The sequence below is a fragment of the Balaenoptera acutorostrata genome, chromosome 1 (genome assembly GCF_949987535.1).
Source record: "Balaenoptera acutorostrata chromosome 1, mBalAcu1.1, whole genome shotgun sequence".
NCBI classification, from domain to species: domain Eukaryota; kingdom Metazoa; phylum Chordata; class Mammalia; order Artiodactyla; family Balaenopteridae; genus Balaenoptera; species Balaenoptera acutorostrata.
This window is the reverse complement of record NC_080064.1, coordinates 98,574,784-98,639,328: the sequence shown is the minus strand read 5'-3', so window position 1 is coordinate 98,639,328 and position 64,545 is coordinate 98,574,784. Positions and strand designations below refer to the sequence as shown.

The 64,545-nt window shown below is 38.7% G+C and overlaps 1 protein-coding gene and 1 pseudogene across 1 annotated transcript; both read right to left on the bottom strand.

The window, feature by feature from the left end:
- Positions 1 to 33,124: 33,124 nt before the first annotated feature.
- LOC102997640 (acidic mammalian chitinase) lies at positions 33,125 to 42,292 on the bottom strand. The gene is made up of 11 exons (XM_007169417.2): positions 42,268 to 42,292; positions 41,043 to 41,072; positions 40,256 to 40,457; positions 39,093 to 39,149; positions 38,239 to 38,404; positions 35,758 to 35,882; positions 35,461 to 35,584; positions 34,987 to 35,172; positions 34,355 to 34,474; positions 34,126 to 34,267; positions 33,125 to 33,372 (listed from the first exon to the last, which is right to left on the bottom strand). Exons 1-11 carry the CDS (start codon positions 42,290 to 42,292, stop codon positions 33,125 to 33,127), a joined length of 1,425 nt encoding a protein of 474 aa, XP_007169479.2.
- An 18,409-nt stretch (positions 42,293 to 60,701) lies between these two features.
- On the bottom strand, positions 60,702 to 62,395 carry LOC103011011 (acidic mammalian chitinase-like; annotated as a pseudogene).
- Between the last annotated feature and the right edge of the window lie 2,150 nt (positions 62,396 to 64,545).

Below are 64,545 nucleotides of genomic sequence, written 5' to 3'. Positions count from 1 at the left end.
ATAGAAATCTTTAAATGATCAGATTAAATGAAGTAAAAGTTTTTAGACTGAGGTATATTTAGCATTATCTCAATATTCTAACTTGATTTCCAGTGGACTTGTCTTTCACCATTTTTCTTCAGAAGATCTTGGCCCCTAAGGAATTAGGCCTCTCAGCATCATACTCCCAGTAGGTTTCAACTCCTAGTGCTTCTTTCATCAGCTAACACTTATCATATGCTGACCCTGAAGAGTACAGCAGGCTACAGCTTTTTGAGGCACTAACAGCATCTCACTCTTTGGTATCCAGACACATGAAGACTTGCCATCGGTCTGATAATTACTAAGAAGGCTAAGTAGGCACCAAAGGACCTTCCCATTAAAAGATAAGGTAGACTATACTTAATGCCCTTTCTGAAGGAACCATACTTGAGTTATTTCAGTTTGTGCTGGAAGGAAAAGGCCTGTCTCCCAGGCCAGTGTCTAGATAAGTACATTGAATGTGGCTGCTATGAGTTCTGACCTTAACACACCTAGAGTAACTTGTAAGGCTTCAGGGCATCATTCAAACTGGGAGTGGGGAACAGATCCAATTCACTAGCCTCCCTGGGGAGTCCTTCTCATTCTTCAGTCCAGGCTCAAGAAGCCAGTAGTGAGTTTATTTTGATTCTTGCTGTATCCCCAGTGTTTGCCACTCTGCCTGATGCATGGTAGGAGCTCAATATGATGATGACTGACAGACTAAATAGATGATGTAATGGGAAAGGGGGGATATTTTGATTCTGTGAGTTTTACACAAATCTGGGAAAGGCAATCAAATCAGGACCTCCCCAATCCACGCTGGGGAACTCAGACACTTGGAAGAGCTCCTAAAACCTAAATATTAACTCTGCCTTTAAGTATCCTCTGCATCTAGCAAGCTCAAATACAAGGCCAAACAAGCCATCCAAATCCTTGATATGTATAGACTAACAGTCACCTATCACGAGGGCTAGTGGTAGAAAACATAAAACTCATGCCTGGGAATTAGAGCTAGAGGGCAGGGACCCACAAGTATTTCAGTAAAGTGAAGCCACCCCACTGAACACTCAGTAGGAACCCCCTTGACCCATCTACATGTATACACAACAAACCAGCACATGGAGAGAGAGCCCTCTGAACTAGTCTTTATGCTGTCATATAGTAGTTATGAGCCCCTTGCCCCTCCCTGTGCCCCATGCTGGCAGACAGGAGGGCCAGAGCAATGCAGAAGGACAAGAGCAGCTGTGTCCTCAATCCTGGAGAGTCTGTGGTCAGGAGGAGCACATGAAGGTAGTCACAGCTTTTCAGTTGTAATACAGGCTTAGGTAGGCCACACGGTTCTGTTGCTTTCTAAAATCTTTGTCTGTGGGCAACTGCAGTGGAAGAATGTTGTCTAGGTTAATATTAGAATGAGAACCCTCTGCCTCTGGTCTTCCTGGCTGTGCAAAATAGAACTGTATGTTATAGCTGTTGTGGCCTAGCTGAACCCCAACTGCATAGTAACCTAGCCTTAGTGAATCTCTCAACATTACTATGTACATGTACTATTTGTCATCTTACTCTGGTATATATCATTCTAGGAATTATTTTCTACTTGGTAAATTGTCAAGTATGGCTGGTAAACTTCTTGAAAATGAAGATTATGTGTTTAATACTTGAATGTTACCCATAGGCACAATGATGTTAATACGTTTGATGTTTAATAAATATTTGTAGAATTAATCCAAAGTTCCACTAGGGGAAAAAAGGCACCTCTGGAATTATGACAGCTGACATGGATTGAGAGCATTTATTATGTTACAGGTACTGTGCTAAATGCTTCTCTACAATATCTCAATCTTTACAACTTTATCAGATTGAGTCTATTATTATATCTATTTTAAAGATAAGCAAACTGAGGCTTAGAAAAGTTAGAGGACTTGCACAGGATCACAAAGCAAGCAAATATGGAACTAGTATTTGAACCCAGGCAGTCTGTTCCTGAAATCCATGATCTTGACAGAATGATCCATAGCCCCTTGATGATCTAATATGCAAGTGGTGTGATGGAAAGAACACTGGCTTAGGACTCACAAGATCTAGATTCTAGTTGAGCAACTTCTACAAGCCACTTAATTCATCTGAGCCTCAGTTTCCTCCTCAGTCATAGAGGGATAAGTATCTCGGACTACTATACATTATTTGAGAACTAAATAAGAAAATGTGACTTGTTTGCTCACACGCACATTTAAAAATCAAGTGAAATTGTGTAACTCTCCAAAAAGATCCCCATATGCATATACACACAAAACTGTGCAAGTAATTTCAGGGGAACAAGAATTTCTTGAAGCTTATTCACAGACTCCTGGTTAAGAATCACTGATATACATGGACGTATTAGGTAAAGGGCTCCATAGAAGTCCAATCCTATTACCTCTGTTCTCAGTGTTCTTTTCTGTAAACATGGAACCTGAGCCCAGTCTGGAGATCCAAATTTCATTGGCCAGGTGACTTTTTTTGGTGGCTTTATCTCTGGGTTGTATGTGGTGGGGCTAGAAACAAAAATACAAAACATCATATGTAATGAGTTAGTGGCCATATATGAATTTCTACCTCTGATCTAGAGTCCTAACTCTTTGGGGAATGGTAGCCAACTGATTAACATAGGATTCCTTTACCCTTTAATGTATTTCTAACTAAGTTTTAGCGTTCAAGATATCTAGTCTTGACAAAGCAAAAATCAACTCTATTTTAAAATATTTCCGGAACTTCAGTATCCTTAGCTGAGAGACCAAAAGTTCCCAGAAATGGTGGGTGATAAAAGACAACTAACACAGTGATATATAAGTACTGCTCATGATATAAAATTGAGGATAAAAGTGCAGTGGTAATTTAAAGTTATCAGTAATCTAGGGACAGCAAAGCAAAACCAGGTGAAATTTCTTGATAATGGGATTATTTAATAATTGCCTTTGTTCATAACACTTTGCCTTTTGGTGTAGACTCTTTGCTATGGAAATAACACATAGAATGGACAAGGGAATCAATATTCAACATCTCCACTTCCTTACTACGACCTTGAGAAAGTTACACTCACTCTCTGACCCTTGGATTTCTCACCAGTAAAAGAAAGACCTTGACACTGTGCCCTACAATTCCACACATTCTGAAAGGCTTCCTAAAGCACTTATAATGCCTCCCTTGGTCTGTTAGGCCTATGTATTCTAGCCCCGCCCCTCCTCCTATGTTCTCATTTCCTCCTTGCTCACTGCACACAAATGACTTTTTTTCTTGAATTTCAGGGCATATTCTTTACATAACCTCCAGCTTTGCTCCCCAGTGCAAATACACACAGCAACATGGATCACACTAAAATCTAAGCACATTCAGCCATTTCTCACCTTGCTAATTGGCTTAAACCTCACGGCTGTTCTGGCTCCAAAAGCATATCCTTTTATACTGGTTGGGACCTTAGAGAGGTTGTATGCCAAGCCATACCTCTTCAGGTAGTATATAGAAAACAAACAAAGAAAGAAAAAACATACATAGAGAACATTATAGTTATTAAAACAGAATGAACTTAGAGTATTCCTGAATCTTCTCTGCCAAAGTTGCTCTTTCTTTCTTGATTCCTCTGCATCAAGACCATACAAGCAATTACATAAGTAACCCAGGCAACTCTACAAAGGAATGTGGCTGGATAGGTAGAGTGATTGACATTTCTCTACTTCCAGTGAATCCACTCCTCTGAGCCCCACAGAGATGAATCTGCTGTAATGCAACTGTCAGTCTGATTATATGATTTCATAAACTGACCTACCAGCACAGCCACAGTCCAGATTTGGACTAAGGGGAGCTATTGAGTCACTTGACTTTGGAGGTAGGAATGGAGTCTTTTTTGGTGAGGACTATACTGGGGACTGCATGAGGCCAAGGCTTGCGTTTGGTGGGAGGCAAAAAGGGAGCAACTGTCCTTTGATTTCTGATATTGGCCCTGACAGCTAGTTGTAGAGGACCAGGGCAATTTCTCATGTTGGGACCCTGAAGGTCACAAATCCCATAGAGTTTTTCTTCCAGGAAACTTGGGTATCCTTAGATACCCTGAGACCCACCTAAGGGAAGGTGAATACTCACATCTTCTGCTATGTAACATCCAGGCCCTCTGTTGGGCGCTCCCCTAAAAGGGAGCAACTTGTTCCCCAACAAGCTTGGGGGACAAGAGTGAGGAAAGACCTTCCTCTGTTGACATGTTCCAAAGGAGTAGTTAACCAGCGGCTCTGAAGATCAAGAAACAGGAGAAACTCCACATGAGGGAAGACCCCTGGTCTAAGTGAGAGCTTGGGGGCAGGTGGGGTGTAGGGAGGAGGGGCAGAGCTCTTAAGAGCAGGCCCAGCTCTTAACAAAAACCAGATCAACTCCATGTAAGGGGGTGAAGCGCATTTTCCCTCCCTTCGCCCTTCTTCTTTCCCAGCCTCCCTACTCTTCCTCTTGCCTCTACTCTTGACTCCTCCATTACAGCCCTCCTTACCTGCTTTATTGAAGCACATCTCAGCAGTGCCACAAGGGCCAGAGTTTGTGTACTACATTGCCTAAGAAACAGAGGCGGGGCTGGGCAGCCCCGGCTGCCAAGCTCCCGGAGAGGAGTGGCTCTGAGCTAGCCTACTCAGCAAGTGGGGAATCCTGCAGAGCCATCCTTGGGGCAGGAACTGCACCTCCAAGGCCAGGAGCCCAGGGGAGTGAGAATTCTGCAGCTGGGCAGGAGGAAGGGGGTTTGCTGCATCTGAAGTTGTAGGCTGAAGAGCTTTGGAAGCTGGGCCACCAGAAATGCACTGTTGAGGAAGCAGGGACCCCCATGTTCAGGATGCCCTGAAATCCAAGCTACTAGGTTCAAGGATGTGGGAAAACACAGCCTCTGCAGTGGTGGCCTATGGGGGTGGGATTCCTGGGAAATGCCCAGAAGAGGGGAGTTGGGGACCTAATGGAGCCCAGATAGATCTGTATTAGGCCTCTCTTAGACACATTTTTCCTTTTCTTCAAGCAATTCCCATCAGGTTACCCCCTTCTACCCCTAAGTGGTGCTCGAGGCTTTAAAAGGTCTGGAGTCCTTAGGGGAACAGTAAGAGTGCAGTGGAATCACAGAAGTGCTTAATAGTTTAAATTTGGGGGCAGTTACTTAAATCCCAGTTTCCTCATCTCTAAATTGGGAACAATAATTCCTCTTTATAGGGTTGTTGAGAGGATTAAGATAACAGGATTAAAGCAGTTCATTGCCTAGTGCTTGGTAGGTGACAATGCAAGAGATTATTATTACTGAAATAGTATCTAGCTAGCTTAGGAGCACTCCCATCCTAACCCAAGAAGAAATATCAGAGTGTATGATGATTTCTTTACCTTTGTCCTAGATATTAACACTAACTTGTTATCACCTGATTTTAAGGTAACTTTAAGAGTTGTCAGGTGTGAGAGGCAACAGAATGCAGTGTGATTGGTACATTCTATCTTTGGCTTCTAAGGATGATCTTGGGATCCACACATACCCAGGGCTAGCACAGTCTACAGGGATGATTTTATAGCTCTAATATAGGGTTTCCAAAAGAGGTAATACTGAGTCCTAGAGGATATTTTGGAAACTTGTAGAAGTGTTTTGCTTGTTAAAAATTATTTAGGCGGGCTTCCCTGGTGGCGCAGTGGTTGAGAGTCTGCCTGCCAATGCGGGGGACACGGGTTCGAGCCCTGGTCTGGGAGGATCCCACATGCCGCGGGGCGACTGGGCCCGTGGGCCACAACTACTGAGCCTGCGCGTCTGGAGCCTGTGCTCCGCAACGGGAGAGGCCGCGATGGTGAGGGGCCTGCGCACCGCGATGAAGAGTGGCCCCCACTTGCCACAACTAGAGAAAGCCCTCGCACAGAAACGAAGACCCAGCACAGCCAAAAATAAAATATAAATAAAAATAAATTTAAAAAAAAAAAAAAAAAAAAAAAATTATTTAGGCGATGCTCCTGGTCAATGGGCCAGGGAGGTTGGATACCTGTAGCTCATTGCCCAGTTACACAGTGAATTGTGTCAAGTCGTATATAACATTCAAATGTCTTCCTGGCCTCTACAAAAATAACTGATTGTATCTGACATATATAGCAACATTGAAGAAGGTTTTTTTTTTTAAACCAAATAATGCAGAAAGCCCAGTAATATAGGAGAAGGTCTTATGAGAAACAAAGCTTAATTGGAATAAAAATATGGTCTCAACATTATTGCACAATTTGCTTCAAGCCTCCTTTCTACTCAAAATATAATTACAGTAAAAACTATGGTAAACAAAATGTAAAGAGATATAGTATGAATTTGTTAATTTTCACTTTCTTTGATATTTTAAGGAATATTAATATTATTTTTTTTGTAGGTATCTTTTTTTTTAATTTTTATTTTATTTATTCATTTATTTATGGCTATGCTGGGTCCTTGTTTCTGTGCGAGGGCTTTCTCCAGTTGCGGCAAGTGGGGGCCACTCCTCATCGCGGTGCACGGGCCTCTCACCATCGTGGCCTCTCTTGTGGTGGAGCACAGGCTCCAGACACGCAGGCTCAGCAATTGTGGCTCACGGGCCCAGCCGCTCCACGACATGTGGGATCTTCCCAGACCAGGGCCTGAACCCGTGTCCCCTGCATTGGCAGGCAGACTCTCAACCACTGCGCCACCAGGGAAGCCCCGGAATATTAATATTTTTAATACCCACAGTGTTTTTTGGAAATTAGTGTTTACATTATTAGTGACATGAAATGTGTCTCACAAAGTACTTTGAAATTATGGCAACATATTCCCTCATTGGTAGATTGGTTTGCTTCAAGATAATCCTCCAGGTGATAAGAGATAGAAAAACCAGACTCAATAAAGCATATATATTTCAAGACATCAGAGATATACCAAAGAAGAAAGAACCTGCAGAACCAAGATCCCGGAGAGAGGGGTAGCCCAAAGTGATGAGCCCAGCAGTTGGTGCTGCTGTTCCCTTTGAACATTCGCTAATTAAAAAGCCAGCTGACATAAAAAGGAATGAAATTGGGTCATTTGTAGAGACGTGGATGGATTTAGAGACTGTCATACAGAGTGAGGTAAGTCAGAAAGAGAAAAACAAATATCGTATATTAACGCATATATGTGGAACCTAGAAAAATGGTACAGATGAACCGGTTTGCAAGGCAGAAATAGAGACACAGAAGTAGAGAAGAAACGTATGGACACCAAGGGGGAATGCGGTGGGATGGGGGGTGGTGGTGGTATGATGAATTGGGAGATTGGGATTGACATATATACACTAATATGTATAAAATAGATAATTAATAAGAACCTGTTGTATAAAAAAATTAATTAAATAAATTTAAAAAATAATAATAATAAAAAAGCCAGTGGAGAAGCAGAGGATTTGAGCAGAAATTTGAGCAGATGGTCTCTGAAAGATGGGGAGCAAAAATTAGGCTGACCATGGGAGAGAGGAGACTGGAAAACACCCTGGACTTTTAGTTAGGACTCTAAAGAAATACACCTCAGCAATAAAAGTAAATAAGAAATAGAGCAGCTCTCAAAAAATCCTGAAATTCAGCTTTGTATCAACTCAGTCCCCAGTTACATTAAGATGATCTATTTCTACCCTTACTGCATACCAGAAACAAAAATAATTCATCTATTAGCATAACATCATCCGAGCCTCAAATAATTTTTATAATTTTTTTACGCAAAATGTTTGGCATTCAATATAAAACAACCACTCCTACAAAAAAAGAAAAAAAAAGTAGGAATAAACCCAAAGGAAATCCAGAGATTAGTGTGGACTTTAAGATCAAGTGCGGACTTTAAAATACATGTACTTGGCTTCAGATTTTAGAAGAAGCCTGAAGATTGCAGCGTGAACATAGGAAGCAAAAGAAAGCAAGGAAATTTGTGATCCTGAAGCAAATTCTTGGTTTCTGAGGTAAGAAGCTAAAAGAAAAAGATAGATTAGACCCTAAAAACAAAACCAATAGAGATCCCAGTGTACTCAGGGAAAGAGAAAATTTCCCCATCAGTCTTTATGTTTATGTTACTCATATAACACACAACAGGGCCCACCTTCATCCAGACTGATGCAAATTTATCAACTTTTCATTAAAGCCAATCCAGACATAGTACAGTCAAAGATAGACTGTCTATATGTTATGTATATCTCCTGTATTACTAATTGTGGAATGGTAAAATTCAGAAGCTAAGCAGAATTTCAGGTAGCTCCAAGGATTGTCAAGAATCATTGAATCTTTAAATGATGGATTTTTTTGAATGATGATCATGTGCAAAGGAAACTTTGCAGGTGATCACTTAGAACAGAAGAATAGTTAGACAAAGTTTTATATGTAGCCACTTTTGATGAAGATCTTAAATAATTCAGCAGTTCCTGTCATGTACATTTCTAACCATAGTGATAGCATAAAGAGGATGCCTGATATTTATGGAGACTATCTGTTACAGATTTATGAGATAGTTATCTACTTTTCTCATTTCACTATGTATGAAGCCATTGTAAGAATTATGATTCTAGGGAACCACTTGCTCTGTTGCAGTGGTCTAACTGAATGGGGATAAGTAGATTCAACATTTTGTATAATGTTTTAAGTAGATTTTTGTCTCATTTAAAAATGTATTGGATTTAACAGTAACATATCAATACAGCAAATGGTAAAAGCTGATAATTGTATTTAAGAAACTAAATGAAAAGATGGAGAATTTTAGAAGTAAAAAAAGAATCAAATAAAAATTATAGAAATTAAAAGTGCTATCACCAAAAGTAATAACTGAATGCATGAAGAACAGAAGATTATAAAAGGTGAAAAAAATTAATGAAATGGAAAATAAATCAAAAAAATGTACTCAGACTGAAACTTGGAGAGGCAAGGACAGAATATACAGAGGCAGATGAGAAACAATGAAAAGTTCTAACACAGATGTATTTGGAGTTTCACAAGGAATGGAGAGAGAAAGAATGTGGCAGATGCAAGAGTTGAAGAGATAATGGTTAAGAATATTTCCGAACTGATGAAAAACATTGAACCAGAGAATAACAAATGCTACAATCTTAAGCAAGACAAATACAAAGAAAACTTCATTTGGTCATATCATAGTAAAACTGAGGAAAACCTAAAGAGAAAGATTTGAAATTGGCCAGATAAAAAAGGCAGGTTACTTTTAAAGAAGCAACAAGAAGCCTGGAGAGTAACTTTTCAATAGAAAAAAGAGAAGCCAGGAGACAATGGAATGGTATTTTTAAGTGCTAAAGAAATAACAGTGAAAGGATGGAATATATATCCCATACGAAAACTAACAAAAACAAAGTTAATGTATGCGTACCAAGAGTATGAGGGACATAGAAAGGCTGAGGAATTACTTCAGACTGAGGGATACTGATGAACATAATGTAATGCAACATTTATTCCTGGATAGAATCCTGAATGAGATAGGAAAGCTATGTTGTTGGGACAGTTGGCAAATCTGAATAGGGTCTGTGGTTTTAATGATAGTGTTTATCAGTGTTGATTTTCAGATTGGTACGGTTGTATGATCATGATTTATGAGAGAATCTCTGGGAGAGTAACAGTAGAGTCTTTAGGGAGAAGGGGGAATCATTTCAGAAAAAGTATGTATATATGGAAAGAGAGAGAGAAGTAACATTTAACAATTGAGGAATTTGGGTGAGGGGGATAAGGAAATTCTTTGTATTGTTTTTGCAGCTTTTCTTTAAATTTGAAACTTTCAAAATAATAATTAAAAATATATATCCGGTATCATTATGAGAGTGAGCAACAAAGCCAAGATATGGGAGAAGATATAAGCAAAAAGGCATCTGAACCTGCAGTATACAATAAAGTATCCACTACCCATATGTAGCTATTGAGCACTTGAAATGTGGTTAGTCCAAATTGGGATGTATATAAGTGAAAAATGCACACTAGATTTTAAAAACTTAGAATGCAAACAAAGTGTACAAATTATGTCTTTAATAGTGTTGTATTGGTTACATGTTGAACCGATGATATTTAGATATAATTGGTTAAATAAAACATAATAAAATTAACTTCATATGCTACTTTTTACTCTTTTTAATGTAGCTATTGGAAAGTTTAAAATTAAGCACATTTGTTCAAATTGTATTTCCATTGGATAGTGGTGATCTAGAAGATATAAAGCACTCTTACAGATCAATAAGGAAAAACAACCTAATTTTAAAAATTGGTAAAAAACTTGAATGCGCACCACAGAAGAAAGAACCTCCAAATGACCCGTAAACATATAAAGAGTGCTCAACGTCAGTAGTCAAAAGGAAATGCAAATTAAAATCATAATGACATAGCCACCTGACGGCTAAAACTATAAAGATGGAGAATAGTGCTAACGACGTGAAATAACTGGAAATCTTTAATACACTTTTAGTATAAAGGTAAATTGATACATTCACTTTGGAGAACTGATAGTATTTACTGAAGCTGGACATAGACATCTCTGTGACCTAATAATTTCTACTCCTTGATATCTACTTAGCAGAAATGCATACAGTTGTGTTCCAAAAACATGTATTGATACAAGAACATTGAAAGCAATATTACCCATAATAGTCCCCAAACTGGAACAAGTGAATGTCCAATAACATTAAAACGGGACCTTCAAGATGGCGGAGGAGTAAGACATGGAGATCACCTTCCTCCCCAAAAATACATCAGAAATACATCGACATGTGGAACAACTCCTACAGAACACCTACTGAATGCTAGCAGAAGACCTCAGACTTCCCCAAAGGCAAGAAACTCCCCACGTACCTGGGTAGGGAAAAGAAAAAAGAAAAAACAGAGACAAAAGAATAGGGACAGGACCTGCACCTGTGGGAGGGAGCTGTGAAGGAGGAAAGGTTTCCACGCACTAGGAAGCCCCTTTACTGGCAGAGCCAGGGAGTGGGTGGGGGGGGGCAGTGGGAAGCTTCGGAGCCATGGAGGAGAGCACAGCAACAGGGGAGCAGAGGGCAAAGTGGAGAGATTTCCACACAGAGGATCAGTGCTGAACAGCACTCACCAGCCTGAGAGGCTTGTCTGCTCACCTGCCGGGGCGGGTGGGGGCTGGGAGCTGAGGCATGGGCTTCGGAGGTCAGATCTCAGGGAGACGTCTGGCGTTGGCTGCGTGAACACAGACTGAAAGGGACTAGTGCACCACTGCTAGCCGGGAGGGAGTCCGGGAAAGGGTAAAGACCTGCCTGAGAGACAAGAGACCATTGTTTCCGGGCGCACGAGGAGAGGGGATTCAGAGCACTGCCTAAATGAGCTCCAGAGATGGGCACGAGCCGCGGCTATCAGCGCAGACACCAGAGAAGGGCATGAAACACTAAGGCTCTGCTGCTGCAGCCACCAAGAAGCCTGTGTGCAAGCACAGGTCACTATCCACACCTCCCCTCCTGGGAGCCTGTGCAGCCCACCACTGCCAGGGTCCTGTGGTCCAGGAACAACTTCCCTGGGAGAACAAATGGTGTGCCTCAGACTGTTGCAATGTCACGCCGGCCTCTGCCACTGCAGGCTTGCCCCGCATTCTGTACCCCTCCCTCCCCACTGCCTGAGTGAGCCAGAGCCCCCTAATCAGCCACTACTTTAACCCTGTCCTGTCTGGGCAGGGAAGAGATGCCCTCAGGCAACCTACACACATAGGCAGGGCCAAATCCAAAGCTGAACCCCAGGAGCTGTGCGAACAAAGAACAGAAAGGGAAATTTCTCCCAGCAGCCTCAGTAGCAGCAAATTAAATCTCCAGAGTCAACGTGATGTATCCTGCATCTGTGGAAAACCTGAATAGAAAACGAATCATCCCAATATCGAGGTGGTGGACTTTGGCAGCAACTGTAGACTTGGGGTTTGCTTTCTGCATCTAATTTGTTTCTGGTTTTATGTTTATCTTAGTTTATTATTTAGAGGTTATTATCACTGGTAGAATTGTTTATTGATTTGGTTACTCTCTTCCTTTATTTTTTTTATATATAAATATATAAATTTTTTTTCCTCTTTCTCTTTTTGTGAGTGTGTATGTGCATGTTTCTTTGTGTGATGTTGTCTGTATAGCTTTCCTTTTACCATTTGTCCTAGGGTTCTGTCTGTCCTTTTTTTTTTTTTTTTTTGTATACTTTTTAGCATTTGTTATCATTGGTGGATTTGGTTTGTGGTTTGGTTGCTCTCTTCTTTCTTTCTTTTTTCAAATTACTATTTTTTTTAATGTCTGAAACATTTATATTAACCTATTTCCATACATATTTCCATACAAATACAAATATAAGATTTTTAGAAATTTCATGTAATGTCTGAAATATTTATATTAACATATTTCCATACAAATAACCCAATGAAAGTTTAGTATTAGTTGTTTTGTTTGTTTGTTTTTTTATACTGCAGGTACTTATTAGGCATCAATTTTATACACATCAGTGTATACATGTCAATCCCAATCGCCCAATTCAGCACACCACCATCCCCACACCACCGAAGTTTTCCCCCCTTGGTGTCCATATGTTCATTCTCTACATCTGTGTCTCAACTTCTGCCCTGCAAACCGGCTCATCTGTACCATTTTTCTAGGTTCCACATACATGCATTAATATACGATATTTGTTTTTCTCTTTCTGACTTACTTCACTCTGTATGACAGTCTCTAGATCCATCCACTTCTCAACAAATGACTCAATTTCGTTCCTTTTTATGGCTGAGTAATATTCCATTGTATATATGTACCACCACTTCTTTATCCATTCGTCTGTTGATGGGCATTTAGGTTGCTTCCATGACCTGGCTATTGTAAATAGTGCTGCAATGAACATTCGGGTGCATGTGTCTTTTTGAATTATGGTTTTCTCTGGGTATATGCTCAGTAGTGGGATTGCTGGGTCATATGGTAATTCTATTTTTAGTTTTTTAAGGAACCTCCATATTGTTCTCCATAGTGGCTGTATCAATTTACATTCCCACCAACAGTGCAAGAGGGTTCCCTTTTCTCCACACCCTCTCCAGCATTTGTTGTTTGTAGATTTTCTGATGATGCCCATTCTAACAGGAGTGAGATGATACCTCATTGTAGTTTTGATTTGCATTTCTCTAATAATTAGTGATGTTGAGCATCTTTTCATGTGCTTCGTGGCCATCTGTATGTCTTCTTTGGAGAAATGTCTATTTAGGTCTTCTGCCCATTTTTGGATTGCATTGTGTGTTTCTTTAATATTGAGCTGAATGAGCTGTTTATATATTTTGGAGATTAATCCTTTGTCTGTTGATTCGTTTGCAAATATTTTCTCCCATTCTGAGGGTTGTCTTTTCGTCTTGTTTATGGTTTCCTTTGCTGTGCAAAAGCTTTGAAGTTTCATTAGGTCCCATTTGTTTATTTTTGTTTTTATTTCCATTACTCTAGGAGGTGGATCAGAAAAAATCTTGCTGTGATTTTTGTCAAACAGTGTTCTTCCTATGTTTTCCTCTAAGAGTTTTATAGTGTCCAGTCTTATATTTAGGTCTCGAATCCATTTTGAGTTTATTTTTGTGTATGGTGTTAGGGAGTATTCTAATTTCATTCTTTTACATGTAGCTGTCCAGTTTTCCCAGCACCACTTATTGAAGAGACTGTCTTTTCTCCATTGTATATCTTTGCCTCCTTTGTCATAGATTAGTTGACCATAGGTGCGTGGGTTTATCTGTCGGCTTTCTATCTTGTTCCATTGATCTATGTTTCTGTTTTTGTGCCAGTACCATATTGTCTTGATTACTGTAGCTTTGTAGTATAGTCTGAAGTCAGGGAGTCTGATTCCTCCAGCTCCATTTTTTCCCCTCAAGACTGCTTTGGCTATTCGGGGTCTTTTGTGACTCCATACAAATTTTAAGATGATTTGTTCTAGCTCCGTGAAAAATGCCATTGGTAACTTGATAGGGATTGCATTGAATCTGTATATTGCTTTGGGTAGTATACTCATTTTCACAATGTTGATTCTTCCAATCCAAGAACATGGTATATCTCTCCATCTGTTGGTATCATCTTTAATTTCTTTCATCAGTGTCTTATAGTTTTCTGCCTACAGGTCTTTTGTCTCCCTAGGTAGGTTTATTCCTAGGTATTTTATTCTTTTTGTTGCAATGGTAAATGGGAGTGTTTCCATAATTTCTCTTTCAGATTTTTCATCATTAGTGTATAGGAATGCAAGAGATTTCTGTGCATTCATTTTGTATCCTGCAACTTTACCATATTCATTAATTAGCTCTAGCAGTTTTCTGGTGGCAGTTTTAGGATTCTCTATGTATAGTATCATGTCATCTGCAAACAGTGACACTTTTACTTCTTCTTTTCCAATTTGTATTCCTTTTATTTCTTTTTCTTCTCTGATTGCCGTGGCTAGGACTTCCAGAACTATGTTGAATAATAGTGGTGAGAGTGGACATCCTTGTCTCGTTCCTGATCTTAGAGGAAATGCTTTCAGTTTTTCACCATTGAGAATGATGTTTGCTGTGGGTTTGTCATATATGGCCTTTATTATGTTGAGGTAGGTTCCCTCTATGCCCACTTTCTGGAGAGTTTTTATCATAAATGGGTGTTGAATTTTGTCAAAAGCTTTTTCTGCATCTATTGAGATGATCATATGGTTTTTATACTTCAGTTTGTTAATATGGTGTATCACATTGATTGATTTGCGTATATTGAAGAATCCTTGCATCCCTGGGAGAAATCCCACTTGATCGTGGTGTATGATCCTTCTAATGTGTTGTTGGATTCTGTTTGCTAGTATTTTGTTGAGGATTTTTGCATCTATATTCATCAGTGATATTGGTCTGTAATTTTCTTTTTTGTAGTGTCTTTGTCTGGTTTTGGTATCAGGGTGAGGGTGGCCTCATAGAATGAGTTTGGGAGTGCTCCTTCCTCTGCCATTTTTTGGAAGAGTTTGAGAAGGATAGGTGTTAGCTCATCTCTAAATGTTTGATAGAATTCACCTGTGAAGCCATCTGGTCCTGGACTTTTGTTTGTTGGAAGATGTTTAATCACAGTTTCAATTTCATTACTTGTGATTGGTCTGTTCATACTTTCTGTTTCTTCCTGATTCAGTCTTGGAAGGTTATACCTTTCTAAGAATTTGTCCATTTCTTCCAGGTTGTCCATTTTATTGGCATAAAGTTGCTTGTAGTAGTCTCTTAGGATGCTTTGTATTTCTGCGGTGTCTGTTGTAACTTCTCCTTTTTCATTTCTGATTTTATTGATTTGAGTCCTCTCCCTCTTTTTCTTGATGAGTCTGGCTAATGGCTTATCAATTTTGTTTATCTTCTCAAAGAACCAACTTTTAGTTTTATTGATCTTTGCTATTGTTTTCTTTGTTTCTATTTCATTTATTTCTGCTCTGATCTTTATGATTTCTTTCCTTCTGCTAACTTTGGGTTTTGTTTGTTTTTCTTTCTCTAGTTTCTTTAGGTGTAAGGTTAGATTGTTTACTTTAGGTTTTTCTTGTTTCTTGAGATAGGCTTGTATAGCTATAAACTTCCCTCTTAGAACTGCTTTTGCTGCATCCCATAGGTTTTGGGTCGTCGTGTTTCATTGTCATTTGTCTCTAGGTATTTTTTGATTTCCTCTTGGTTTTCTTCAGTGATCTCTTGGTTATTTAGTAACGTATTGTTTAGCCTCCATGTGTTTTTCTGTTTTACGGTTTTTTCCCTGTAATTCATTTCTAATCTCATAGCGTTATGGTCCGAAAAGATGCTTGATATGATTTCAATTTTCTTAAATTTACTGAGGCTTGATTTGTGACCCAAGATGTGATCTATCCTGGAGAATGTTCCGTGCGCACTTGAGAAGAACGTGTAATCTGCTGTTTTTGGATGGAATGCCCTATATATATCAATTAAATCGATCTGGTCTATTGTGTCATTTAAAGCTTCTGTTTCCTTATTCATTTTCATTTTGGATGATCTGTCCATTGGTGTAAGTGAGGTGTTAAAATCCCCCACTATTATTGTGTTACTGTCGATTTCCTCTTTTATAGCTGTTAGCAGTTGCCTTATGTATTGAGGTGCTCCTATGTTGGGTGTATATATATTTATAATTGTTATATCTTCTTCTTGGATTGATCCCTTGATCATTATGTAGTGTCCTTCCTTGTCTCTTGTAACATTCTTTATTTTAAAGTCTATTTTATCTGATATGAGTATTGCTACTCCAGCTTTCTTTTGATTTCCATTTGCATGGAATATCATTTTCCATCCCCTCACTTTCAGTCTGTATGTGTCCCTAGGTCTGAAGTGGGTCTCTTGTAGACAGCATATATATGGGTCTTGTTTTTGTATCCATTCAGCAAACCTGTGTCTTTTGGTTGGAGCATTTAATCCATTCACGTTTAAGGTAATTATTGATATGTATGTTCCTATGACCATTTTCTTAATTGCTTTGGGTTTATTTTCGTAGGTCCTTTTCTTCTCTTCTGTTTCCCACTTAGAGATGTTCCTTTAGCATTTGTTGTAGAGCTGGTTTGGTGGTGCTGAATTCCCTTAGCTTTTGCTTGTCTGTAAAGAGTTTGATTTTTCCATTGAATCTGAATGAGAACTTTGCCTAGTAGAGTAATCTTGGTTGTTGGTTCTTCCCTTTCATCACTTTAAGTATATCATGCCACTCCCTTCTGGCTTGTAGAGTTTCTGCTGAGAAATCAGCTGTTAACCTTATGGGAGTTCCCTTGTATGTTATTTGTTGTTTTTCCCTTGCTGCTTTCAATAATTTTTCTTTGTCTTTAATTTTTGCCAATTTGATTACTATGTGTCTCGGTGTGTTTCTCCTTGGATTTATCCTGTGTGGGACTCACTGTGCTTCCTGGACTTGGGTGGCTATTTCCTTTCCCATATTAGAGAATTTTTCGACTATAAGCTCTTCAAATATTTTCTCTGGTCCTTTCTCTATCTCTTCTCCTTCTGGGACCCCTATAATGTGAATGTTGTTGCGTTTAATGTTGTCCCAGAGGTCTCTTAGGCTGTCTTCATTTCTTTTTATTCTTTTCTCTTTATTCTGTTCCACAGCAGTGAATTCCACCATTCTGTCTTCCAGGTCACTTATCCGTTCTTCTGCCTCAGTTATTCTGCTATTGATTCCTTCTAGTGTAGTTTTCATTTCAGTTATTGTATTGGTCATCTCTGTTTGTTTGTTCTTTAATTCTTCTAGGTCTTTGTTAATCATTTCTTGCATCTTCTCAATCTTTGCCTCCATTCTTATTCCGAGGTCCTGGATCATCTTCACTATCATTATTCTGAATTCTTTTTCTGGAAGGTTGCGTATCTCCACTTCATTTAGTTGTTTTTCTGGGGTTTTTTCTTGTTCCTTCATCTGGTACATAGCCCTCTGACTTTTCATCTTGTCTATCTTTTTGTAACTGTGGTTTTTGTTCCACAGGCTGCAGGATTGTAGTTTTTGTTGCTTCTGCTGTCTGCCCTCTGGTCTCAAATTACTTTTTAATATTTTTATTTTTAATAATTTTTTTCTTTATGTTAATAACTTTCTTTTATTTTTTTCTTTCTTTCCTTCTTTTTTTTCTTTCTTTCTTTCTTTCTTTCTTTCTTTCTTTCTTTCTTTCTTTCTTTTTTTCTCCCTTTTCTTCTGAGCCATGTGGCTCACAGGTTCTTGGTGCTCTGGCTAAGTGTCAGGCTTGTGTTTCTATAGTTGGAGAGCCGAGTTCAGGACATTGGTCCACCAGAGATCTCCTGCTCCATGTAATATCATATGGCGAAAGATCTCCCAGTGATCTCCATCTCAATGCTAAGACCCAGCTCCACTCAACGACCAGGAAGCTACAGTGCTGGACACCCCATGCCAAACAAATTTCAAGGCAGGAAAACAGCCCCACCCATTAGCAGAGAGGCTGCCTAAAATCATAATAAGGTCACAGACACCCCAAAACACACCACTGGACATGGTCCTGCCCACCAGAAAGACAAGATGCAGCCTGACCCACCAAACACAGGCACCAGTCCACTCCATCAGAAGCCTACCCAACCTACTGAAGCAACCTTAGCCAGTGGGGGCAGACACCAAAAACAACGGGAACTACAAACTTACAGCCTGTGAAAAGGAGACCCCAAACACAGTAAGCTAAGAAAATAGGAGACAGAGAAACACACAGAAGATGAAGGAGCAAGGTAGAATCCCAGCAGACCAAACAAATGAAGAGGAAATAGGCAGTCAACCTGAAAAATAATTCAGAATAATGATAGTAAAGATGATCCACAATTTTGGAAATAGAAGGGAGAAAATAAAAGAAAAATTTAACAAGGACCTGGAAGAACTAAAGAGCAAACAAACAATGATGAACAACACAATAAATGAAATTAAAAATTCTCTAGAAGGGATTAATAGCAGAATAACTGATGTATAAGAACGGATAAGCCACCTGGAAGATAAAAGAGTGGAAATAACTACCACAGAGCAGAATAAAGAAAAAAGAATGAAAAGAATACAGGACAGAGCAGAAGCAAGAAGAACTACAATCCTGCAGCCTGTGGAACAAAAACCACATTCACAGAAAGACAGACAAGATGAAAAGGTAGAGGGCTATATACCAGATGAAGGAACAAGATAAAACCCCAGAAACACAACTAAATGAAATGGAGATAGGCAACCTTCCAGAAAAAGAATTCAGAATAATGATAGTGAAGATGATCCAGGACCCCGGAAAAAGAATGGAGGCAAAGATCGAGAAGTTGCAAGAAATGTTTAACAAAGACCTAGAAGAATTAAAGAACAAACAAACAGAGATGACCAATACAATAACTGAAATGAAAACTACACTAGAAGGAATCAATAGCAGAATAACTGAGGCAGAAGAATGGATAAGTGACCTGGAAGACAGAATGGTGGAATTCACTGCTACAGAGCAGACTAAAGACTAAAACAGACTAAAGAAAAAAAGAATGAAAAGAAATGAAGACAGCCTAAGAGACCACTGGGACAACATTAAACACAACAACATTCGCATTATAGGGGTCCCAGAAGGAGAAGAGATAGAGAAAGGACCAGAGAAAATATTTGAAGAGCTTATAGTCGAAAAATTCTCTAATATGGGAAAGGAAATAGCCACCCAAGTCCAGGAAGCACAGTGAGTCCCACACAGGATAAATCCAAGGAGAAACACACCGAGACACATAGTAATCAAATTGGCAAAAATTAAAGACAAAGAAAAATTATTGAAAGCAGCAAGGGAAAAACAACAAATAACATACAAGGGAACTCCCATAAGGTTAACAGCTGATTTCTCAGCAGAAACTCTACCAGCAGAAGGCATGATATACTTAAAGCGATGAAAGGGAAGAACCTACAACCAAGATTACTCTACCAGGCAAGGATCTCATTCAGATTCAATGGAAAAATCAAACTCTTTACAGACAAGCAAAAGCTAAGGGAATTCAGCACCACCAAACCAGCTTTACAACAAATGCTAAAGGAACATCTCTAAGTGGGAAACACAAGAGAAGAAAAGGACCTACGAAAATAAACCCAAAGCAATTAAGAAAATGGTCATAGGAACATACATATCAATAATTACCTTAAACGTGAATGGATTAAATGCTCCAACCAAAAGACACAGGTTTGCTGAATGGATACAAAAACAAGACCCATATATATGCTGTCTACAAGAGACCCACTTCAGACCTAGGGACACATACAGACTGAAAGTGAGGGGATGGAAAAAGATATTCCATGCAAATGGAAATCAAAAGAAAGCTGGAGTAGCTATACTTATATCAGATAAAATAGACCTTAAAACAAAGAATGTTACAAGAGACAAGGAAGGACACCACATAATGATCAAGGGATCAATCCAAGAAGAAACTATAACAATTATAAATATATATGCACTCAACATAGGAGCACCTCAATACATAAGGCAACTGCTAACAGCTATAAAGGAGGAAATTGGCAGTAACACAATAATAGTGGGGGACTTTAACACCTCACTTACACCAATGGACAGATCATCCAAAATGAAAATAAATAAGGAAACAGAAGCTTTAAATGACACAATAGACCAGATCGATTTAATTGATATATATAGGGCATTCCATCCCAAAACAGCAGATTACACTTTCTTCTCAAGTGCACAGAGAACATTTTCCAGGATAAATCACATCTTGGGTCACATATCAAGCCTCAGTAAATTTAAGAAAATTGAAATCATATCAAGCATCTTTTCTGACCACAATGCTATGAGATTAGAAATGAATTACAGGGAAAAAAACGTAAAAAACACAAACACATGGAGGCTAAACAATACGTTACTAAACAACCAAGAGATCACTGAAGAAATCCAAGAGGAAATCAAAAAATACCCAGAGACAAATGACAATGAAAACACGATGATCCAAAACCTATGGGATACAGCAAAAACACTTCTAAGAGAGAAGTTTATAGCTATACAAGCCTACTTCAAGAAAAAAGAAAAATCTCATGTAAACAATCTAACCTTACACCTAAAGGAACTAGAGAAAGAAGAACAAACAAAACCCAAAGTTAGCAGAAGGAAAGAAATCATAAAGATCAGAAGAGAAATAAAAGAAATAGAAACAAAGAAAACAATAGCAAAGATCAATAAAACTAAATGTTGGTTCTTTTAGAAGATAAACAAAATTGATAAACCATTAGCCAGACTCATCAAGAAAAACAGGGAGAGGACACAAATCAATAAAATTAGAAATGAAAAAGGAGAAGTTACAACAGACACTGCAGAAATACAAAGCATCCTAAGAGACTACTACAAGCAACTCTATGCCAATAAAATGGACAACCTGGAAGAAATGGACAAATTCTTAGAAAGGTATAACCTTCCAAGACTGAACCAGGAAGAAACAGAAAATATCAACAGACCAATCACAAGTAATGAAATTGAAACTGTGATTAAACATCTTCCAAGAAACAAAAGTCCAGGACCAGATGGCTTCACAGGTGAATTCTATCAAACATTTAGAGAAGAGCTAACACCCATCCTTCTCAAACTCTTTCAAAAAATTGCAGAGGAAGGAACACTCCCAAACTCATTCTATGAGTCCACCATCACCCTGATATGAAAACCAGACAAAGATACTACAAAAAAAGAAAATTACAGACCAATGTCACTGATGAATATAGATGCAAAAATCCTCAACAAAATACTAGCAAACCGAATCCAACAACACATTAAAAGGATCATACACCACGATCAGGTGGGATTTATCCCAGGGATGCAAGGATTCTTCAATATACACAAATCAATCAATGTGATACACCATAGTAACAAATTGAAGGATAAAAACCATATGATCATCTCAATAGATGCAGAAAAACTTTCAACAAAATTCAACACCCATTTATGATAAAAACACTCCAGAAAGTTAGGCATAGAGAGACCTTACCTCAACATAATAAAGGCCGTATATGAAAAACCCACAGCCAACATCATTCTCAATGGTGAAAAATTGAAACCATTTCCTATAAGATCAGGAACAAAACAATGTTGTCCATTCTCACCACTATTATTCAACATGGTTTTGGAAGTTTTAGCCACAGCAATCAGAGAAGAAAAAGAAATAAAAGGAATCCAAATCGGATATAAAGAATTAAAGTTGTCACTGTTTGCAGATGACATGATACTACACATAGAAAATCCTAAATATGCTACCAGAAAACTGCTAGTGCTAATAAATGAATTTGGTAAAGTAACAGGATACAAAATTAATGCACAGAAGTCTCTTGCATTCCTATACACTAATGATGAAACATCTGAAAGAGAAATTAAGGAAACACTCCCATTTAATATTGCAACAAAAAGGATAAAATACCTAGGAATAAACCTACCTAAGGAGACAAAAGACTTGTATGCAGAAAACTATGACACTGATGAAGGAAATTAAAGATGATACAAAGAGATAGAGAGATATTCCATGTTCTTTGATCAGAAGAATCAACATTGTGGAAATTACTATACTCCCCAAAGCAGTCTACAGATTCAATGCAATCCCTATCAAACTACCAATGGCATTTTTCACAGAGCTAGAACAAAAAATTTCACAATTTGTATGGAAATACAAAAGACCCTGAATAGCCAAAGCAATCTTGAGAAAGAAAAATGGAGCTGGAGGAATCAGGCTCCTGGACTTCAGAGTATACTACAAAGCTACAGTAATCAAGACAGTATGGTACTGGCACAAAAACAGAAATATAGATGAATGGAACAGGATAGAAAGGCAGAGATAAACCCATGTATATAAGATCTCCTTTATTTTTAATAAAGGAGGCAAGGATATATAATGGAGAAAAGCCAGCCTCTTCATTAAGTAGTGCTGGGAAAACTGGACAGCTACATGTAAAAGGATGAAATTAGAACACTCCCTAACACCTTACACAAAAATAAACTCAAAATGGATTAAAGACTTAAATATAAGGCCAGACACTATAATACTGTTAGAGGAAAACATAGGCAGAACACTCTATGGCATAAATCACAGCAAGATCCTTTTTGACCCACCTCCTAGAGAAATGGAAATAAAAACAAGAATAAGCAAATGGGACCTAATGAAACGTAAAAGCTTTTGCACAGCAAAGGAAACCATAAACAAGACAAAAAGACAACCCTCAGAATGGGAGAAAATAATTGCAACTGAAGCAACTGACAAAGGATTAATCTCCAAAATTTACAAGCAGCTCATGCAGCTCAATATCAAAAAAGCAATCCAATCCAAAAATGGGCAGAAGACCTAAATCAACTATTTTCCAAAGAAGACATACAGATTACCAACAAACACATGAAAGGACACTCAACATCACTAACTGTTAGAGAAATGCAAATCAAAACTACAATGAGGTATCCCCTCACACCAGTCAGAATTGCCATCATCAAAAAATCTACAAAAAAAAAAAAGTGCTGGAGAGGGTGTGGAGAAAAGGGAACCCTCTTGCACTGTTGGTGGGAATGTAAATTCATACAGCCACTATGGAGAACAGTATGGAAGTTCCTTAAAAAACTAAAAATAGACCTACCATACAACCCAGCAATCCCACTACTGGGCATATACCCTGAGAAAACCATAAATCAAAAAGAGTCATTTACCACAATGTTCATTGCAGCTCTATTTACAATAGCTAGGACATGGAAGCAACCTAAGTGTCCATCAACAGATGAATGGATAAAGAAGATGTGGCACATATATGCAATGGAATATTACTCAGCCATAAAAAGAAACGAAATTGAGTTATTAGTCATGAGGTGGATGGACCTAGAGTCTGTCATACAGAGTGAAGTAAGTCAGAAAGAGAAAAACAAATACCATATGCTAACACATATATATGGAAACTAAAAAAAAAAAAAAGCTTATGAAGTACCTAGGGGCAGCACAGGAATAAAGATGCAGACGTAGAGAGTGGACTTGAGGACACAGGGAAGGGAAAGGGTAAGCTGGGACAAAGTTAGAGAGTGGCATGGACTTATATATACAACCAAATGTAAAGTAGATAGCTAGTGGGAAGCAACTGCATAGCACAGGGAGATCAGCTCAGTGCTTTGTGACCACCTGGAGGGGTGGGATAGGGAGGTTCGGAGGGAGATGCAAGTGGGAGTAGATATGGGGATATATGCATATGTATAGCTGATTCACTTAGTTATAAAGCAGAAACTAACACACCATTGTAAAGCAAATATACTCAATAAAGATGTTAAAAAAATAATAAAAGGGGTTCTATTGAAAAGATTAAAAAAAAGTAAGTCAGAAAGAGAAAAACAAATACCGTATGCTAACACATATATATTAAATTTAAAAAAAATGTTTCTGAAGAACCTAGAGGCAGGATAGGAATAAAGACACAGACGTAGAGAATGAACTTGAGAACTCAGTGCGGGGGAAGAGTAAGCTGGGATGAAGTGAAAGCATGGCCTGGACTTATATACACTACTAAATGTAAAATAGATAGCTATTGGGAAGCAGTCGCATAGCACAGGGAGGTCAGCTGGGTGCTTTGTGACTGCCTAGAAGGGTGGGCTAGGGAGGGTGGGAGGGAGACGCAAGAGGGAGGAGATATGGAGATATTTGTATATATATATAGCTGATTCCCTTTTTATAAAGTAGAAATTAACACACCATTGTAAAGCAATTATACTCCAATAAAGATGTTAAAAAAAAATTAGAATGGAAGAATAAGTTGTGGTATCCTCGTATAAATGAATACTATACAGCAATGAAAATGAATAAAATCCTGCACATTTAATAATGTAGATTAATCTCACAATGTTAAATGAAATACTTCAGACATGAATATTTACACACTGTATGAGTAAATTTACATAATGTTCAAAAATAGGCAAAGCTCATCTATATGTTAGAAATCAGGATGGGGTACCTTTGTAAAGGAGGGTTGAAGGAGTAACTAAAAGGGAACATGAAGTGTGCTTTTGGAGTGAAAGCAATGTTACAATTTTTTATTAATTGAGGTACTGTTGATTTACAATATAATATTGGTTTAAAATGTACAACATAGATTCAAATTTTTTATAGAGTATACTCCATTTATAGTTATTATAAAATGTTGGCTATATTCCTGTGCTGTATGATATATATTTGTAGCTTATTTATTTTATATATAGTAGCTTGTACATCTTAATCCCCTACCCCTATCTTGCCCCTCTCCCCTCCCTCTCCCCACTAGTAACCACTAGTCTGTTCTCTATATCTGTGAGTCTGTTTCTTTTTTGTTAGATTCATTATTTTACTTTATTTTTTAGATTCCACATATAAGTGATGTCATACAGTATTTGTCTGTCTCTGTCTGACTTATCATACTTACCATAATAACCCCCAGCTCCATCCATGTTGTTGCAAATAGCAACAATAATAATAACAATAGCAGTTGTTACTTTCCATGGTTGAATAGTATTCCATTGTGTGTATGTGTGTATATATATATATCTCACATCTTCTTTATGCATTCATCTGTTGATGGACACTTAGGTTGCTTCCATACCTTGGCTGTTGTAAATAATTCTGCTATGAACATTGGGGTGCATGTATCTCTTCAAATTAGTGTTTTTGTTTTCTTTGGATATATACGCAGAAGTGGAATTACTGGATCATATGGTAGTTCTATTTTTAGTTTTTAAAGGAACTTTCATACTGTTTTCCATAGTGGCTTCACCAATTACACTCCCACCAACAGTGTACAAGGGCTCCCTTTTCTCCATATCCTCACCAACATTTGTTATTTGTGGTCTTTTTGATGACAGTCCTTCTGACAGATGTGAGGTGATCTCTCATTTTGGTTTTCATTTGCAGTTCTCTGATGATTAGCAACATTGAGCATCTCTTCATGTGCCTGTTGGTCATCTACATGTCTTCTTTGGAAAAATATCTCTTCAGGTCTTCTGCCCATTTTCTAATAGGGCTGTTTTTTTGATGTTGAATTGTATGAGCTGTTTATATATGATGGATATTAACCCCTTATTAGTCATATTATTTAGAATATTTTCTCCCATTCAGTAGGTTATCTTTTCATTTTGTTGATGATCTCCTTTGCTGTGCAAAAGTTTTTAGATTTCATAAGGTCCCATTTGTTTATTTTTGCTTTTGTTTACTTTACCTTAGGAGACAGAGCCAAAAAAAATTACTACTATTTATGTCAAAGTGTGTTCCACCTTTGCTTTCTTCTAGGAGATTCATGATTTCAGGCTTTACATCTAGGTCTTGAATCATTTTAAGTTTATTTTTGTACATGGTGTGAAAAATGTTCTAATTTCATTCTTTTACATGTAGCTGTCCAGGTTTTCTCAGCATCACTTATTGAAGAGACTGCCTTTTCTCCATTGTATATTCCTGGGTCCTTTGTCATAGAATAATTGACAATACATGTGTGGGTTTCTTTCTGAGCTCTCTATTCTGTTCCATTGGGCACGTGTCTGATTTTGTGCCTGACCATACTGTTTTGATCACTGTAGCTTTGTAGTATAGTCTGAAGCCAGGGAGCATGATACCTCCAGCTCTGTTCTTTCCCAAGATTGTTTGGACTATTCAGGGTCTTTTGTGTTTCCATACAAATTTTTAAATTATTTGTTCTAGTTTTGTGAAAATTGCCCTTGGTACTTTGATAGGGATTGCATTGAATCTGTAGATTGCCTTGGGTAGTATGGACATTTTTACAATATTAATTGTTCCAATCCATGAACATGGTGTATCTTTCCATCTGTTTGTTTCATCTTCAATTTCTTTCATCAGTGTCTTATAGTTTTCCAAGTACAGGTCCTTTACGTCCTTTGGTAGGTTTATTCCTAGGTATTTTATTCTTTTTGATATAATTGTTAATGGAATTTTTTCCTTAATTTCTCTTTTTGATAGTTTTCTGTTTGTGTATAGAAATGCAATAGATTTCTGTATATTAATTTTGTATCCTGCAACTTTACCAAATCATTGATGAGCTCTAGTTTTCTGGTGGCATCTTTAGGATTTTCTATGTATAGTATCATGTCATCTGCAAACAGTGAGAGTTTTACTTCTTCTTTTCCAATTTGGATTCCTTTTATTTCTTTTTCTTCTCTGATTGCTGTGGCTAGGACATCCAATATGATGTTGAATAATAGTGGTGAGAGTGGACATCCTTGTCTTTTTCCTGATCTTAGAGGAAATGTTTTCAGCTTTTCACTGTTGAGTATGATATTAGCTGTGGATTTGTCGTATATGGCCTTTATTACACTAAGATATGTTTTCTCTATGCCCACGTTCTGGAGAGTTTTTATCATAAATGGATGTTGAATTTTGTCAAAAGATTTTTCTGCACCTATTGAGAATATCATATGGTTTTTATTCTTCAGTTTGTTCATGTGGTGTATCACATTGATTGATTCGTGGATACTGAAAAATCCTTGCATCCCTGGGATAAAACCCACTTGATCACAGTGTATGATACCCAGGGGTATCAGTCTTGACTATACTGCAGCTCCACCCCTCCTACCCATCTCATTTTAGTTCCTCCTTTATATCTTTAGTTGTAGAAGATCTTTTCTGGTAGGCTCTTTTCTTTTTCATTGATAGGTGTTCTGTAAATTGTTGTAATTTTCATGTGCCCATGAAAGAAGGTGAGCTCAGGGTATTTCTACTCCTCCATCTTGGCTAACTCTCCCTATTTCTTGAACTGGGTACTGCTTAAACCAATGAGTTCACCTTGCATATTTCATTAATCTGTTCAGTTATGATTTGGGCCTTTTTTGGTATGTAAGATAGACCAATAAAATGGCTTATTTAAAAAAATCTGGCACATTAACGTTATTTTCTCACTTCTTTTCAAGAATAACATAGTCACACCCACTTCACTTTTTTTTTTTTTTACTTCAATGATTTGTAATTTGTCGAGTATTATCCTTCTTTTAACTAAAGCTATTTACCTTCTTCTGTTACCAGAAACCAGTAAGTCTAGAGTGTTACTAATTCTCCTAACATTAGTTTTTTTTTTTTTTAATTTTATTTATTTATTTATTTATGGCTGTGTTGGGTCTTCGTTTCTGTGCGAGGGCTTTCTCTAGTTGCGGCAAGTGGGGGCCACTCTTCATCGCAGTGTGCGGGCCTCTCACCATCGCGGCCTCTCCTGCCGCGGGGCACAGGCTCCAGACGCGCAGGCTCAGCAATTGTGGCCCACGGGCCCAGCCGCCCCGCGGCACGTGGGATCCTCCCAGACCAGGGCTCGAACCCGTGTCCCCTGCACCGGCAGGCGGACTCCCAACCACTGCGCCACCAGGGAAGCCCCTAACATTAGTTTTTGTTCTGATGTCCACTTATAACACTGCTCTTTTACTTTCCTAAACTACTTGTATGAAACGACACTTAACCTTCTCTCTTAATTCTAGCCTTACTCATTATTCATTATATGGTGCAAGAGCCTGACTACATTATTCTTCTAAAGTAGTTGTTTCTGAGCATTTATATATTGCAATACTATTATTTTATTAGGAATTATTTTTCCTCCTTTACAATTATAGCATTATATTGTTTCCTCCTTTACAATTATAGCATTATATTAGTAGGTTATGCTATCTATGAAGGTAATCTTAGGATAATAAAGGGGGAGTTACAAAATAATTTGTTACTCAAAGCAGGACTTGGGTCTAAACAGAATTGAGAACCTCTGATCAAGATAATAGGGATTCTGCTGGAGGATGGATGTGTCTTGAGAAGGGAAACAAAGGAGAGGATAATAGACTTTCTAAATCCCACTTTCCTGACTTTCTTAAATACCACTCTCTTTCATTTGTTGGTAGAAGCACGAACACAGGCTTTGAAGCCCCTCAGAACTGGTTTCTAATAGGTACAGGTCTGTTATTTACTAGCTACATTACCTTGTGGAAGTTACTTAAACCACCTAAGCTTTGGTTCATCTATAAAATAGCACTAATCATTTCTTGCTTCTTAGGGTTGCCATGAGAATTTAGGAGATAACACAGACAAATCTTGCACAGCAAGTGACTAACCTATAATTGACATTGAACAAATATTAATGCACTTCTAATCTACCACCTCCATGCCCAGGGTTATAGCTAACTCCAAGGGTACCTTTGTGAAAATTTTAAAATGGTATCCTTTCATCTGGATGGGTGCCACTCCCAGTCAAGGCTCATGACTTGGTGATTACCAAGTGGATTACCATGATCAAAGTCCCAAAGGAATGGCTGGGTGATCTGTAGCATAATTTTGTTTCCCTTCATGTTCCTGGGTAGACCAGATGGCATGAACTTTGAAGATCTCTGAGAAGCTCTGGACCAGAACTCTCTATCAAAGTGACTTTTAAAAACCCTGACTCCTTGTATACCATCTCCATGAGTGACCACTCTTACAAGTGGACTTTAACCAAGAATTTGATGGGTGTAACTCAGACTGGCTGCTAAGCAACAGCACCACCACCCCCCCACCTCCCCCCGCCGCCGAAGTCATTGTGACATTGCTTTCTACAAGGCAACATTATGGTGTAGAGGGAGCCAGAGAAACCCAACTTTGAAAATAAGCTCTGCTAACTATTAACTTCATAATCTTGGACAAATTTTCCTCACAATATCTCAATTTCTTCACCTGTAGCACAAGGACAATATTCACCATGTAGGAGATAACCTATATAAAGTCCAATGCTTGGCTTATTCAACTTGTTCATCATTTCCCTTCCTGCCCTCATTGATTTATTCATTCAACAGGTACTTATTAAACTCTTATAATATGTCAGGTACTGCTCTAGGCTTTGGGAATATAGCAGTGAACAGAAATCCTTGTTCTCCTAGAGGTTAATTCTAGCAGGGGAGGCAATGAAAATGGTAAATACATAAAATGTACGGGATGTCAGGTATTGATTTTGCCAAGGAAAAACAAAGGAATCACAGACAGGGAAGAAGGGAAAAGGGAGTTTCATGGCCAGGAAGGTGCCCACCGAGAAGGTAGCTTCGAGGAAAGGCCTACAGGAAGTGAGGCAGAAAGTCAAATGGAAATCTTGGGAAAGAGTATTCTAGCTTGTGCAAAAGCCCTGAGGCAGTAACATGCCTGGACTACTGGCGAAACAGCAAAGACACCAAAGTAGTTGAAGTAGAGGTAGTGAGAAGTGTTTTCAACATTTCTTTTAAGGCAGGATTAGTGATGATGAACTCCCTCAGCTTTTGTTTGTCTAGGAAAGCCTTTATTTCTTTGTTATAATTAAGTATAAATTTGCTGGGCAGAGTATTCTCAGCGGACAGTTTTTAATCTTTCAATATTATGAGTATGTCATCCCACTTTCTCCTGGGCTGTAGAGTTTCTGCTGAGAAATCTACTGAAAGCCTAATGGTGGTTCCTTGTAGGTTACTGTCTTTTTTTTCCCCCTGGCTGCCTTTAAAATTCTTTCTTTGTCATTGACTTTTGACAGTTTTAATATAATGTGTCTTGGAAAAGGTCTTCTTGCACTGAGATAATTATGTGTTCTCTTATCTTTGTGAACTTGTGTATCCAGTTCCTTCCCAGGCTTGGGAGTTCTAACCTATTATTTCTTTAAATAAACTCTCTGTTCCCTTCTCCCTCTCTTCTCCTTCTGGGATACCCATTAGCCTTATGTTGCCTTTCCTAATGGAATTGGATAATTCTCATAGAATTTATTTATTTAAAAAATCTTAGTTCTCTTTTCTCTTCTACCTGAATCATTCGTAGATTTTGAACTTACTAGTTCTCTCTTCCTTATGGTCTGCTCTATTTCCAATGCTTTTAATGCTTTCTTCATCTCATTTATTGAGTTCTTCACTCCAGAATTTCTGTTTTGTTCTTCTTTAGAGTTTCAGTCTCTTCAGTAAAGCATTCCTTCTGTTCATTAATTTTATTCCTGAGCTCATTGAACTGTCTTTCTGAGTTTTCTTATAGCTCATGGAGTTCTTTCATGACAGATATTTTCAATTCTCTATCAGTTAGTTCACACTCTTTCATGACTTTAAGTTTGGTTTTCTGAGAATTGCCGTTTTCTTTTTGTGATACCATATTACCATGGTTTTTCATGGTGCTTAATGAGTTGTTCCTCTGCTGGCACTTTTGAAGTAGCAAACACCTTTTTTAATTAGGTAAAACTCTTTTCACTTTGACTTTAACAATTCAACATGTTGGTTATTAGAGGTCTTTTTTTTGTTTCTAGTAGGTAGTGCTATAGCACAAGTTTTCATTTCTCTTACCTGAACTGTCTCTGGCTATATTTGAAAATTGACTTTCCACCCTCCACCGCCTCTGCCAGAGGTGTCACTTATGCCCTTGCTGCTTTGCCTCCAGAATCTCTGGTGCCTTGCTGTTGCCAATGTTGCCATTGTTGCCAGGGTCACTGCCAAGGGCATCAGGATGGTGGGCACCTCCACTGGGTCCAGGGATGCCTGGGTGGTGGGCAACACTGCCACAGCAAAGGCAGTGGGAAGGTGGGGTTGGAAGGGGGTCGTGGGTGCCTTTGATGCATCTGGGATTGTCAGATGCAAGAGTGCCAGAGTCCAGGCACCACCAGAACTGGAGGGACTGAGGTCATGGGCCTTGCCACTGCTGATGCCTGGCTCCCTGTGTCTGGGATACTGCTGCAGTCTGGAGGCCTAATTTGTGTGTGCTGCCTCCCCTATTACTACTGGGTCCTCTGGAACTGTTGGCTCAGTACTGTCATGGCCACGGAGTCCGGATTGCAATTACCACCTCTGCTGTTCTCCCAATTCCACCTCCTCTATTTGTTCCAGTCTACTTATCTTCAGATGTACAGATGTGTGGATCTCTCCAGAATCCTAGTGTGTTGGACCAGAGGAACCTTTGTTGAGTTATGAATGTTTTACTCATTGTAGATTGAAGAGGAGAGACCAGCAGACTGTCTCATACTACCATGATATTGACGTCACCCCTGATCTTCTTTTTCCTAACATGCTGTGTTCATTCCACCTCAAGGACTTTGTACTTGCTGCACCTCTGCACTTTTCCTAGATCTCAGAATGACTGGTTCTTCTCTAATATCAAGGCTCATCTCATATGGGATCTCTCCAGAGAGGCATTCCTGGACTGCTCAAACTAAAATAGGTTCCTCCCTTGGTCACTTTCTATCACTGTTTCACTTTCCTCATTTCTTTTTTTTTTTTTTTTTTTTTTTTTGCTAATTTATTGCTTAACACTCCCATCAGCAAACTATAATCCCCATAAGGGTGAACTCTTTGTGTTATTCACCACTATGTCTTTAGTACCTAGAACATTATCTGGCACATAATAAATAATCAAGAAATGTTGTGGGCTCATGAATGAATAGTCATTACCCAGAAAGCTGCATGTGCCTCATCATTACCACCAGTGCTGCCATCTACCTTGAGAGCACTGACATCTGTGTCAAAGGAGGCAGTAAAACATAGTAGTTAAGACTGTGAACTCTTTTGGATCTGGCTCTGCAACTTATTAGCTGTGAGACGTTGGGCAGGTTATTCAGTTTCTTGGGTTAATGTTATCTTCCTCACAAAGTTGCTGAGAGAATTAAATAATAAAATACATGTAAAACACTTAAAATGGAGTTTGACATACAATAAGCATGCCAGAAAATAGGAGCCATTATATTCTTATTACTTAGGATTCTTTCAGTTGCAAATAAAAGAAACAAACTTAAGCCAGTTTATGTAGCAAAGAGGAGTTTATTACACAGTTATATGGGTGTTTCACAGAACCCAAAGGCAGAAATGCATCTGGGCCTCAGGAAGGAGCTAGAATGAAGAGTTGGAAAGCTATTGATAAATGTTCTCTCTGCATCTTTCATCGTGGCTTTTCTCCATTGCTCCCCTTTAGTCTTCTTGCTCTGCATCCAGGGCAACTTTCCCTTCTCCTCAGTTTCTCACTACAGATCCTGAGCTTACATATTATAGGCAAAGCCAGTCTCAGGGACTGTTAGCCATTCCTTGTTCTCTGTTGCAGATTCCAAGGGGTGATAATCTGATAAGCCGTCTTGAATCTGATGTCTACACCAGTCAATCAGCCAAGCCAGGGGAGGAGATAATGCAGTAAAACCACAGCTGTTAGTGACCACAGCTATGGTTTCAAGGAAAGGACCTCTGCTTTCACTCCTGAGAAAGGCAGACATCCCCAAAGGAGCCCACTGCAAAGACCTTCCCAATGCTGCCAATTCAGGGGAGCTGGACCAGCTCTGGGACCTCAGCAGACATGGAGAGAATGTCCTGGCCTTCTGTTCCTTGAGCATGCCAAACAGGCCTGTGCCCCCGAGTCTCCCAGAATCACTTTGGTTCCCTACTGAGAACAGTCACCAAGATGCAGACCTATCTTCTTCATGTCCTCATCCCATGCCAACACCAAACATTCAGACATTTCCTCCTGACAGCATCCAACCTTCATGCAGATCAACCTAAGCCAGTAGAAGGCTTGTGGGTTTGTTGGTGTCATCAGTTCCTCACACACTCCCTTCTGCCACTCCACCCCCATGCACAACCTGTATTTTCACATCTAGAAAGGTCTCCACCCAAATCACTTAAAACCAAGGACACTCATGTTTTGACTGATGGATTTTATTGCAGAACTCTAGGTAGGAGCAAGGTGTGCTAAGCAAAGGAGACTGTTCAGCACACTAGGGAATAGAGACACAGGTCAGGTTTATGGCCGGTTGCAGCACTGACAGCTGGTGTCAAAGACAAGCCCAGCCGGGCAATACTGCTCGTATGTGATTCCATTTGCGCAGTTTATGTAGGCATTTCTGTTATTTGGCACAGGGTAGAGGCCATCGGCTTTGCCGGCACAGTATCCACTACCCACAGAGCTGCCTCCAGAGGTGCTACTGCCACTTCCACTTGCACTTTCGGTACTACTGTTGGGCTCACTGGGCTGAGTGGAGGCGGTGCAACCTGAAACAGCATGAAGAGCAGACTAGTGGACCTGGCAGAAGCTCTCAGATTCACCTAGAGGTAAAGAACTAGCAGACCTGGGGTGAGGTCTGGAGGTGGAGTGCAGTTCACTCTGTGTCCCTGTAACTGAGGAGCTCACAAGATAACTCCATCTTAGGAATTAGGAACATCTATAATTTCAAGCCAGCCCAGTTTTAAATTTTAAAAGTTCTCTCTTATGATGTTAAAATCATTTTTTAAAAATTTTACTGAGCACCCAGTATATGCGAAATGCTTTTCTAGGATCTGGGTATAAGCAGTAAGCAAATAAGCTGTAAGAGAAAATCTGGACAAAATTTAGGGAATTGGTACTTCCCCTGAATTATAGATTAGAAATATGTCAGTACTGCTTAGGGTTTTTTTGTTCAATCTCCCCAGGCAGGCTGAAGGAGACTTTTAATAAGGGGTTCATAGAAAAATAAATGCTTATATTGAAAGTCAGCCTAATTTCTTGAGGCTTTTCCACAGCTTCAAGAATTAGTAGACCTGGGAAACCCACCCAGTAGGCCTGGTTTCTCATAAGAACATAAAATTCCTGATGTGGACATTCAAGGGTAAGGAAAGAACATAGCACTTCTCTCTCAGGCAGGCAAGAACAGTGAGGTAAAATAAATGGGAATAGACTCCTGGGGCAAAGGGGGAAGATGTTAGGCTGTCTTTTGAGTTGGAAAAGGAGCATTTATACACCATGGGCATCCCCCTGCTGTCACTTACTTGCACTCTTTAGGCCAAGAACATCCTTCAAGGTGTTGGTCAGGGGGAACTTGCCCTGGTTACAGAATGTGCCTGTGAAGTCATCCATGTCAATGGCCCAGATCATGGCACCTCCAAAGTTGTTCTGCTTAAGCCACTCAGCCTGTTTAAGGATAGAGGACACCAGGAGTCATTTTATTTTGGGGAACTCAGGGCTGAGCTCACAGCACATTGGAGGGGCTGACCTTACCTTGATATTAAAGCTCTTGACGTTGTCATAGCCAACCCACTCGTTGCCCTTATAGGCATAGGGCACGTACTGAGGGGCATCCCATGCCTGAGTGGCTCCGTTTTTCAGGAAGGTGCAGATCTTTAAAAAGTCAAGAGATTCAAATCCTTTAAGTATGATTCCCAAGAAAGAGAAAACATACAATTTCCTCTTTGATTTTTTTTTTTCTGTCATGCCTCCAATAGGGGTTTTCCTCAGATTTCTAATTATGGGTTTTTATTTGCAGTAAATAAGATCAAGTTGTTTTTGAAATACTCAGATGTTATCCCTATTCTTAGTGCTTGATTTTGAGAACCCATGTTAGTATGGGAGATACAGTTATTTAATTCCCTTAAGTGCTAATATAAATGACCTGAAGTATGTAGTCTGTTGTTTGAAGGGATATTGCACACTACAGATGTTCTTCATACTGGATTAGGTAAATGAATAGGTTACTTAAACACCTGAAGCATTTGGAGTAATATCTGTGTTACAGTAGGTAAGTAGTGGACAGATGAACATTCAAGCTTTACATAGATTCTAACCCTAAGGCTACTGTGCAGCACAGGGCATGAAATTCACAGAATTTCAACTGTAAAGCCCAGGCTACCTACCTCATAGTAGGCCAGGAACCCAGCCTGCCTGGTGTAGGGCCCAGCAGGACCAGGACCAGAAGTGGGGGCACCAATGCCATTGTTGGAAGGGTTGCTTAGGATGTAGTTGTGTCCATAGGTAGGGAATCCAACGATGAGCTTCTCAGCTGGGGCCCCATTATTCTTCCAGTAGTTCATGACATAATCCTGAAAATGTAGCAGGTGAGCTAGAGGCCCACCCAGCTGATGACCCATTGCTTAGTTATGCTAGTCCACTGACCTAACAGGTAAAATTGAATGATGCTAGTAACAGATAGATTAGTTGGTATTTTTTGAAACATTTTGGTGAGGTTATAGTTAATGAAATACGATCAGCCACTTAAGAAGAGAGTTGTCCAAATGAGAATTTTGCAGAATTTATATTTGCTTTGTCTCTGAATCTCCATGTGATTTACAACATCTCTGGTCTGAACCTGCATCTGTGTGCGTACTCACCACATTGAGGTAAGCATTGTTGCCAGTTTCAGTTGGGTATTTGTAGAGGGGGCTGTTCTCTCCAGTGTAGCCATCCCAGGAGCCATGGAGGTCATAAGTCATGACATGGATGTAGTCTAGGTACCTGAGGTGGGATAAAGAGTTTAAAAGCATTTCCAATTGTTATTTCCCACACCTGTGCAGACAAAAGATACCACTTCCAGTGCCTCTTAAACAAAGTGGCAAAACAGACTAAGGACAAGTCTACTTTGCAAAACTGATACCTATAGGAGTTTGAGGATAAGGTGAGTCACTCACTGGGACAGCTGAGGAATCTCATAGCCAGACTGGATGTTGAAGATGCCAGCAGCTACTGCAGCAGTGACCAGCAGCCTGGGCTTGTTGGTTTGGATGGCCTCCTGCTCAAAAGCTTCACGCATTTCCTATAGAATAATCAAGTATAGTAGGGCATCTATGAAACTGATTTCAGCTCCTTAAATATTAATAAATATATGTTTGTATAATGCTTTTCTTTTTCAAAGTGCTTTCACATATTTTATCTTTAGTTTCTCAATATCCCTATAAAGTAGACAGAATTGATGGTATTCATTTTATAGTTAATATGCATAGAAGTTAAACAATTTCACCAAAGTCTCACAGCAAGTTAGTATCCAGGTCATGACCTAGTATCCCAGATGACCAGTCAAAGCTCTACTTATATCACTACACTTTGAAGTTATACTTGCTACAGTAACCTGTATCCAGCTTTTAGCAATATAGAGATTTGCTTACCTTTGTCCAGTAAATGAGCTACTTTATAGGACTGACATCCCATCAAATGAAATGCTGAATTGGCCAGTAAGGAAGGTGGTAACAGCCAGGTGATAGGTTCCCGTTCAATGTTAGAGGTTAATCCACCGTTATTCTGTGACTCTAATCTTACCCGGAGCACTGGATTCAGTTTTTATAACTGCATTATTAGGGTGTACCAGAGTGTGTTCCAGTGAAGAGTGGGTCTGAAAATTGTTGTATGGGTACTTGTTAAAAGAACTAGGTTATTTAACTGGAAGGAGAAAAATTATAGACAAGATATAGCTGTCTTCAAATATTGAACCAATATATTGGAAAAGGTACAGCTTTATTCTATGTTACTTCAGTGGGCAGAGCTAGAACCACTAATTGGAAGTTATTAATTATGACTGGATGCATGTATTGACTAAGAATACAGATGTTCTTTTTGATCTCTAGAGCTGTTCAACAAGTAAGTAGGTTTATTTTTCAACCAGTGAGTTACTTAATATTGAAACTATTGGAGGCTGCCTGACAATCTGCTATACCAGATGGTATAGGAAAAACCCCTGTCTTGCGGGAGAGTAAATCTAAAAGCCATCCTTGGCTTTTCTCACTCCATTCATTTTTCCTTGGTGATCTCTTAATTATTTACCTTTGCTGATGATGTCAATACAGTATATCAAATCAAGTCCTTTGTTCTGAACTCCAGCTTGGCATTCATCCAATATCTATTCATCCCTGTCTATTGGGCAAAACTATAGGATGTCCTACAGATTCCTCTCACTCAGCATGTTCAAAGACAAATTAATGAGTCATTTTTCTTGCTCCAAATCTATCCTTTTTCCTGTATTTACCATCTTAGTTAACAGGACCACAGTCAAACTAGTTTTCAAGGTCAGAAAACTGGAAGTTCTCTCTTTTTCCACTTCCAATTGGTCTCCAAATCCTATTGATTCTACCCTCCTAATATCTCTTATATACTTCCTTTTTCTGTCCTCACTGTTAGGGTCTTCGTTCAGACCCTCAGCATCTCTTGCTCGATTTATTGCAGTAGCCTCCTAACTCTATCCCTGCCTCCTTACCTTCTTCTAATTCATCCTCCGTGGTTAAAGCCAGAGTGATCCTTCTAAAACATGAGCTTTGTCATATCTTTCCATTACTTGAAAATCCTTCAGAGTTGCCTTGAATGTAATGTCCAAATTACTTAACATAATATACAAATCCTACATGATCTGATTCTTGTCTCTGGTGCAGCCTCATAATCCATTACTCACATACCTGCTCACCCATATCTACATGTCTTCATTTGTGCAATCCCATCATCACTTATTGGTTAACACCACTTTCAAGACTAAGCTCTTCTTGATCCTGCCCCAGAGCAGAATTAGGTACCTTCTCTCTGTGCTGCTTTTGCACTCTGAATACCTCTATCATGACATTTACCTAAGTGTACTGTAATTGTTGGTTATTTTTCAGGCTTCCACCTAAGATTGTGCATTCCTTAAAGCCAAGGATTGTGCCTTATTCTTATCTTTAGCCTGACACTTAATGCAGTGTCTGGGATGGTGTAAGAGCTCAGTGATAATAGGCAGTCTAGCATAAAGGTTAGAAACAATGGGCTCTGTAGTCAGACTACTTGGGTAGTTATGACACCTATTAGTTGTGTGATATTAGGCAAGTTACTTAAACTCACTATATATTAGCTTCCTCATCTGTAAAATAAAGATTATGTTACTTACAGTACCTATATCATAGAGTAGATATGAAGATGAAATGAGTTATGATTTTAAAAACAGCTTGTAGAATTGTGCCTGACAGCAAACATAATAATGTTATTATTATTATCAAATGCTGTTGAATGTAGGCATGATATCTAAGAATCTTTGCAATGTAAAATTTCCAAAATTCTAAATTCCAGTTTAGTTTCACTCTGGAACCACCAGGTTCTCCTTGAAAAGAACAGACTTCGAATTTTCTTGGGCTAAACACTGCCCCCTCCCTCCTCACCTGCACCAGGACAGTGAAGAGATGCTTGTCCTGAGGAGGGCTTCCACGAGAGCCAGGGTACTCCCAATCGAAGTCCAGCCCATCAAATCCATACTGACGCAGGAATCTGATGACTGAAGAAATGAAAGTCTTGCGATTCACTGGAGTGGAAACCATGGTAGTGAAACTGAAGGAGATCCAAAGAAGGCAGGGTGAGGCCTTGGTAGTCCCAACACCTTGTAGTGAAGTCAAACTCCTATATTTCTGCCTCAGAGCTTTTCACCAAGACCCACATCCCAGATAAAACTATGTTCCTGGCTTTCTCCTGTGCTTACTTTGTAATCACTACTCTGTCAGCCATGGTACCTCAGTGTTCTCTTTGTTTTGTTATCCACCCAACTCTGATCTTTCTCCCAAATTGTACCTGTTGCTTTGAACACCTGTCTACCTTGGCTCACTGTGTTGTCTCTCCAAATAGTCCCTGATGTTCGTATACCCTCAAAAAAGTCTTCTTGTTTATTTGCATGACTTTCTCTTCCCTTCTCCCAGAAGGTAAATAGACAGAAGTGCTATAACACTCTCCTCAGGGGTTGTACTTCTGAAATACTTTGAGAAGAGGTTGTTTTGAAATCTCAGTAACTAAGCTTCTGTGAATGTAGTCCCAGAATATCCATCTAAATGTAAACGTACAAAATAAATGGTGTTCTAATTAATACTGAGATTCTGGTGTAGTGATTTATTTAAGTAGCATATTTGTTTAATGTATATCCTTAATATCCTGTCTTAAGTTGTGAAATCTGAAGGGACATAAGTCACATTGAGCTAACTTGTTTTCCATAACAAATGAACACAAGGCTCTCTCATAGAGGACTTACGGGGCAGTTCCAAAATTCCAGCCTCCAATGGCCAGGAGAGTTTTCAGCTGGCTGTTCCTTTAAAGCAAAGGATAGAAAAGAAAAACTTCAAAATCCATGAGTCCCTCAATTTAAAATAACATTGCTTCGGTATTGGGCTTGGTCAGAAACTTTGATGTTGCCTTGATAAAATATTCTGTAGAACAATTTTCCTTCACTACTGAATACTTTATAAAAATTATTTGTGTTATCATTATGAATGTACTCAGAGTTCTTTAGAAAAATCTAAATTAAGGGACCGGGTTTTTTAAAAATAGGAAGGTATTGGCAATTCTTACATTCTACTCTATCAGATGAAATGGTAAATATTGCTTGAACATAATTACTTTCTCAGACTTTATGATAATGAATATAAATCAGTTGGCTTAAAATCATGCACATTTTCTGGAATAGTGGTTCTCAAACACCAGTTTATAAAAGAATGAAGTACAAGACCAGAGTTGGAGGACAGCATTAAAATTCCAGGTTTTTAAACCCTTTCTCAGAGATAGTGATTCAGTTGGATTAGGGATTGAGATTTTTATCAAGTGACTCATGTGATTTTGACGCATGGTCAATGGATCACACTTTGAGAAATCCCACTCTGAAGGGGTTTATTTCTTCTTAGGTATCATAACTCAAATTCTAGTGGCTGCATTCAAGATACTGCCACTACTGAAGGTAACAATGGCCTGTAGCCTTACTTCTCCTGGATGTAACTAACTGAACAAATTAGAAATGAAAAGATACCAGGGTTTTTGTTTGTTTTGTTTCATTTTTACACAAAACAGAACTCTATTAAAATACAGCAAACTCTTCTGATTTCTTGGGCTCTGTTATGTCTAATCTTCAGTATCCTCTGCCTCCTGTTCTCTGATGCAAGTAGCTAAGATGGTTTGCAGTTTCCTGAGTCATAAAAAAGATAATTACAGTGAAAGGAACATACAGAACTATTTTTTAATACTAGCTAGAGCAGGCAACGTGCTATGTTATCTATATCCTCGATACTTAAAGTGTAGCTCCTGGACCAGAAACATCAGCATCATAGGGAAGCTTGTTAGAAATACAGAGTCTTGGTTCACACCTCAGACTCACTGAACCTGAACTGCAGAGATACCAACTTAGATATCTTCCCATTCTCTTACTTGTTTTTCAGGCTATTGAAAGATTGGTAGAGAGTCACATCATTCCATTCAATGGTGGTGATCTCGTTGTTTCTCATCCCAGCAAAGGCATAAATCAGGTGAGTACAGAGGCAGGGGTCGATGTCGTCAGGCTTGAACCTTCCCAGCCCTGGCCGGTACTGGGACCAGTTGGTGAAGTAGCATATCAGCTGGTAGGCAGAACCTGAGAGTAGTAAGAAGTAAGAAAAATGGCCTGACTTAGGTGTCACTGAAATGTGCTGTAAGTTTTAGCCCTGCTTCTGTTTCCCTCCCTTTGCCTCAGATACCTGATCTCTGTGTAGGGGTGGTTAATAGGAACAATCTTGCAAATGATTTCAAAGCTTCTAACTTGGGAACTAGTCACTGACTTTCAAGTTGGTTATTTTTATCTTTGACAGATTCACTTTGGGATCTTGGTGAAGCCTAGGAACCACTGAAGAAAAAAATGCCCAGTAGTCCTATGAAGCCCAGTGAATACCAACTTACAACTCTCAGATGGTCATGCTGAAGAGAATAACAGTGGCAGCCAATACAAAATAACAGGTTCTCCCAACATCAAATCCGTCTGTCTGTAAAGAAGACAGTAGCTTTCTTTCCTAGTATAGCTTATCTATCTCTTGATATGCTTTTTAAAAAGTAATATTAGGATATGAAAAAATCACATTTAATACATTAAGCAGACAACTGCATTATGAATAATTTATAAAGATTTTATGTTTATTGTAGGAAAAGATTATGTCAAGGATACAATACAGAGTCCATGACTCACCTAGCTGAGCATTCAGCAGAAGAGCCAGACCTAGAGAGAAAGAAAGCACATGTATTCTGAACCAATTGTCTATATCTTGTAGAATATAATTCTGAGGCCTTGGGTAGCATCCTATGGGTCATAGGTTTTTATAGCCCAGTGGCACTTAGGGGTTATGCCAAAGAGTAGGTTTTTCAGTGAAGGCACCAATAAATCTGTACTTCCCTTCTCTTAGTCAAAAATGAGCATGGCTCACTCTTCTTCCACCTTCCGTGTCAGTAACAAATGTTATGGAAGACAGAGTTGGAAGTCTACTACCTATGGGAGATCTACGTACTGAAACTACCCAAACTTTACTCTACTCAATGACTACACACCCATCCATGCTTCACCACCCTTAACTGGGATGAATACAGCTTCACACACAAAGCATCCTCTAAATCAATGAATTCAGTATCTCTTCTGGCCTTCGAGTTTTTTTATACCAACTTTAAGAGCCCTTACAGTAGAAGAGAACTAGAAACTGTTAGACAAGACTCCAGATGCTGTTCCCTGGCTTCTACCGGAACACTTTTGACCTGCTTGCTTTATAAATTGAGCTAGAGGTTTCATTTGGAAAAGGTTCTGAAGCTATAAAAAGTTTGTAAATCTCAGCTCTAGAGCAACTAATAAACTATGGATACAAATTGGATCTAAACAATATACTGAATCAACTCCTTTAAATGATTGAATTCTAACTGATATTTTAATAATACATCAGCAACTCAGTAAGACAGTAAGGGATTACAGAGAAATAATTCTGAAAACAGTAGAACAAAGATAACTTGCATAACTCTGTCTCAGTTCCCACTGATTTTCATCTCTGAAAAAGATAGACCAAAAACACAAACATGTAAATTAAAATAATATCAATTAAAATGAGGTGGTGCAGGAAGATGAACAGAGAAATGGGAACAACCCAACAAGGAATGGGAGAGTAAGACAAGCATTGGAAGAAAACTAGCCTTTCTTTTAGGACCATGCTTGTGGCATCAACGAAGGTAGAAATGCTGCCAGAGTCAATTGAGATTAAGAGAATCAGAAGTAGACTTATTTGTGTATGTCTGGATTCTCTTGGAAATTTGAAATGATGAAAGAACAATAGAAAAGCATAGAGGTGTGTGTGAAGACTATTTCATGCCTGTCAGATGCAGAGAGAAAAAGAAATCAGTTAAGAATAAGGCTCTATGTCCAATTACAGACTCACCTGTGAGGAGAATAAGCTTTGCCATGGTTGCCATTGACACTGGTCTAGCAGAGTCTGGATTTTCTTTTTATACCATCTGAGCACCAAGTTATCACAAAGGATATCTTCCAAGTGGAAAACATTTAACCCAGATGTGTATATAGCTAATCAGTAAGTCAACAGATCTCCTCCCCTACAAACATCACTTTGTGTACCTCCAACCTGCACTCCCCTCGCCACCACCTTCTCTGCTCAATAAGGACAAAATGTCATGGCTCCTAACAGGGTGGTAGAGACCATCACCATGAAAAGCACCGGCTTATTAGCTTTTTTGGCAGTTCTCAGGGCTGATAAGCATCTGTTTAAACATTGTGGTTTTCATGAGGTGGACATTTCGTGCCTGGCATCAAAGTACGTCTTTATTGGAAAATAAACAATAAAAACCCTTGGAAGGTATTAGCTGTTCTTAAAACTTTTCTTTCATGGAATTATTCATATATAATTTGTATAATCAGTGCCTAAGGACTTTCATCTTCAGGTGCTGTTTTATGAACATTCTATCCATACCTGTTCTTTGGAATGACCTTAGTCATGATTATACAATAATTTTATCTAGGAACGTATAGTTCCCAAAATGTACCCTCTGAAGGTCAATGAGAACTCTCTAATCCATAGTTCCAAATTACATCCAGAAGATGTTTAAAAATATTTTGTGCTGCTGATGGATAAAGATGATGGAGATGATATTGAAGAGTTTCTTTTAATAGAAATATTTGCAACTTGACCATTTATAGAATTTTTGTTTAAAATTAATTCCAACCCACCTTTCCAAACATTATCCACTACTATTGTCCTACAAAAAAATTCAACTTCAGCCAAAATGGTCTATTCATTGTCCCCAAACATGTGTTTCATGCCTTTGCTCACACTATCTCTCCACCCTTTGCCTGTAATATCTACCCCAGTATTACAGTTCTTCAAAGTCCAGCTCAGATCCTCTCTTTGAAGCTCAATGATCTCTCCTTCCTCTGAAATACTTTATGTCCTTTAGTACATATTGTCTATTCTTGCTTATATGGTACTGTCTTGTGACAGTAACTGGAAAGCAGTTGGTAGACATATGGGTGCACATCATGGGATGCTGACACCTTAGCAGACTTATTGTAAATATAGACTAATTTTTTATTTTATCTCATTTAGAAACTAAATTGTGTCCATTTACTCAATGATAATTAGGTCCTGGGTGTTTGGTTCCCACTCATAGGACCAGAGAGAAAGTCTGGTAGAAGTGCTGCCAGGGAGATTTTCAGTTATAAAAATAATAATATCAACAAACACTACAAGCACCTACTATATGCCAGAGATTGTTCTTGGTGTTTATATTACGAAGAATTAATTTTTTCTAAGTGATTAAAACCAACTCTAACAAGCACAAGTCAGTATATTGGGAGAATATGAGGAAGCTCACAGAATCAAAGATAAGAATATAGGACCTGCTTCTGATTATGACAGAAATCACATTTCTTGGGGGAGCAAAGTGGGAGGAGGGCTTAGGATAAATAAGCTCCAATTTTACTTTTTATCCATGCATCAGTCCATACAAGAATCAAAGTCCTGTGAGAAATAGTCTGATTGTGTAGCTTGGAGCTTGAACCAGTCCCTCACTTCGAGAAAGGACAGGGCATTTGCATTTAAATTTCCATCCGAATTAGCCATAAAAGGAAATTCTAAAAGAATGGAGAGTGAATACTGAGTGACTGAAAAACAATGAATGTTTGTCAGAGAGCTCTACTTCCTTATTTTATTTGGCCTATAAAAAGAATTATTACTGTCACCTCAACTTTGTAGATGAGAAAATTGTCAAACAAATCTTAAGTACCAGGTCTGGGATTCAGTGTCAAGAGCAGGAACATCCAGAATGGAAATCTCCTAATATTTACACTGCATTGCTTCCTTATATTAAATGAAGTGGGCTAGTTGGTGGCCCAGGTTGAACTAGGAAAGACATTTCCATGAGGTACCTAGGAGAATATGGTTGGGACAAAGAGTCAGAATTGTGTCAAATCAAGTGTAAGTCAAAAATATGCAAAAACAAGCAGCAAGGCCAGTAGTCCCAGATTTATCTATTTGGCACTAACAGGTCTAGATGTTGTTTAAACTTAGTAAGATATTTTCTATTGAATTTGGCTCTCCTGGCCCTGTACAAAAGACCTGCAGGTAAAACGTCCCTTCTTAATAGCTCCTTAGTAGCTCCAACTGAGTCCCTGTCAAACTTGCTTTCCATCTGAGCACTTGAGTGCTGGAAAGAATTACCAGCATCATAAGATTTGTAGAATAATAATAAAGGTTTAAAAGTGTTGGCATTGTGTATCTTTCCATATTGCTCAATTTTTTTTTCTGTAAGTCTGTATTATTTAGTCTCTCTCAATTTTATGGTAACATGTACCATATGTATAAGTTTAGATATACATTTTAAAGAAAAGTATTAAAATGAAACCCCTGTCCCACCACCCAGTTTGAATAAGATAATATTATCTTTGAATATTATCCTATATTTTCTTCCCCAGTTAGATGCTTTTCACTCCCCTGGAGTAAGCAACTATTCTGAAATTTGTGCCAACCATTTCCTTGCTTCATTTATAATTTTATCACATATACATGTGTATCCCTAAATAATATATTAATTAGTTTCACAATAATTTATTACAAGTAGTTTATTATTTAGTTTTAATATATTCATTAGTTTTGACTTCATATAAGTGAAATAATACCATATGTATTTTTCTATTTCTTGCTTGTTAGCTTAGCATTAAGTTTTTGAGATTCATCTAAGTTGTTACAAGTAGAAGCTATTCACTTATTTTCACAGCTCTATGGTATTCATTATATGAACATGCTGCAATTCACTTATCCTTTCTGTATAGAACAACATGTGGTTTTTTTCCAGTTTTCTCCCTACATGCTGCTATAAGCATTCCTGTACCATCTCTTGGTATGCATTTGCAAATTTCTTGTGTTTGCACCTAGGAATAGGGTTGCTGTGTGAAACAACGTATGCGTCGTAAAATTTACTATTTAGCTGAACGTTTCTTTTCCAAACTAGTTGTATCAGTTTGCACTATCAACAGCAATTAAGGAGGCAAATTAGACTTTATTGTTTCTTTATTGTTCCTCTAAACAGATGAGGAAACTGAGAATGAGACTTTGCTGAAGTTACACAGTAAAATATGTAGCCAGAACCCAAGCTCAGAGCTTCTGACTCCTAGTCCAGTGTTATATATTTTTTAATTTGTTGTTTGTTTATTTTTTTTGCTGAATTCAATATTTCTACTAATGCGACCTAAGACTGTATTATCTCTTGCAGCAACTTTATCACATTTTTGTTTCATATGGAGCCTTTCAGATGAAATGGATTCAAGTCAAATCTTACTCATGTGTACTTGGGAAATTGACTTTTTATAACCCTATGCAAAATTTTATTATACACAGCATTGTGTTTTGTGTCATTTGTTTATAGTCTATGTCTGCTGCTAATAGGTAAGCTCCTGGAGGCAGGTATTATTTTATTCATCTCTACATCTCTAGTGACTAGTACAGTTCTTGGCTTTTCAAGGATTAATCAACAAATGTGTAGTGTGTAATGATTTCAATTTAATTTAAATGAAATACAGGAACTGATGATTATCTATTTAATTTTGTCTCATCTCTTGGACCATTGTTCCATCTTATTAATATTTTCTAGAATTACTATTGCCATATACCACATTATGTTAACTCTTCTGCTTTTTATCATCCAAAGATGAGACTACAAGTTAAGTTGAGGCACGCTATGACTTCTACCCCTCAGAAAGGTGACTTCTTTGCATCTAAGACAAAAATGGTCACAGAGTCCTGGAAAGCTAAGAACGATTGTGTAAATCTTCTGAAGGGTGCAAGTCTCATTTAACTGAGGCCAATCAAGGAAGATGTTCATTCACAAGGAAGAGTTCCTGATGGGTACACTACATAGAACAGAGACTGTCATGTATATTCAGAGTCAACCAGTCAGCTGTTTTCCTTACTGATGGGCATAAGCATTACATGGAGTTGAATAAGGCCATCATTGGGAGATGTAGTACAAAGGTCAAGAAACAACTGACTAATGACTACAACATTGGTCCCAAGTCAGCTCCAATGATCAGGGAGCCAATACTATCCCAGAAGGAAGAAAATTTCTCCTGCATGGACGACTAGGCCTGGGGATCCAGGATCCTTCCCTGACAGTTACATTGGCAGATACTGGGTGGTGTAACTCAGTAGAATATTCTAGAAGGATGGTGACATTAGGAGACACTAGAATGGCCACTGGATCTCCCCGACTGCATCCTATTCTATAGATGGTAGATTTAGTATCATAATGATTAGCAGAGGAGTCCACTACTTTTGAGAGTTGTGTCAAAAACTTGGGACAACCTAAGTGATAATTCTCCTGGGAGGATCTAATGAAAGACAGTGAGAATGCATCACCATCCAGCTGCCATGGTTTCAGATATCTCCTTCCTACCTAGAAAAGCATTTTTTCTTTTTCCATAAATACTTATGGTATTTTACCCATACCTGGGGCCATCACCTAGGTGGGAATCCTGCATCAAAACTTTCCCATTCCCATGGGTCATGCAATAGTTGGAGGATTTCATTTGTATCAGCACCAAGGTAATAATGGCTACTCAGTGTCACAGTAAAGTTTTGGACCCAGAACAGGGTAAAGGTACAGTTGCAGTTGGGTAGACCCTCAACATCCAGGTAGAGATAGCAGTGACCCAGGTTAGTCTCCACCCATCCTTTATCACAGAGTGCAGTCCTGATTTTACAGTTGCCTAGAGTCAATGTTGGGGAAATAAAAAGAGAATGGTGTGGGAAGGGAGACCTGGATTGGGTCCCCAAATTACAGTTGTTCAGCTCCAGAAAACTTCCTGTCCTCAGATTCCTAGGTTCCTAACAGATGGCTGAGAGCAGATGGACTGTTTCTGGGATGGTTCTATTCAGGACATTTATAGCATTGGGCAGGCAATCCAGTTAGCCTACCATTTGGAAGTAAACAGCAGGCTTAAGCAATTTGTCTTCAGGCTGACTTCTCCACCTTCCTTTGACTCTATCCTCTGTGGGTAACAAGAGACATGAAGTAGCCATCAGATTAGGTTTGGACATTGTCTTAGTTTGCTTGGGCTTCTATAATAAAATACCATAGACTGGGTGACTTAAACAGCAGAAATTTATTTTCTCACAGTTCTGGAAGCTGGAAAGTCCAAGATCAAGTTTCCGACAGGGTTCAGTTTCTAGTGAGAGCTCTCTTCCTGGCTTGCAGACAGCCGCCTTCTGGTTGATTCCTTGAATGGTGGAGAGAAAGAGACATCTCTGGTGTCTCTTCCTCTTTTATAAGGACACAATTTCTATTGGGTTAGAGCTCCACCCTTGTGACCTCATTTAACCTTAATTATCTTCTTAAAGGCCCTATCTCCAATACAGTCACATGGGGCTCAGAGCTTCAACAAATGAATTTTGGGGACACAATTCATAGCAGACATTGCAACAATAGAACTATCCCTTTATTGCTTGATAATGTGCCTAATAACTCCAGTTAGAAAGCAAAAGCCTCCAACTCATCAAGTCAGGAGGTGCCAGGGAATTGTTGACTATGACAGTGCCCCAGTGCTACCCGCATTTGATCAACCATTTCACAACCAATGTTATAGAAATGGGGTATTATTTTGAATCCCTTACAATCGTGTCCAGTAACACCCCCTTATCCAAAGGGGATACATTTCAAGACCCCCAGAGGATGCCTGAAACTGTAGATAGTACAAAATCCTACATATACTATGTCTTTTTCTTATATTTACATACCTATGATAAAGTTTAATTTATAAATTAGGCACAATGAGATGAACAACATTAATAATAAAATAGAAAAATTATAAAAATACACTGTAATAAAAGTTATGCAAATGTGGTCTCTCTTTCAAGATATCTTACTGTATTGTACTCACACTTCTTGTGATGGTGTGAGATGACAAAATGCCTACATGATAAGCTAAAGTCAGATGAATGATATAGCATTAGGCTACTCTTGACCTTCTGATAATATGTCAGAAGGAGGATCATCTGCTTGGGGTGATCCTGAATCCCAAGCCATGACAATGTCCATGATTGATGTCAGGAGAAGACAGTGTCGATGGTTGGAGATCCTGAGCAGGCCAAAGAGGAATAGCACAAGAGTTCATACTCTGAATGATGCATACTTTAAAACTTATAAATTGTTTATTTCTGGAATTTCTCATTTAATATAATAGTTTTAGACCATGCTTGACCACAGGTAAACTAAACCATATAAAGAGAAACCGCAGATAAGCAGGGACTACTGTATTCTGGATATGCTGCCCCCTATTCTTCTCTCCACTTTACTCACAAAGTGATCAGTCCTGTTGCATCCATCCCTTTGACAACAAGTCTCTATTTTTTTCCATAAACAAGGATAGGTACCATCATCAATTTCATCATGTTTGAACCCTTTATTTAAAAACCATAATCACATAGACTTCTAAGATATAACATCAGTAGGAATCTACCCAGAAGTTCTGTTGGTTCAGTCAGCCCTACTTGTGATTATCTTCTTCAACTGCTGTGGGTAACTAATCACATAAGTCACATACTACAATTCTGTCCCCTCCTTTGCCCCCATTTAATTGGGGTGTGTAACACCCTAGTATGCTAATTACCCATGCCATTTTGAATTGACCTTGCCAGTCACAGGAAGAGAGTCAGAGGAGTGGCCTATTTGTTTGATCCTACTTGCATATGGCCATATAAGAAATCACTTCACATTTAACCAATCAGAGTTTTCAAGTTGCTATTTCATCAGAGATGCTAATTTAGGCTTCCCTCCGTCCTCTTTTGAGCAACTTCCTCCAAGATCATTAATAACAACCATCGAATATTAGGCTGGGTGATCTTAACACCCAGTCTCTTTTCATCACTCTGGATCCTTGGGAATTTGGGAGACTAGACCTCGTGACTGCCACAACAATCTTTGAAGGTAATGGGTCAAAATACTCCAGGCAGATTTTTCTAATCTTTAGTCCATTGGTTCACTTCTAGAAGGCCATGATGGATACCCCAAGTCAGATACCCAGCTTCTTACACCAATTGTCAAGCAATTAAGGGTGATTGATCAAGCAGCACACAAACTAGGCTTTCTGGAACTGTTTTTTATTGGAAGAAAACCCAGAGATTAAAGCAATAGCAGGTTAATGATCCTCCTGTGACCATCTTGTTCTCAGGCAGCACACAACAATCAGAGTGCAAATATAAGAAAGAGACCCTGGGCTTTGGATGTTGGGGTTTTTAAGCTTCTTAATTTTTAAAGACCAAAGTCTTCCTAGTGAGATTAGGGTATAGGATCTAATAACAGTATGGTGTTGCAGAACCTTGGCTTTCAGCTCTACCCACTACGTCAGCATTCATTGATTGGGAGATCACTTGACCTTCCCCTGGTGTGATATAACCCTTGGGATTACAGCACTGTTACTTAGTGGAAACTTGGCTGAGGTCCTGATCCACCATATCAGCTCTTTGCCAGGATAGATTTCATTAAATTCTAGGCTACAGCTGGTTTTCAGAGGCAGCAGGCCAAATTATCTCCAGGAAACCAGCCTGGCATCAGGGCATCAGTTAAGTTAACCCTTACCTGTCAACTGTCTTCCAGGAGAAAATGATAAAGAACCATCATAACCAAAGTGTATCCTAGTTAAGTTATTGAACTTCAAGAATAAATAATTAACTCTTCAGGCAACAGAAGGAAATAGGTATTAAATAATTTAAAAGATATGAGTTGATAAAGGCTCAGTGAGTACCTATTGGCTTCAAACATCCCCATAACTATATTCAATGCCATAACACAATGGAGCAATGCATACCTAAGGCTAAGTTTATCCAGAAGCAGCTCATGTGAGAGTAAATTATGAGCAGGAGTAAAAGATGGAGGAGTGAAACAGGAAGAAGGAGGGCCAATACAAAAGTATGTTATCAAGATGGCTACTGCGAGGGGCAGCTGGATGCTCAGTTCCTTGGGACTGTCTTAGAACTCCTATGGAATGTATGAGTTTTTTTAATTAATTAATTTTTTTTAATAGTAGGTCCTTGTAGGTTATCTATTTTAAATATAGCAGTACACACATGTCAATCCCAAACTCCCAATCTATCCCTTTCCACCACCCTTCTCCCCTGGTAACCATAAGTTCTGGAATGTGTTTTTAGATCATCCAAGGAAGAAAGGTGGAGACAACATGTTCCCCTGACCCCCAGGGATGACATTAACTCCTCTGAAGTCTAGGTTGTCCATGCTTCAGTGGAAGCCTGTACCTGAGAAGCTCCAGAGTGGGAAGCAGGAAGTGCAACACACAGGTCTACAACTCCATGAAGGTGATTGAAGCTTATGAAGAACTGGTTGCTGCCCCAGTGGCTGAAGTTGAACGGTAAAGCAGAGAGAATTTGAAATGGTGTTAAAAGTTTTATCTACATCTATAAAGTTTTGAGGAAAAGAAAGTATTAGCCTGTCATATTATACTCTGACAAGGAAGTTTTCAAGTATAAAGGATATGTGCAGATGTTCTCAAATATGAATGAACTCAAGGACTCTAGCAGCCATGGCACTACTTGAAAAAACTATTCAACTGCAAACCCAGTCAACAACAATAACAAAAAGTAAATGAAAAATCCATAGGCAAAGAACTAGCTCAATATGCAATGCCAGAGGGAAAAAGGAAGTAAAACTTACAATATCTTGAGGAAAAAAGGTGAGCCAAGACTTTAATGTTCAACAAGCTATTGATTGAGTATAAAAACAACAGTCAGGCTTTCTCGTACATGCAAGGAAATGGAAGACAACAACTGTAAGCCCTCTTGGCAAACAAAAACAAAGAATTAAAGAATCCAGTACTAGAGAAGCTGTAGTATAAGTATGGGTGATGAACATCACATTAATTCAAATATGACTTTAGCTCTACTATAAAAAGATGATATTGCTGGAACAAGGGTCTGCCAACACCAGGAGGGGCTTAGTGCTAAAGCATGGGGTTGGGAGAATGGATCCCAGAAGAGGAGCACTGTTGGCTGTGCAAATACAGCAGAGCGGACAGGAGTGAGGGGATGCATGGCCAGGAATGCCCCTAGAGGAAGCGTTGTCTGCCTGGAAAACAAGGCGTTATAGTTGAGAGGTACATGTGGGGGCAGGGCCTCCACCACTCCCACATGCCAGCTCCTGCCTTTGCAGGAACTGGGAGGGAATCCCACCAGAGTGAGCACACCACAGTCTGTTGCAAATGCCTGCTGGTCCCCACCGCCACAGGCAACTCACACACAACTCAATTGTGGCCATCATACCCTTTCCCAGCCTGAGTGAGTAAATGTGCCCCAAGCAGCTACTGATTTTGATCACTCTTGCCTGGGCAAGGAATAAACATCTGAGGGTGGCATGCATGCAGAGGTGGGGTCAAAGCCAAAGGTGAGTCCCAGGGGCAGTGTGACTAAGGAAGAGGAACAGAAATCTTTCCATTCAGCTGCACAAGCCACAGACTAAATCCCTGTGATCAGCTTGGTAAATCCTGTGTTTGTGAAATACCTGAATAGACAACAAGTGTTCTCACATTTGAGGCCATCTAGCCTTTGCAACAGTGGACTTTGGGGACAAGTACATGTGGGAGTCAGACCAGGTCAGAGTCTGAGCTGGCCCCACAGTGCCCACAGCAGGTCCAGAGACCTACATAGAGCTGTTGGAAGGCCTCCTGGGGAAGCAGAGATTGGCTATGGCTCACTGTGGTAGCAAGGACACTGACAGAGAAGTCCCTAGGAAAATATTCTTATTACTATTATTCTTTTTTTGTTTGTTTCATTTTGTTCAGTTGTTGGTGTTGTTCCTTTTATCATTTTTTATCTTCTATCTTTTTTATTTTTATTTTTTCTATATTTTTAATATATATTTTTAATTTTTCTATTTTTACTTTACATTTTTGTTTCATGGTTTTTTCTTGTTTTTGTTCTTTGTTTTTTATCCTATTTTTTCTTTATTTTTTGATTGTTTTTATGTGTATATTTTCTGTTTTCTTCACTTATGTTGTTTGTTTGCTTTCTGTTTTTATTTTTCATTTTTTGTTTTTGTTAGTTTAGTCCTTATTGACAGTTCTCATTTTTTAATTCTTTTGTTTTTTTTCTCTTCTTTTTTCTTTTTTTTTGTGTATGTATGTGTTGTGTTGTTGTTGCTGCTGTTTGCTGTTGTTTTTGCTATTTGTTTTGGGTTTTGTTTGTCTGTTTCTTTACTTTTCTTTTCTTTTCTTTCTTTTTTCTCTGGCTGCACTGCGTAGCTTGTGGGCTCTTGGTTCCCCAGCCAGTGGTCGGGCCTGGGCCTCTGGAATGGGAGCACCAAGTCCAGGACGCTGGACTACCAGAGAATTCCCAGGCCCAGAGAATATTAATTGGTGTGTGCACTCCCAGAGGTATCCAAATCAACACAAAGACCCGGCCCCACACAGATGCCTGTGGGCTCCAGTGTTAGACACCTCATGACAAACAACCAGCAAGCCAGGAACACAGTGCCACCCATCAGCAGACAGGCTGCCTAAAGTCATACTAAGCTCACAGACACCCCAAAACATGCCACTTGATTTGACCCCATCCTTCAGAGGGAAAAGACTCAGCTCCATCCACCAGAGTGCAGGCACCAGTCCCTAGCATCAGGAAGCCTACACAAGCTCCTGGACTAAACTCACTCACCAGAGGGCAGACAACAGAAGCAAGAGGAACTACTACCCTGCAGCCTTCAGAAAGGATACAATAAACACAGTAGGTTAGACAAAATGAGATGACAGAGAAATATGTTACAGATGAAGGAGCAAGGTAAAATCCCACAAGACCAAATAAATGAAGAGGAAATAGGCAATCTACCTGAAAAAGAATTCAGAGTAATGATAGTAAAGATGATCCAGGATCTCAGAAATAGAATGGAGGCATGGATCAAGAAGATACAAGAAATGTTTAACAAGGACCTAGAAGAACTAAAAAACAAACAAACAGAGATGAACTACACAATAACTGAAATGAAAAATACACTAGAAGGAATCAATAGCAGAATAACTGAGGCAGAAAAACAGATAAGTGACATGGAATATAGAATAATGGAAATAACTGCCAAGGAGCAAAATAAAGAAAAAAGAATGAAAAGAAATGAGGACAGTCTCAGATTCCTCTGGGACAACACTAAATGCACCAACATTTGAATTATAGGGGTCACAGAAGAAGAAGAGAAAGGGAAAGGGCCTGAGAAAATATTTGAAGAGGTTATAGTTGAAAACTTCCCTAACATGGGAAAGGAAACAGCCACCCAAGTCCAGGAAGCGCAGAGAGTCCCATACAGGATAAACCCAAGAGAAACACACTGAGACACATATTAAACTAACAAAAATTGAATTCAAAGAAAAAATATTAAAAGCAGCAAGAGAAAAAAATTATAACATACAAAGAAATCCCCATAAGGTTATCAGCTGATTTTTCAGTGGAAACTCTGCAGGCCAGAAGGGAGTGGTAGGATGTACTTAAAGTGATGAAAGAGAAAAACCTACAACCAAGATTGCTCTAGCCATCAAGGATCTCATTCAGACCTGATGGAGAAATCAAAAACTTTACACACAAGCAAAAGGTAAGAGAATTCAAAACCACCAAACCAGCTTTACAACAAATACTAAAGGACCTTCTCTAGGAGGGAAAAACAAGAGAAGACAAAGACCTACAAGAACAAACCACAAACAATTAAGAAAATGGTAATAGGAACATACATATTGATAATTACCTTAAATGTAAATGGATTAAGTGCTCCAACCAAAAGACACAGACTAGTTGAATGGATACAAAAACAAGACCTGTATATATGCTGTCTACAAGGGACCCACTTCAGACCTAGGACCACATACAGACTGAAAATGAGAGGATGGGAAAAGATATTCCATACAAATGGGAATCAAGAGAAAGCTGGAGTAACAATACTCATATCAGACAAGATACACTTTAAAATAGACTATTACAAGAGACAAGGAAGGCCACTACATTATGATCAAGGGATCATTCCAAGAAGAAGATATAACAATTGTAAATATTTATGCACCCAACATAGGAGCACCTCAGTACATAAGGCAAATGTTAACAGCCGTAAAAGGGGACATCAACAGTAACACAATAATAGTGGGGGATATTAACATCCCACTTTCACCAATTGACAGATCATCCAGACAGAAAATAAGTAAGGAAACACAAGTTTTAAATGACACAATAGACCAAATAGACTTAATTGATATTTATAGGACATTCCACCCAAAAGTGGCAGAGTACAATATCTTCTCAAATGCTCATGTAACATTCTCCAGGATAGAACACATCTTGGGTCACAAATCAGGACTTGGTAAATTTAAGAAGATTGAAATCATATCAAACATCATTCCAACAATAATGCTGTGAGATTAGAAATCAACTACAGGAAAAAACTGTAAAAAATACAAACATATGGAGGCTAAACAATATGCTACTAAATAACCAAGAGATCACTGAAAAAAATCAAAGAGGAAATCAAAAAATACCAGAAAACAGCAGAAGCAAGAAGAACTACAGTCCTGCAGCCTCTGGAACAGAAACCACATTCACAGAAAGATAGGCAAGATGAAAAGGAAGACGGCTATGTACCAGATGAAGGAACAAGATAAAATCCCAGGCACACAACTAAATGAAGTGGAGACAGGCAACCTTCCAGAAAAAGAATTCAGAATAATGATAGTGAAGATGATCCAGGACCTCGGAAAAAGAATGGAGGCAAAGATCGAGAAGATACAAGAAATGTTTAACAAAGACATAGAAGAATTAAAGAACAAACAAACAGAGATGAACAATGCAATAACTGAAATGAAAACTACACTAGAAGGAATCAATAGCAGAATAACTGAGGCAGAAGAACAGATAAGTGACCTGGAAGACAGAATGGTGGAATTCACAGCTGTGAAACAGAATAAAGCAAAAAGAATGAAAAGAAATGAAGACAGCTTAAGAGACCCCTGGGACAACATTAAACACAACAACATTCACATTATAGGGGTCCCAGAAGGAGAAGAGAGAGAGAAAGGACCAGAGAAAATATTTGAAGAGATTATAGTCGAAAACTTCCCTAACATGGGAAAGGAAATAGCCACCTAAGTCCAGGAAGTGCAGAGAGTCCGATACAGGATAAACCCAAGGAGAAACACAGCAAGACACATAGTAATCAAATTGGCAAAAATTAAAGACAAAGAAGAATTATTGAAAGCAGCAAGGAAAAAACGACAAATAACATACAAGGGAACTCCCATAAGGTTAACAGCTGATTTCTCAGCAGAAACTCTACCAGCAGAAGGCATGATATACTTAAAGCGATGAAAGGGAAGAACCTACAACCAAGATTACTCTATCTGGCAAGGATCTCATTCAGATTCGATGGAGAAATCAAACTCTTTACAGACAAGCAAAAGCTAAGAGAATTCAGCACCACCAAACCAGCTCTACAACAAATGCTAAAGGAACATCTCTAAGTGGGAAACACAAGAGAAGAAAAGGACCTACGGAAACAAACCCAAAGCAATTAAGAAAATGGTCATAGGGACATACATTTCGATAATTACCTTAAACGTGAACAGATTAAATGCTCCAACCAAAAGACACAGGCTTGCTGAATGGATACAAAAACAAGGTCTATATATATGCTGTCTACAAGAGACCCAGTTCAGACCTAGGGATACATACAGACTGAAAGTGAAGGGATGGAAAAAGGTATTCCATGCAAATGGAAATCAAAAGAAAGCTGGAGTAGCAATACTCATATCAGATAAAATAGACTTTAAAATAAAGAATGTTACAAGAGACAAGGAAGGACACTACACAATGATAAAGGGATCAATCCAAGAAGAAGATATAACAATTATAAATATATATGCACCAAACATAGGAACACCTCAATACATAAGGCAACTGTTAACAGCTATAAAAGAGGAAATCAACAGTAACACAGTAATAGTGGGGGACGTTAACGCCTCACTTACACCAATGGACAGATCATCCAAAATGAAAATAAATAAGGAAACAGAAGCTTTAAATGACACAATAGACCAGATAGATTTAACTGATATTTATAGGACATTCCATCCAAAAACAGCAGATTACACTTTCTTCTCAAGTGCGCACAGAACATTCTCCAGGATAGATCACATATTGGGTCAAAAATCAAGCCTCAGTAAATTTAAGAAAATTGAAATCATATCAAGCATCTTTTCTGACCACAGCGCTATGAGATTAGAAATGAATTACAGGGAAAAAGACGTAAAAAACACAAACAAATGAAGGCAAAACAATATGTTACTAAATAACCACGAGATCACTGAAGAAATCCAAGAGGAAATCAAAAAATACCTAGAGACAAAAGACAATGAAAACATGACAACCCAAAACCTATGGGATGCAGCAAAAGCAGTTCTAAGAGGGAAGTTTATAGCTATAGAAGATTACCCCAAGAAACAAGGAAAATCTCAAGTAAACAATCTAACCTTACACCTAAAGGAACTAGAGAAAGAAGAACAAACAAAACCCAAAGTTAGCAGAAGGAAAGAAATCATAAAGATCAGAACAGAAATAAAAGAAATAAAAACAAAGAAAACAATAGCAAAGATCAATAAAACTAAAAGCTGGTTCTTTGAGAAGATAAACAAAATTGATAAGCCATTAGCCAGACTCGTCAAGAAAAAGAGGGAGAGGACTCAAATCAATAAAATTAGAAATGAAAAAGAAGTTACAACAGAAAGCACAGGAATACAAAGCATCCTAAGAGACTACTACAAGCAACTCTATGCCAATAAAATGGACAACCTGGAAGAAATGGACAAATTCTTAGAAAGGTATAACCTTCCAAGACTGAACCAGGAAGAAATAGAAAATATGAACAGACCAATGACAAGGAATGAAATTGAAACTGTGATTTAAAATCTTCCAACAAACAAAAGTCCAGGACCAGATGGCTTCACAGGTGAATTCTATCAAACATTTAGAGAAGAGCTAACACCCATCCTTCTCAAACTCTTCCAAAAAATTGCAGAGGAAGGAACACTCCCAAGCATATTCTACGAGGCCACCATCACCGTGATACCAAAACCAGACAAAGATACTACAAAAAAAGAAAATTACAGACCAATATCACTGATGAATATAGATGCAAAAATCCTCAACAAAATACAGGCAAACAGAATCCAACAGCACATTAAAAGGATCATATACCATGATCAAGTGAGATTTATCTCAGGGATGCAAGGATTCTTCAATATATGCAAATCAATCCATGTGATACACCATATTAACAAATTGAAGAATAAAAACCATATGATCATCTCAATAGATGCAGCAAAAGCTTTTGACAAAATTCAGCACCAATTTATGATAAAAGCTCTCCAGAAATTGGGCACAGAGGGAACCTACCTCAACATAATAAAGGCCATATATGACAAACCCGCAGCAAACATCATTCTCAATGGTGAAAAACTGAAAGCATTTCCTCTAAGATCAGGAAGAAGACAAGGGTGTCCACTCTTGCCACTATTATTCAACATAGTTTTGGAAGTCCTAGCCAGGGCAATCAGAGAAGAAAAAGAAATAAAAGGAATACAAATTGGAAAAGAAGAAGTAAAACTGTCACTGTTTGCAGATGACATGATACTATACATAGAGAATCCTAAAGATGCCATCAGAAAACTACTATAGCTAACCAATGAATTTGGAAAAGTTGCAGGATACAAAATTAAGGCACAGAAATCTCTTGCATTCCTATACACTAATGATGAAAAATCTGAAAGAGAAATTAGGGAAACACTCCCATATACCATTGCAACAAAAAGAATAAAATACCTAGGAATAAACTTACCTAGGGAGAAAAAAGACCTGTAGGCAGAAAACTATAAGACACTGATGAAAGAAATTAAACATGATACAAACAGATGGAGAGATATACAATGTTCTTGGAGTGGAAGAATCAATATTGTGAAAATGACTATACTACCCAAAGCAATCTACAGATTCAATGCAATCCCTATCAAGTTACCAATGGCAGTTTTTACAGAACTAGAACAAAAAATATTAAAATTTGTATGGAGACAAAAAAGACCCCGAATAGCCAAAGCAGTCTTGAGGGAAAAAAACAGAGCTGGAGGAATCATACTCCCTGACTTCAGACTATACTATAAAGCTACAGTAATCAAGACAATATGCTACTGGCACAAAAACAGAAATATAGATCAATGGAACAGGACAGAAAGCCCAGAGATAAACCCACACACCTATGGTCACTTAATCTATGACAAAGGAGGCAAAAAATATACAATGTAGAAAATACAGTGTATTCAATAAGTGGTGCTGGGAAAGCTGGACAGCTACATGTAAAAATGAAATTAGAACACTTCCTAACACCATACACAGAAATAAATGCAAAATGGATTAAAGACATAAATGTAAGGCAAGACACTATAAAAGTCTTAGAGGAAAACATAGGCAGAACACTCTTGACATAAATCTCTGCAAGATCTTTTTTGACCCACCTCCTAGAGTAATGAAAATAAAAACAAAACTAAACAAATGGGATCTAACTAAACCTAAAAGCTTTTACACTGCAAAGGAAACCATAAACCAGACGAAAAGACAACCCTCAGAATGGTAGAAAATATTTGCAAATGAAGCAACTGACTAAAGATTAATGTCCAAAATATACAAGCAGCTCGTGCAGCTCAATATCAAAAAAACAAACAACCCAATCCAAAAATGGGCAGAAGAACTAAATAGACATTTCTCCGAAGAAGACATACAGACGGCCAACAAACCCATGAGAAGATGCTCAACATCACTAATTATTAGAGAAATTTAAATCAAAACTACAGTGAGGTATCACCTCACACCACTCAGAATGGCCATCATAAAAATGTCTACAAACAATAAATGCTGGAGAGGGTGTGGAGAAAAGGGAACCCTCTTGCACTGTTGGTGGGAATGTAAATTCATACAGCCACTATGGAAAACAGTATGGAGGTTCCTTATAAACTAAAAATAGAACTGCCATATGACCCAGCAATGCCACTACTGGTCATAAAACCAGAGAAAATCATAATCAAAAAGACATGCACCCCAATGTTCATAACAGCACTGTTTACAATAGCCAGGTCATGGAAGCAACCTACATGTCCATCAACAGAGGAATGGATAAGAAGATGTGGTACATATATACAATGGAATATTACTCAGCCATAAAAATGAACAAAATTGGGTCATTTGTAGAGATGTGGATGGACTTTGAGAGCATTACACAGAGTGAAGTAAGTCAGAAAGAGTAAAACAAATATCGTATATTAATGCATATATGTGGAATCTATAAAAATGGTATAGATGATCCTATTTGCAAAGCAGAAATAAAGACACAGACGTAGAGAACAAATATATGGATACCAGGGGGGAAGGGGGGAGGGTGGGAGGAACTGGGAGATTGGGATTGACACATATGCACTATTGATGCTATGTAAAAAATAGATAACTAGGGCTTCCCTGGTGGCGCAGTGGTTGAGAATCTGCCTGCCCATGCAGGGGACACGGGTTCGAGCCCTGGTCTGGGAAGATCCCACATGCCGCGGAGCAACTAGGCCCGTGAGCCACAATTACTGAGCCTGCGCGTCTGGAGCCTGTGCTCCGCAACAAGAGAGGCCGCGATAATGAGAGTCCCGCGCACCGCGATGAAGAGTGGCCCTCACTTGCCGCACATAGAGAAAGCCCTCACACAGAAACGAAGACCCAACACAGTCATAAATAAATAAATAAATAAACCCAAAGTTTAAAAAAAATATATAGATAACTAATGAGAACATACTGTATAGCACAGGGAACTCTACTTAATGCACTGTGGTGACCTAAATAGGAAGGAAATCCAAAAATGAGGGGATATATTTATATGTATAGCTGATTCATTTTGCTGTACAGTAGAAACTAACACAATATTGTAAAGCAACTATACTCCAATAAAAATTAATTTTTAAAAGATGACATTAAAATTTTTGATTCTCAAATCAAAGAATACCTTGGCATTTGGTTAGAAGTATCTATAAATTGATATAATCTCATTGATGATATCCTTTTTTTCCTACTTCCTTTGTATTTGGAATCCAGCCTAAAAGAGCCCTTAGTGGGGCGTCCAACTAAAGTAGCCAATATGAGTGCTTATCTATCCTCCCTCGCAAATAGCCATGAGCATCCACTAGTAGCCTCAACCACTAGTTAAACAAACCAAGAAGTGTTAACTATTGTTTATATTGTTAAATCTATGGACCAAGAGAAAGTCACCTATTCCCCCCTCTCTCTAGTTTCCAGGAGAATACCTCATAGTAGGCCCAGAACCCAGACTGCCTAGTATAGGACCCAGAGGAGCCAGGGCCATTGGTAGCAGCATGAATTTCATGGTCGCAGGGGTTGCTCAGGATGATGGTGAGTTCATAGGCTGGGAATCCAACTATGAGCTTCTCAGCTGGGGGCCCATTGTCCTTCTAGTAGTTCTTGGCATAATCCTGCAATGGCAGGCAGGTTAGCTAGAGGCCTGATCCAGTTGATGGTCTAGTAATTAGGTATTTATTAAGCTTTTTTTGTTACAGTTATACCTGCTGTACAAAGTATTTGCAATGTATTTTAGAGCATCATTGATATATCTCTGTTGAAGTAGTAGGTCTCTATCTCAACAAACTTCTTTTAATAAAATACCAATATATAGGCTTTAGATATAACCTTCCCATCAAAAATATATGAGAGAAGGATTAAGGGTTTTTTTTCATGATTCTTCTGGTATGATCCAGTGGTGAATGGCTGAAATTCTGTATGGCGTACATGTGCAAGAAATTAGAATATTAGAAAATAGACAAAGCAGAAAGGGAACAGAAAGAGGGGAATGGTGGGAGAAACATTCTGTAATTTATGGAAAAATGAGTAATGGTACTTCATTTTCTTTTTTAAAAAAAGCGCTGATTGTTAATCTTGTTTCCTATCTGATAAAATTTTCAGTACAGTATTAATTAGTTGGTGAATTTTTAGTAAGTGGGAACTAGTTAATTAATTGTAACAGCTTAAATTCCCATTTAAGAAAATTACTAAATTTATGATACCTTTTGTCCCTGAATCTCCATGTGATTTACAACATCATCTCTGGTCCGCATTTTGGTATGTGCAGGGACTCACTCCATTGAGGTTGGCATTGCTGTCAGTGTCAGCTGGGTATTTGTAGAGACAGCTGTTCTATCCAGTGTAGCCCTCCCAGGGACCTGAAGGTCATGAGTCATGACATGGATATAGTCCAGTGGGGTAAAGGATTTAAAAACATTTCTGACTGTCATTTTCCACTCTTATGCAGGCAAAAGATAAGACTTCCAAAACCTCCTAAACAAGGTCCCTGAACAGCAGGCAGACTAAGGATGAGTGTCTCTTGCACAAATGATACACAGAGGAGGTATAGGGCGTGTTATCACTCAATGGGACAGGTGGGGGAATCTCATAGCCAGACTGGATGTTGGGGATGCCAGCAACTCCTGTGGCAGTGACCATCAGCTTGGGCATGTTGATTTACTTGGCCTTCTGTTCAAAAGCTTCACACATTTCCTATACACGAGCAGAAAAAAGTCTATGAATATCAACTCTAAGTTGACTTCCATTCCTACTTTTTGAATTATGTTAATCTCTCCCATCCTTCATTCTTCAGCATCCTCACTGGAATAGAGTCTCCAGATCCTTCATCTCCAACTGAGATTGTAAGGATTTAGATTTCTATATGGCCTCAGTGATCTTTCATAGGAGACTGGTTGTGTGCTTTCCGGTCAAAATAATATGGAACAGTTCACCTGCACCAGGATAGTGAAGAGATGCTTGTTCTAAGGAGTGCTCCCACAAGAGCCAGGGTACTTCCAAAGTCCAGCTCATCAAACTCATACTGGCTCAGGAATTTAGTGACTGAAGCAATAGAAGTCCAGTGGTTCTCAGGACTGGAAACCATGGCAGTGAAACTAAGAGAGACACAAAGAAAGCAGTGTGAGAACTTAGTGGTCCCAACACCTTGTAGTAAAATCAACGTAGGAAGTCATCTTGGGACTTACCTGGCTGTCCAGTGGGTAAGACTCTGCACTCCCAGTGCAGGGCGCCCAGATTTGATCCATGGTCGGGAAACTAGATCCTGCATGCATGCCGCAACTAAGAGTCCACATGCCACAACTAAGAGTCCGCATGCCACAACTAAAAGAACCCAGTGGTCCAGTGGTTAAGACTCTGTCTTGCAATGCAAGGGGTGCAGGTTCAATCCCTGGTCAGGGAACTAAGCTCCCACTTGCCACACAGTGTGGCCAAAAATTTAAAAATAATAATAAAAAATAAATAAATAAACAACAACAACAAAAAAGACTCAGTAAGATGACAGATTTGAAAATGCTTTAACAAAGCAGAAGATACCATGTATATGCCTTGCCATATTATTTTTATTGTTAACATTTTTTTTTGCATTTTTATTTTTTTAATGATTTTTTAAAATTGAAGTATAGTTGGTTTACTATGTTGTGTTAATTTCAGGTGTACAGCAAAGTGATTCAGTTATACATATATATATTCTTTTTCAGATTCTTTTGCATTATAGGATCTTACAAGATCTTGAATATATTTCCCTGTGCTATACAGTAGCTCCTTGTTGTTTATCTATTTTATACGTAGTGGTGTGTATATGTTAACTTTTTTTTTTTTTTTGGCCATGCTGAAGGGCATGTGGGATTTTAGTTCCCAACAAGGGATCAAACCCACGCCCCCTACATTGGAAGCGCATAGTCTTAACCACTGGACCACCAGGGAAGTCCCTAATATTTATTTTTAAGACCACTAGCTAGTCAGTTTCAGCTTTAGGATTTTTAGATCAATGATCCTAATCCTTTAAACTTGGTTAAGGAATTTCAAACTCTATTTAAAAATTAATTAATATTCTTTGCTTGAAGTAGAAGGACAGAGAGCCGTGCTGAGTTTCTAAATTATGAAGAAACAAAAAAGAACAATAGGGGGGTCCATCCCAAGAGGAATATATACTTATCTCATCTGTCAGCACTGGGAGCAGAGCTTAAAGCAACAGAGAGCAGCTGGAGGAACACATCTGTGAACAGAGCAGCTTTTGTAAACTGTTGCTTCACTTGCAGTAGAAAACGTTTCTATCTTTTACTTCTTGGGTTCTTTTAATATTCTCTGTAGACTCCCAACCTACTGATGCTGATAAAGTCTCAGAATTTCTACTGGAAGCTCCTCTCCTCTCACCCACAATACCATTAAAGTGCCATGAGCCATTGGCTTGATGAAGGGAGGGAGACAGCAGGGCAGTAGGATACCTCTCACCAGGGAAGGAACTGTGTCCCTTGTACTTTTTGTCAAAAGCAATCAATTCAGGTGATTTGGTTTGAATTTGAAGATAAGAAAGTTTTAAAAAGGCAAAAAACAAGAGGGAGAGAGTGGCTCACAGGCACAGAGTTGTGGTGGTTCCTGACCATTGAGACGGCTGAGCTGGGTCATTTGCCTCAGTGTAGAGGCTCCCTCATCCAACCTGCCTTTCTTATCCTCTTCCTCCTCTCTCTTGATTTATCAGATTCTCCTTTACCGTGATCGCCTCTAAAGTGAATGGTTTTTTTTTGTTGTTTTTTGTTTTTTTTAAAAAAGTGAATGTTGATGTTGGTAATGCTAACAAAGCTCAAGCCCATTTAAGAACTCATTATCGACAGTGAAACCATGCTATTTGATTTCACTTTACTAGAAGGAAAGATTGGACTCAAGCCCAGGAACCATATTAATAAGCTCTATTAAGGAATAACTTACATAATTCAAGATGGTTCATGTACAGTGGGCTACAATCTGTTTGGAGAGTGAAGCAACTAATTGGCTATGTCACACACACTCTCTTTGACAGGCGGAAGCATTAACTAACTTTGCTTTTATTTATTGTTTGAATTCATTCATTTATTGTAAGAACAAAGGTCCCTCCTTAAGCAAAGGCATAGAGAGGAGTAACCTACTCCGGTTTTTTGCCCTCCAATTCTTACCTATTTTCTTCCTATTCCTTTTCCTGTTCCTAGTCCTCCTACTTTGTCCCAAACATCTACCCCTCAAGTGGCCCTAGCTTGTTTC

Bases quoted from the DNA above. Each gene is read 5' to 3' on its own strand.
- LOC102997640 (XM_007169417.2), bottom strand. From the start codon at position 42,292: ATGGCAAAGCTTATTCTCCTCACAG. The intron at 38,405-39,092 runs GTAAGTCCTCTA...GATCTCCTTCAG, and splicing joins TGGAATTTTGGAACTGCCCC to TTTCACTACCATGGTTTCCA. The intron at 34,268-34,354 runs GTAAGGTCAGCC...ATCCTTAAACAG, and splicing joins TCAAGAGCTTTAATATCAAG to GCTGAGTGGCTTAAGCAGAA.